At 39.0% G+C, this 59631-nt stretch overlaps 2 protein-coding genes across 9 annotated transcripts; one reads left to right on the top strand and one right to left on the bottom strand.

Moving 5' to 3' along the window:
* Window positions 1–2880: 2880 nt before the first annotated feature.
* ppm1bb (protein phosphatase, Mg2+/Mn2+ dependent, 1Bb) lies at window positions 2881–31633 on the bottom strand. 7 transcript variants are annotated; one of them, XM_081698247.1, is made up of 8 exons: window positions 31270–31633; window positions 16271–16294; window positions 16102–16164; window positions 14416–15257; window positions 13712–13829; window positions 11773–11884; window positions 11465–11522; window positions 8703–10856 (listed from the first exon to the last, which is right to left on the bottom strand). In XM_081698247.1, the coding sequence occupies exons 4-8, from the start codon at window positions 15244–15246 to the stop codon at window positions 10569–10571; spliced, it is 1407 nt and encodes a 468-aa protein (XP_081554373.1). In that variant the 5' UTR covers window positions 15247–15257; window positions 16102–16164; window positions 16271–16294; window positions 31270–31633; the 3' UTR covers window positions 8703–10568. The 7 variants fall into 7 exon arrangements, 6 of the variants coding, with proteins under 6 accessions (XP_081554374.1, XP_026858431.1, XP_081554373.1 ...); XR_014117331.1 differs by lacking the exons at window positions 8703–10856; window positions 11465–11522; window positions 16102–16164; window positions 16271–16294 and adding exons at window positions 2881–3480; window positions 5909–6030; window positions 7316–7936; XM_035533411.2 differs by lacking the exon at window positions 16271–16294.
* A 13948-nt stretch (window positions 31634–45581) lies between these two features.
* Window positions 45582–47917, top strand: zfp36l2 (ZFP36 like 2 zinc finger CCCH-type). Of its 2 annotated transcripts, none has more exons than XM_027002703.3 (2): window positions 45582–45838; window positions 46026–47917. In XM_027002703.3, exons 1-2 carry the CDS (start codon window positions 45788–45790, stop codon window positions 47166–47168), a joined length of 1194 nt encoding a protein of 397 aa, XP_026858504.1. In that variant the 5' UTR covers window positions 45582–45787; the 3' UTR covers window positions 47169–47917. The 2 variants fall into 2 exon arrangements, with proteins under 2 accessions (XP_026858504.1, XP_026858503.1); XM_027002702.3 differs by having other exon boundaries at window positions 46023–47917.
* The last annotated feature ends 11714 nt before the right edge of the window (window positions 47918–59631 follow it).

The following is a 59631-nucleotide window of genomic DNA, read 5'->3' as shown; positions in this document are numbered from 1 at the left end:
CTGGGGAGGTGGATGACAAAAGAGCCAGAGATGTTTATGGGTGACAACGTAGTGGGATTACACTGAGAGAAAGGTAAAAGCATGAAAACGTGTGTGTGTGTAAATAAGTGAACAGGTGCATAAGTCAGAAAGAGAGACTAGCTCATGCCCTCTTTTTAATATCTGAAAGGCAGTGTAAGTAAATCTGCCCAGGTTCCTGAGAGTCTGTCTCAGAAGAGGGAAGCAGAACCCGGTCCTATGTTAGCATGCTATCTGTACTAGAGTCTTTAGCAGGTATACATGAACAGTGAAACCAGTGATAGAAGATTCGCATAAATGGTAATATACATGAATTAATCACATTTCATGGTTGCAGTGTACCCACTTTCTATCACTTCCCCCTTTGTGTTTTGTCACTTGAATAACTCCAATGCAAGCGATGCCTCTCCTTTTCATTACACAGACTGTTTCTGCAGTGAGAAATACCCTCCCAGTCTATTGCAACAAGGTTGAGAAAGCCACTCAGTATTGAATATTTATATAAGACTACAATATTTAGATCAGGGGTCACCACACCATTCTTGGAGAGCTTGGAGAGGTGTGTTATGACAGGGACAAATACTTCTGGACTACAGTGCTCTTATGGACCAGAGTTGAGCACCCCTGCTGAGTTTCTTATATGAGTCAAAAGACACACAGGAATACCTCAGGCAAAATGTGGAGACTGCTGCCACCCACTGGTAGACAGCTCTCTGGTAAGCTCGGTATCTGTCTGTATGTCTCTCTCTCTCTGTCTCTCTCACATTAGGACAGAAGGCAAAGCCCTTCACATTCAGCTGCACAGGACATCTCAGATTGTGATTTCTTTCTAAAATATAACATTATATTTCCCTTTTCATTCTAGTCAATATTATAAAGCCTAATTGACAATTTTAAAATGGGCCTAAATATGAAGGCAAATGCAGTGCAGTAACATTTAAATGTGCACCCTTATTTTAGAAGAAAGGTGGACCTCCTCCCTAACCTGCTGTATAAGAATTGGTTGAAGATACCCCTATCAGAAACTGAGCTTTTGTTTAAAAGAATTACACCTTAATGTCACTACTGGCATGCAATGGAATCAAAATCGTTAATATTACAGACACTCCCAATGATACCAAGTCCTACTGATTCCTGTCTACCATCCCTCCACTGCTTTATATAAGATAAATGGCCTTCTCTTAATACTCAACTGTCGTTGTCTAAATTCATACAGCTCAGAGAAGATAGGACACACTGAGTTTCACAATGACTACCCAAAGGGGCACACACTGAGTCCAGATAATGAACATACACAATTGGGCAATGTGCATTATAGCAGTGGATTAAGAACATTCACAGAAGATGCCTGAGGGCAGCTCTAGAATTAAATGCTTCGCTTGGTCTGAATCAAAACTACTCTTCTACCTCTGACCTTGTGTGTCTTCTCTCTCTGGCAGGGTGCAGGACACAGGGTTAAATGACTTCAATGTTTCTGAAGTTAACGGGTGAATCGCTGTTCAGTCATAGCAGCAGCAGTTTGGATAAATCTTAATGCACTTTTGAACATGAATCAGACACACTGACGATTCAGAAAGATGGATCTTAAAAACCTAAATGTTACCTAATGTGTTCCAAAAGATGAACAATCTTTTCCAAAATTTCTGTAACAGATGTAATTTGGGCCAAAATGCCAGAGTATATCTAAATACCTTTTTCCTATGAAAATGTGTACGTGTATGTGAATATGTCCACACCAGTACCTACACACCCGATGAAAAACACTGCATGGAAGACGTGTGTGTTGACCCGGCCCCCACATTGATCCGCTGGTAATCTGCTCCACTCACAAGAGGGAGAGAGACAGGGAGAGAGACAAGGGGAGAGGGAAAGGTGGCCCCAAGCTGTGATTACTCCATTTAATTCAACATGGTTTCTGAGGCATGAAACATGCTCAGTCCACAAATGACTTCCTCTCCTATCGTCTCCTCCACTGTGCTACTCAGTCTGCAGACCCAGGTCCTGCTCCTGATCGTATCTGGCCCTCTCTTCATCACTTACAAAAGAGGAGCCATAATCTGGAGAGAGGTATTAAGAGTTTACTGGTCAGCCTCCTCAGGACTGCACACTTTGTTAATGTGAATTAGAATCCATTAATGCACAAACTCAGATTCCTCCTGATTCTGCATTTAACACAATGACATTCAGTCTCAGGCTGCAGGCTCGAAAATATTAAAAACAATAACAACAACAACATTATATCCTTTGCAAAATGTAGACCTTTTTTTAAAAAAAAAAAAAAAAACCAAGGCTGAAATTAGTTGCAGTATTTGAAATTAATGTATACCAGTGCATCGTTTGTTCCATACAGCACCACTAAACAAAGAGTTACAAAACAAATTGCTGAGAAACCAGAAGAACCATGCTGAGGTGCAAAGCTGCATGTTAATGGGCAGGGCTGTAATTGGAGGCTGCTATACATGAAGAGCTTATCCTGCTGTCCAAACCCATAGCCCAGCCATGGCCTCTCAGGGGCTCAGAGGTGTCATGTTCTGGGCTGCTCGCACCAGCATTCCTGCTCTTTTCACTTGACTTGACAGTGTTTTGTAGTGAATCGCATAATTAACACAAGGATCTCCAGAATTCAGTGACTAAACATAATTACTTCTCCCCTCCTCTCCTCTCTTAATTCCTTCCTGCGGCCAGGGCTTTCGGCCTGGCTACACAAACACAAAGAGCAGTCATGTCAGAACAGAGCCGGTTGGTGGGCCAGTGGCTAAGAGGGAGGGACATTCAACTCCACTGGACACTGCCTGCTGAGACTCAGATATCTACTAACACGAATATGATGTCTCGCTCACACACACACACACACACACACAGTGTAAGCGACAGAATTTTACACTTGCAATTTTATTAAAATAATTTTAATAAGTGTTCATTCACAGCTCCTTAAGACTGCAGATATATCATTACTGTGGACAACTGATAAAACAAACACTGCATTCAAAGATACCTTAAGTTCACACAAAAACTAGTAATAAGGGGCTGATATGTTGGGAGACAACAGGAAGAATAGAGAGACAGCAGGAACAAGTCAACCTACAGACCTGGCCACCAAATCTGTTACAAACAAATAGGAACAATGGGATTTCAGAATGCATAAAATAGCAGCATCTCAACAGGCAGAAGCAAATCCAGAGTGAAAGAGAGAAAGCATGCAGGTTGGTCACTGTGTTTAATTAGAGCTGAATTACCTGACTCTGGGTCCCCTGCTCAGTCCTCTCATTTCCTCTGTAATCCTGCCACTCCAGCTCTGCTTAAGCTCTGGCCCCAGGACGCATGGTTGTGCCACCCCTGGGTGCATTCTTTCAGCAGCTCATTTAATTCTGTAGTGTAACCAAGGTTTTGGAAAGAGGGGTAATCCCTACCCCGCCTGCTCAGTCTACCTGCCATTCAAACCATCACTGCCCACTCCACACACTGCACAAGACAGATATTTTCTTAGTGCATTAAAGTTATTGAGGGCTTAAAATAGCAAATGTCACAATGCAACACACTATTTACAAATAGAAGGGCTTACTGGCTTGTCAAGTTTTATAAAACAGGAAGGCTTTACTCTCATTCATGCCATCAAAGTTTCTATGTCCCAAAAAAACAAATCAGCCCTCAACCACACAATAAGAATATACTTTGTCTAGTTGTGGCATGTCAAAATGGCTGGATGTGTTATATAATCTTGAAGATGTCTTCAAATATTTCCATGGTCTTCATTTCTGATGAAGATGAACTGATAAAGCCCCTGAGAGTGGAAAAACAGCTTCAAACAATCTCCAAATTAGTCAACATGATTTGCTACTAGTATACAACTCAATTACTTGTATGACTTAAAACCTTCATAGACAAAATTGTCTTATTTGTAAACAATTAGTATCGCAAAACATCTGCAGCACAGCAGTAAACTGCTTATCTATTAAGAACCTGTTAAAAAAAATAATAATATGAAAACAAGAAGTACAGACAATAGTGAGCTGATGGTATGATCAAGTCCAACACCTGCTCTACAGAAAACCAAGACAACTTGCCTAACGAAAGTACTTAAAATCCGAAGTTTAAAAAAGATTAACTGTGGCATGCACATTATGTGGAATCTGGAAGACACTATGAAACATTTTCATCCCTTTACTATCCCTACCCATTCATTTATCTTTCTACTTTTCAAACCATTTTCCAATGTACACTCAGTCTGCTTTGCTTAACCTCTGAATCCACAAACCTCAGGATGTCTACAATTTAGTCAAGTGCTGACCCCACCCCCTCGCCGATCCCACCCCCCTTCTGATTCAACCCGACGAGAGTGGATTACTCTAATCCACACGTTTGGCATCCTGATCTAAGGAAAACAACTGCCAGGAGAAGAGAGTTTTAGGGGATACAGCAAGGTGGGGGCTAGGCTTGACCATTACTGGGACCTGGCCACTACTGGGACAAAGGCTCTGTAATTAGGAGCAGAAGACCCAGCTCTAAGAAAGGATGGGTCAGCTCACTGAGGTAGCTGATTAGAAGAAAGGGTGAGGTGATGACCTAGACAGTATGCTGTCAGGTGAGTGTGACAATTTAGCAGACACCCCATGGCGTTACCCCAATTTTTCACATCAGTAACCTTTTACCAGATTATACTAGCATAACTCCAACAATGCCTATAAAATGAGAGCATTGGAACAAATATTCTGAGTAAGGGTGAGATCCTTTCAGAAACACTGGACACAACTAAGTATTTTCTCTCATTACCATCTCCACATGATATTCTAAACCTCTTGTAGATCTACAAAGTCTATAGAATGTCTGGTGCCATTCAATTATTTTAGAGTGAAGGTGGGGGGGGGGGTTCTATTAATTTTTGTCAATATTCCTCCAAGCCTTGCTCCCAGTATTTACTACATTTCATCAAAACATAGCCATAATCTGGAGGACAACAAAAGTGCAGTGAGCCACCAAACAGATATGTTCCTAGTGGTTTTAAACCTTCTGTGTGAAATTAAGGTTCTGAAGCATTCTGTGCAGTTACCATGCCCTCTTGTGTCTCAGTGTTGACACCACAGTCTTAAACATGCAGCATCATCAAATCCTATTGTAGCACAATAGTAAAGCTTTAGTATTTTCCTGGAAGATTTTGTATACAAGATTTTGATGGGTAAAAAGTGAAGGAAAAAAAAAGGTTAAAAATAAACCCCCCCCCCCCCCAAAAAAAAGCAAAATGCTGAAGAAAACAAATGCAGCTAGAACAATTTTGAACAAAACATATATAAACAAGGCAGTAGTATTAACATCAACCTTTATCAGTCCTTTATTGATGATAACAGATCATGTTCACTGTATGCTAATGAAATACCACAACATCATACTAGGGACTTTCATTACATGGATGTTACAAAGTGGATAGAGAGGATCAGACAGTTAGTGAGGGAGAAAAAATGGGATAGAGCAAAATCTTGAGATTCATAGTGAAACAGTGTGAGCAAAAAAGCCCTCCATCATGATCTCAAAACTGTATCGGGCCAGCATTCTCCGCCTCCCAACTCTCAACAGATGCCCCTCCACATCTTACAGCACTTCTCAAAGCCAAATATTTTGAATAAATAACACCCACCCCAATGGTGATTCTATTAATAATTGTAGATATACAAAATGGGGGGGGGGGGGGGGGGGGGTGCATTTCTTTGGCCAACATTTTAATTAGAAATCATTTAGTAAGTTTACTTTCTACTTCTGTCCATCATAAAATTAAGCTTTCCAGCATATGCCTACAATTTAAGTGAACCAGTGGGAAAAGAAACTGCAAAAATATATATACATACATAAACAAATAATCTCATTTAATTCAATTAACACACATTTTAAAGCTACACACCTGATCAGGTAAGGTCAATGAATGCTCAAAAGCAATATCGAGGGGTGCGGGGTGGTGGTGTGTTAGAGGATGAATTCCAGAAAGCCTTCCACAGCATAGCACATTTGACTATATAAATGTTTCTGTAGAGAGAGATGAAACGGAAGTGAGAGAAAGGAGAAGAAGGTGGAGCGAAGATGCACCTCAAACAAAAATGAAAATAAGTACATGTGAATATGTAAAAGCATGTGCGTCAGTATATACTGAGAATATGAAAAACATACATATGAGACACATTCATGCTATTTAATGTTTGTGTATGTACATATGTACATACAAGTATGTAAACGAGGTTTATTCACCCAAATCTAACAGTGCTGAAAGCATACTCTTACTACTATTGATCTCCCATCAGGACTCAAAACCTACAACAAATATTACTGTTTTTTAAAGAGGGGGGTGGAAAAAGAAAACCTAGATTACACAAAAGGAAGAATTAATTTAAGAACCTACTGCACAGAAAACAGTGCACAATCTTTCATTTGCTGGATGATAGCAAGATCAGGGTGCATATATTTCTTTAGAAATACTCTAAACAGCCTTAACCTTCTTAAATATTTTATTTAAATTCATGTTTTTTCTTGTAATCAAATATGACTGCAAACAATCAATTACATCATAAAACTGCAAAAACTGTTTTAATAATAAGCTTTAAAATGAGAGAAGTTAAAAAAAATTAAAATTGTAGCTATATTTCTGTTAGAGGAATTGCGCAAATAACAAAAAACAACAAAAACAAACAAAAACAAAACAAAACAAAAAAACAACCCACACAAGAACCCAGAAAGCAAGTTGATGAAAAAAAATTAAAATATATGAGAAGTGCTAGGGAAAAGACAATAATAGTGAGAGAAAAAAGATCGGATAAACAATGAAGAGGGGTAAAGGACCTGGAAGTTTTAACTGGGTGGGGGGTTAAATCCAGTTCTTTAGAATCCCCAACTGGTTTACATCTTTGTTCTACTGCTTTAATAGCAGATCCCTCCTGAGCAGAACACATCCCTCCATTAAGAGCAGGACCCTCCTGAGGTTCCCATGTTCCCAGCAGGAATTGAATAAAAATGTGACCTTAGTTTTGGGTCCTCAAGGACTGGCTGAGAAATCTCTACATTGTATTGACTGCTTCAGAAACGGATGGTCGTTGCACAAGTCCAGCAGCCCTACAAAATGTAAAAGTTAAGCATAATGACATTCCCTCCAGTAGTTTGTTTTCTTGAGCTGCGGGGTGAACACAAGAATGTCTTTTTTTTTTCCTTCTTGTTCTAATGAATGCTCTATAATTGTTTTTAATCAAACAAGCACCAGGAGTAGTATCTGACACAGTAAGCATACCCCCAAACAAAACAAAAAAGGATACTTAAAACTCACAAGCAGCAGGACCAGGAACAAGAGACAATCTGAGATCCAGGGTTTAAGCAGAGTTGGGATGCTTGGTGGAAGGAGGAACTAAAAGTGGTGAATGAGGTTCTGCCCATCACCCAAGTCTCTGAAAAGCTGCACATGCGTGGGGTGGGGATGAAAACCACGTCCAAGATTCTGGTGAGGACAGTGCAGAGTAAGCTCCTTAGGCTCGAGCATCCTGCAATATCAAAAGAGGTCCAAACACCTCCGTTCTGTCTCAAAGCTCCCTGGCCTGCCATGTCCATCTGCAATGCCCAAAGTTCTCGCCTACACTTCAGGAACAAGCCACAAATCCTCACAACAGTTTCATCACTCAGTTAAATTATAGCAGGAAGGGAAAAAAATAATGGAGAAAAAGGAGAAAATTAATTACTCTCTCATCAACAATGCTGCAGCTCTAAAAATCTTGCCATTTCTGTTGATTTCTGTATATAACTTTCCAGACTTAACATTTCCTATGAATCTCTTGGAATCAAAACCAAAAAGTGTGAGTAAAGGATTTCTTCTGTGTACATTGACGACATTCTCATGTGGAGACTGTAGTCATGGTGTCTCTGGCTACCACGGGTCATCCAGGTCACCTCCACTCTGCGACAGGGAGAAAACAAAGAGAGGGAAAGAAATGAGCAATCAAAGGAAAAAATAAACATGGAGGAGAAAGAGCTGACGAGCAAGAACTGAGGAGACAGGAGAAAAGGCAAAGCATGTAAAGAGAAAAAAACACAACAACAACAAAAAAAACCACTGATACTCAGTGTGTAACATTCAAAATGGGGGTTATGCAGCTTAACCAATGGTTATATAGTTGTCTGAATATTCTGGTGCCAGAACACTTGTGAAGGCAGGTCTGTTTTTAAAGAACATCCCAGGCCACTCTGAATATGACAGTCACCAAAGCCACGGTGAATATCAGATTATACTGATATTATATCAGATCATATGAACAAGAACAAATGTTTACAGTGAAAGCAAACCCATAACAGTAAAATTCAACTATACTGCAGTAACCACATGTAAGGTTCCCGAAAAAGACCTTAACCACACTTACCTGAGATCATACAGTGAAAATGTATTATATGTTCATGGATCACTAAGACAATGAAAATTGGATTTTGAAACTGTTGTTTACAAGGCCAGATGTCCAGATGTTTCTCATGCTTGTATTTTCAGCCAACATACCTACCTGCCAAACCAAACATTTGGGTGGAAAACCTATGACAACAAAGGAGGTAGCATTCAAATTTCTGACATGTTAACTGTTGACTGTTAAGAATGTACAGCCTGTGGGCTTTAGCCAGCTGATCAACAGAATTCTTCAGGTTCTATGAATGTCAAACAACAGCAATGACAACAGTTCACTGTTCAATGAGATTTATTTGGTCCAAAAAAATTATAAGAATAATAATGAAAACAATTTTTTAAAAAAAACCTGCAGAATCAACACACTGAACTCACACACTAGTCAGGATGGACATCTAACGTCTTCCAAGAGTTTTGCTAAAGCTCTAACCCAAACCATGAAAATAACTACGGGTTAGTGCTGATATGATGACATCAACAGGAAAACATTGTCCCCCAGTCCTTCTTAGAATCAGGAGAGTGCTAGAAATATTTCTGATTCAATATTTGAGATCTTTAAACATGCAGTTATGCTCACTGTTAGTAGTATTACAGTATGCAATATTCAATCAGCCCAAACTCAATTAACCAAAAATGTCAAAACACTAACTTAACAATTATAATCCCCACATCGCTTTAACCTGCGAGGAAAACAAAACCCCCATAAAAAAAAAAAATGAATAAATGCTTTTCTATCTTTGGAGTATGACACTCATCCCATGTGGACAGGATCACATATCCATTTCACATACTGATGGTGTTTCTGTGCAAACTGTGCATGAGTACAGACATTTGAGCAATCGTGTGGCAGTGGCCTGTGAACTAACTTGAGGATTAAGAAGAGAGACACAAAGATTAAATTCTCCTAAATATCTTGTCATCTTCCAAAGCAAGCAAAGAGGAATAGCTCACCAGCATGGGAATTCATGTTGGTTAGCAGTAACATGTGGCCGTGTATCTTGGTTATGAGGAAAATGATAATATAAATACTATTCCATTGCCAGGTCATTTATTACTTTTTTAGCTACTATTGATGTTGCATTGACATTGTTGTGCTTTTTAGAAGCAACTGTTGGTCAAGTACCACCTCCCCTGTCCTCCTAACAGTCAAAGTGGTGAGAGCAAACATGTGACTTCAATCATATAGCCATGTAGGGTAATAAAGGGACAGAAATACTGCCTATAACCACAGCCTCGGATAGTATGCACAAATGTCTTATTTGTTTCTTCCACATATATTTGGTTATTCACATATATGAATCAAATTTCAGCCTCACAACAGTGACATACATATGTCTACCACACTGATTCTCTCTCTCACACACACACACACACACACACACACACACACACACACACACACACACACACACACACACACACACACACACACGCCCATGCGTAAACACTCGCACCGAGAAAGTGATCAAAAAATTAATCCAAAATGTAAAGTACACATGCATTGCATAGCAACGAGCATGTGCCGGTATATACAAGAGCAAGAAGTTAGTGATGCCCTTGGCAAGCCCCAGATTGTCTGATCTATGTAAGTGATTTTGCTTTTAAATGTTTAGTTAGTAAAAATACCACACCTAAAAGGGGACTGATATTTTTGTTTACTTATCGGAAACTACTGTTACCAAGTCTCCTCTTGAATTCCACATTCAAATGTACCCTCATGGATGAATAAAGCTTCCACAGGGACTAGATTAGATCAATGCTAAGTGCTGCACATCAGGAAAGTGCTGACTATAGACAGTGCTGGAATATGCCAAGGATAACATCATTTACAGTCACAGGGCAGGCTTTAAGTTACGAGAATAGTGCTTTAAACTTGTCCTTTGTTGACTTTGCTATAAGGAAGTTTAACCAGACCAGAATCAAGATACACTGTTCACCATTTTCAGTAACATCTACACATGACCGAATGGTTAACCAAAAACCTGCACCAAAACTGTTCACTGGTATGAGAGGGAGCCGTGCCTCAAGTTGTTCAGGGATCTGACTAGTGCTCAGAGCCAGGGAGGAAAGAGGAAAAGCTGTGGGGAGCAGGGCAAGAGAGAGAGGAGGATTTTGAGGTTATTGTATTGGACATCAAGGGTCATGCAACAGAAGAATCAGAGAGCTCGTCGAGAGGTGGCGGCTTGGTGGCTTCCTCTGTTTCCTCTCCAGAGCTCAGGGGCTCTGTTGCAGCAGCCGGTGGGGGTGAGGAAACTTCTTCCTGAGGATTAGGTCGCGAGGCTCCGCCTGTCTCGTAGGACAGCCGATAGGTGGAGAGTGCCTGCTCCAACACGTGGCGATACTCGCCTCGGTGACTGAGGCGGAACTGGCGCAGTGCCTCCAGCAGGTGGGCAGCGGCGCTACTCTCTTCCTCCTCACCCGCCGTGGCCTGGTGCAAGACGCCAGTGTCAGTGGGCAGAGCAGGTTAAGAGACTGGACCTGAATAGGACAGGCCATCTGCCCAAGATCTCACACATCCTGGCTCACATTAAGAACAACTGAGAATAGATTGGTGGGACAAGGATGGCAGCCCCAACTCAGAGAAGCTGATGAATGTGCAAGTGTAAGAGTCAAGGTAAGCACTGAAGTGAAGACAAAATGTACAAGCACCTTTTTAGCAATGAAAACCACACTCCCAAACCCTCCTCAGGCAATACAAATTCACTGGCACTCAGAGATTAAATCAAGTATCTGACTGAAACCCCACAGACATGAAATGAACACAAAATGTTTTCAAGCAACGCAAACACAAAACTGAAACAAAGCCAAAAGATATGAAAATCACTATAAAGAAGCTGTCAATATGACTTCATTACTAAAGATCACATCACCAAAACACTGAATGATTGTGATGGATTTAAAATCCTGCTAATCCCATCTGGCTACCATATCAGCATTAGGACATGATTACACCAATTCTGAAGAGCCTATACACTATAATGACCTCCTAGTTTGCTTTGAGCATGTTTTCCATTAAAACTAGAAAGACCAACTCACCCCATCATCATCTCTGTGTGGATTAAGTCTGTTGTACACAGCCTCTATTACACTGCGTCTAAAGAAGAAAGATAAGATCTAAGATGTTGGAGGAGCACTGTGACGATAGATAAAAGGTGTCACACAGGGAAAAAAAATACATTACAAAAGCCTTACTAACGGAAATAAGGAGTAGTGGGTAGCCTAGCTGGCTGATAAGAACATTTAGGATGCCAAAGATAATATTCTTAATCTGTGGATATGGATGGTGGTTAGTATTTAGCATATGAAGGTGGACATTAGTAAATTATAGGCTGAGTTTCTCTCACTTGCTAGCAATTCCACCTCCCGGTGGCAAGTTCTGGATGTTTTCAGCAGAGAGGCTGCGCATGACATAGGCCATATCTGGTATGCCTTCTTCCCCTGATTTCTCCATGATCTCTGCAAGGTAAGAGAAACAACAACAACATTACACAAATGCAATACACTAAGCACTGCCAAAGGGCCAATTAAGTAGAACATCTGATACATCACGAAAGGAAGCACACCCGGATGCAAATGTGGATCAATCTCACCATTCCTGCAGATACACCACTTAAAACATATCCAAAGAGCTAAGGATATCAATATTAGCACTAAAAGGAGAGGTTGATTAGGATTATTCATCACTGATCCCTTGCGAATATCTCTAGCATATAGACAACACCTCAGAATTAGCAAAAACACTGAGGGCTCTGCCAACCATTCACATTGAGGAAAATGAGTCACAGCATAAGTCAAAACTTGCCTGGCCGTGCCAGAAATTAAAGAGGATAAAGGCAGAGGGAAAGAAGGGATCTACAGATTAGTGGCATTTAAATATACTATACACAGAGCAGAACAGCAGAGGAATATAAATCAAAAATATTTATAATTGTAATAATACAAATCCAGTTGTAATGGGAGGCTATAGGACTCATTTTTCACCATACCAGTTTCTTATATTTAGATTAGATCTAGTGCTAGACTGAAGACATTTGAATGCAGACTCCCTGCTATGGCCAGGGATGTTTATCGTGGTTTCCCAAAAATCAACCAAACTTTCATCCAAAATACCATAAACAACAATCATATTATCTAGTGACACATATGGTGGCATCAACAAACAGTATTGGCAGATAAAACAAAATGCCAAAACAAATTTGATTTTTTATATTTTATATATATATATATATATATATATATATATATATATATATATATATATATATATATATATATATATATATATATATATATATATATAAAAATGAACCATAATCAGCACTGTTTACTCCCTTAAAGACAAACAAAAAGCAAACAACCAAAGGCAGGCTAAACCTGTGCAATGAGGGGGAAAAAACCTAACTACAGAAGGATTAGCACTGATTAATTGATGAAAAACAAAAAGAAGCTGGTTTATGAGGCTAAACATTCACAGAAAAGTATCACACACACACTCTGAAACTAATTTAATGTGTGAGAAAATTATAGCAATTATAGCATATTTGCTAGATGTAGGCTGTGTTCTGTTAAATTCACATGGTGGCTATGCTATTAAAAAGAAAATACAAAAACAACTTTGTGAGTCATTTGAAAATAAATGTGTCAAAGAACATGAGGACATAAGACATAACCAATATCACCGTAAACCTAAAGGGTCAAGTTTCATTGTCTAAAGTTAAAGCTACTCCAACTGAGGCACTTAAGTTCATGAATTCTAAAGATATAATTCAGAACAAGATGAATTATAAGAATTTATTTGTGGCCAAGTATATACTGATTTATACTGAACATATTACAAAATGTGAACATCAGTACTGTACTTTACTGTCCATATTTTAAATATATAGTTTTTAGTAAGAGAAGTGCACTTGTTAAATTGAACTGATGGAAAAAAAAAAAAATCAAATAAATAAAAATCTTTAATCTTGTGTAAACCTTCATATATTTTTTAACATTTGAGTCTCAACCAGCTCCATTCATTCATTTAGGTTACATATGTTTTATATATTAACAGCAGCAGGTCTAAAGGCCTACATTTTATGCAATACCAAAAACTAAATTGAGATTTAAATACCAATGCAATAAATTATTAAACAAACAAACAAACAAACAAATAAATGAATCGTTAAGACTTGCCCCACAAATTTCCTTTTAGAGTTAGGCTTTCTGGAGTATATGAAACAAGTAGTTTGCAATTTTCACATTTATAGTGTCGATCATAAAAGTGTGGCAGCTCTCACTTACCTTCAACACGAGATTCTAGAAATTTCTCCAGCTCTGACTCCTTCTTCACTGCCTCCTCCAACACCTTGGGTGCATTGGGAAAACACACCAATACAACACTCATGTTGTCACGGCTGCCCTGGATGGAAAAAAGAGGGTACAGTGAAGAAAAAAAAACTTTATTTAAATTCAGTCAGTTCAGCGTGTGTTTACAGTACCAGTGCTATTGTAAACGATCACAAATCTGTGCTGCTTCTTTTCTTGGCAATATTTACTTTGCATAGAAATGTATAACTTCTAGTCATACTGAGACTGGAACCAGAACACTACTGAAAGCATCCAAGGTGGGCAACGAGAATGGAAATGGTACTACACAGTAACAAAATTCAGGGATGGAAAAACCTCAATTTAAGATCGACATTCCATGGTCATACTCTATGAATAGAGCAACAGACACTTAAAATATGAAAGATAAACAAAAATACATTTAAATGCACAGATAAAACTCTTTCAATGAGTGTTGGACATAGCTCATTAAATTATTTGTTTGCTGTAAAACACCTTTTAGCTAAAAGGACAAAAACACACATATTCTTACATCACAGAGAAGTTCTAATAACATAGTTCTAATAACACCGTGGTGGGGGTGGGGCACACACCAAAACACTCTCCACCCAACACACACACACACACACACACACACACACACACAGCCCCACTTTTACCTTGTGTAGACATGTGTCCACTACAGAGTTGCAGACTTTCTCTAGGTCATCCCACACCTCCAGCCGCGAGCGCACAAACTCACAAAGCTCCTCATTGCTCATCACATCCCAGATGCCATCACAGGCCAACACCACAAACTCATCTTCCTCTGTAACCCTGGGGATCTCAAAAACCTCTGGTTCGGGAGACACCAGTTGCTCTGTGGGTCCCTTCCCATCCACGCATTTGTAGTCATAGTCCCCCAAGGCACGCGACACAGCAAGAGATCCATTAACACGCTGGATCATTACAGAACCTCCGGCATTTTGGATACGCTCTTTCTCACGTGGGTTACAGGGCTTGTGGTCCTGCGTGGAGAAGTGCACCTGTCCGGAGCGACACAACACGGCCCGTGAGTCTCCGCAGTTGATGAAGTACAGGTGCTCTGGCGAAAGAAGCACGCCCACGGCCGTTGAGCCACTGCGGTCCATGCCGTTACGGAGGTCAGAGAAGTTGCGCATGTACTCATCGATTTTCAGGAAGCCTGAGCGGATGCCACTTTTCACCCCCTCCACAGAGTCGGCACCAGGCCGGAAGTCCTCGCTGTTGGTGATGATGTGCTCCAGCAGGTGTTTTGAGCAGTAGTTGGCTACCCTTGAGCCAGCATGGCCATCGTACACAGCAAAAAAGGACCAGTCATCAAGGCCATGGGGCAGGCCCACCACCGCTGTGTGTGCATCCTCCATCTCCACCCGCCAGCCTTGCATGCTGCTCAGACCAAAGCGCAGGCCATTACCTGCACCGTGGGCGTTATGTTTCTCAGTCTTCGGTTTGTCCAGAAATGCCCCCATAGCTCAGGACACTGAGAGACAGATTGACAAACAGGAAGAGACAAGAGATCAATTTTACAAATCTAACTATTTATTAATTCAACTTCTGTGCAAATCATTGTGAACACCTTACCAGTAATTTAATCCCCATTATTACTGAATACTTGGAAATATATTACATTTATAGTGGACATTAAAACTGTACAAACCCTATTTTAATTGATTGTAAAGTCCTGAAGTTTGGAAATTTTGTTTTCTAGAAATGAAAAAATATTTCATGTGGAACAGTTTCTCATTAAAAAGATTCATGACTGGGGTATTTTACAATAGAAAAAACAAAGAAAGGCAGCAATGATGTGTATAGGTTAATTCCTGTTGCTACTATAGTGCAAACGTGTAAATTCCAATATTTTATTTGACAATGTGGTCCTCAGACATGTGAACTTGAAAATGGTCCACAAATAGCACTTGCACTCTCTTAATTCTCTGATTACTTAAGGTAGTAATCAAATGTTAGAATGTTAGAAAAACAAATGTTAGAAAAATTTGTAATTAAATGTGAAAATCATAGTAAACCTGAAAGTGTGTATTATTGCATCATGGTATTTTTCCTAAAGCTTCTTGAAATGCTGCTATGCTGTAGAAAATCTTTTTCAGTGCTAATAAAGCATGCAGCATGTTGCCAAGACAGTAAAAATGAAAACTTTTTATTTAAAACAAAGCATGTTATTTGGCATCATCTGCTTTTGTTTCTCAAACAATTAAGTGTATTTCAAAAGACGCTCTCTGATGGGTGTGGGACTGGGTGTTGCATAGCTGACGTCATAAAACATATAGGCCTAGACAGGTATAACAATGTTCATTAAAAAGTCATACCAGTTTATCTCCAAGCAAATACAATTGACCCAGGACTTGTACCAACGGTTACTTGAAGCAACACTGAGAATCAAAATTGGAAGAATGCAGATAAATTTAATCATTATACCAATTAAAGCATTTGCAAAAAAAAAAAAAAAAAAAAAGAAAAAGATAAGGATTAACCTACATTAACAATCAATCAAGACTTGAACTGTGGAGAGAAAAAAGATCATATTTCACAGATTAAATATTAAACTGTGGTAATATGCAACTAACCCAGCAGTAGCATTAGCCTACATGCTTGGTAAAACCATGTTTTTCTAATTCTGTATGCACAGACTTTAAAAAAAAAAATAATTATGGTCCATGCATGCAAGCATAATCTTGAATTCCACTGTCTAGTCTAACTAATTCAGGGCAGTGTGCTGTTGTACATTTTAATTGCTTTTGATATGATTTTTAATGCATTATTCTAAGGTGTAACGGAATAAAATGTTTTCCCACTTAGACAGATTACTATATTCCTAAATTAAAAAGTGCCATGTAGCCAATAACAGAAATGTTGAGCACTAACTTTTATTATGCACATTTATCATGACACTATTTTTATAAAATGCATTAAAGCCTTTCCAATTTAACATATTGATATCTAAATGTTAATTAGGGCAATGACTATGCATCATTCATCATCAGTGACCAAACTAAGGGGAAAAAACAAATGAGATGATTATGTAAAAATATTTTTCTGTTAACTGCGCAGTGTTAAACATTATTACTGGTGGTTTAGTCTGGGGTCTTCACAATCCTTATTTGAGCACAGCAAAAACAAGAATCCTACATTACCCAAAAATTCCAGAAATTATTCTAAATCTACAATTAATTCACTAGGTAGCATGTTGTTTTTATCCCTGAGTTCAGTTCCCCACATGAACTAAAGCATTAAAGCTTTAAGCTGCTTTGAGCAATCCTCAAACCTATGATCATTACATGCAGAAATAGTCTGTGAAATATATTACAACCTCTAAATAAGTTATTAGATAAATATGACTGAGCCAAGAGTATAAATGAGCATGTATGATCACTACTCTGGGCCTTCATGCCAACACCAAAACACAGCATCCACGCCAAGTTTTAAAACTGATCTTACTAGAGATTTCACCAGATGGCTCAATCTTCCAATAACCCTTCACACCCGACTTTCTAGATGTTTCATCATGTGCACAAGCCAGTCCGGTCAGTTGTACCAGCAAGGGAAAAACCAGCAGTCAGCAAGACATAGCTCCAATAGATGTTGCAGGATGTGGGAGATTTGAGTTCACAGAAAACATCTACAGCTAGGGCCTGTAGCCCCTGAAGGCAGTGGCAGAATTACACAGAGGGGTGGTGTCTCTGACTAGCCCACACTGCTGCTTTTGCTGTTGGTCCACAAACGACAGGAATGGCAGGCATGTGCCAAGAAAAGTCTGTCGAGTGCTGAAGCATATAGCCAAGTCGAGGCAGGTTCTCTGCGTGTGGGGGTAGAGGTTGTGGCTGTCATGCACAGTCATGGCTGGGACTTCCAGGCTGTCTGTTTGGCCACTCCACCCACTCAGAGCACTACACTATTTTTAACCCTCTCAAACCAAGCTTTGGTTGCCAACTGCTGAAACCAAACAGGGGAAAGATGACAACCCTTTAGACCCAACCCCTTCCACAACCATTTATGACAAATTTTTTGGCTTGTTGTAGCTCATATCAATTTACAACAAGGAAGAATTTAAAGCAGGGCCTTTTCAGTTGACCACGCCCAGTTAGGTATAGAATAACTAACATAGTACATGAATTAGACAGGACACTTTACAATTCTGTTCTCCTAACAAACACCAGTTGCAGTACATATTGTGTACATCAGATCAGGGTGTTCAACTAGCTGGCTGTCAACTACTTAGCTCATTACTAAGGCTACAAATAGGGCTGGCACTGTTTTTATGGTCAAATCAATTGATTGTTGGGACAAATAATCAAATACTCAGATTATGGGCTGCATAATTATTTAATGGATGTTATTTAACCATCATCTTTTAAACATAGCTTGAGGTTGTTTTAGGCATGTACTAACAGAAAGATGAATACTTCATCCAAATATAAATCTTTAAATTCACTTTTGTTCTTTTACAAAAGATATCAATTTCAATTTTTTGTTAAAATTGTAACCAAGGATAAGCAAAGTTGCTACTATAAAACTACAGCAGTTTTCCCTTAATTAGATAAATTTTGAAAACTCTAAAATTAAAACAAATGAACAAGAATGCATAGATAGTAATGCGCATTCTGTGCAATAAACACTAGGTTTTTTTACCAGTCATGCAAAGGGAAAAAAAAAACTAAATCACAATACAGAAACGTAAGGTACTTGGATTAAACTATGTGGAAGAACACACTCACACTACTACCACATTGTTCACATAAATTTTATTTCTGTTCCCATTTGAACACTGTAAAGTCCAACCCCCCCACCCCCCCGAATATTTTGTTGTCTGCATGGCCATGGATTAAGATACTGAAGAAATCCATCTCAATTCCCGTGCAGCTCTCTAGTATGTTCAGTGCCATTAACAATTTATTGATCAAGATAAAAAGTATTTCAAATAGAAAAGGTTACAGTTCATAATGTGAAGTAACGCTGAAAGCATGTTGGCTTTTCTCAGTAAATTATATAGCTAGCAAACTGATTTTAATGTTAGAGATAATTAGCTAATTTATCTAGGCAACCCATCATCCAGAGAACCAATGTGCCTCCTCTTAAGATCCTCCAGTATAACTGATGAGGTCTCATATGAGGTCAGGTCAGCTTTGCAAATGTTACAGTTCACAACCTTAAGAGTGAAAATGTTCCCACTTTTGGAGGTTTTGAGTTATGGCGTTATTGCGTACTTGCAACATTATGCCTAAACCTGTAACAGAAGACAGGTTTTCTTGTTGAGTCTGCTTTTAGAAGTAATTTTTAATTAGACTTTTGAATTTGTCATGAAAATTATCCCTATGCTTTTGAAACAACCTACTGCATTTTCTGTTAGATTTTGCTTCCGTTTCACATTCAACAAGCAATGCTCTGAAAGCTAAGCTTGAAACTGTAAAATCAAAGGAAGAGTCTACTGTTCACCACTTCACACTAATGCTTAAGTTAGCATTCACAATGTTTACATAAGTAGCAATTAAGCAAGACCAGTAGACTTTATTAAGTTTAGGAACTAAATGCGTATGCAGCTCCATCGTTACACTTCCAGTATAATGCAACCTCTGCCTTGTTTTCAAATACATCATGACTCCTCCATAAAACGAAATTTAAAAAGCATGCAACATTGGTCTAATGCATATGAAATATTTATTAGCTCCTTGCAGAGTTTATTAATGACCGACCCCCATCCCTACTAATGTCACTAGAGCAGAACTTTTTTTTTTTTTAAAGCAGCAGCAGTGTGCCAGTCTTTAGGGAATAATTCTCTGCATAAAAAAGGTTAAAACTCTCTGCTAGTTTAATCCAACAATAATTCTTTCAAAAACTAGAGTAGCTACTTGTACAGTTTGTCCAATCAGCATGATTAATCTAATATTTAGATTTGGGGGGGGGGGGGGGGGCACCACCACCAACATGGTAAGAGTATTACTTAAACTGAATACAAAAGATACATAGCCTGTGATCAGCACTTTAGCTAGGTCACCAGATATCCAACCATATCTTATTAACCTCAGTAAGGAGATGATGTGCCAGTGAAGCTGTCCTATTTATGATCTCATGAGCTCATGCACAAACTACTCATGATCTCATCACTCTCATGATCTCATGCACAACAAGATACAGTGGTAGCCCAGTGGTTAAGGTACTTAACTTGTAATCGGAAGGTTGCTGGTTCAAGCCCCAACAGTGCAAAGTTGCTGGCCCGCTGAGCAAGGCTCAGTTGTAAGTCGCTTTTGATAAAAGTGTTAGCTAAATGCCATAAATGTAAATACTAAAGATCTTACAGTCCTCAAGTACTAACAGCTATAAAATCCTCCACAAAACTTGGAATGCACCGTCATGATCCCCTTTGTCAAAGATAATTTAAACTCTGGATTCTGGTCTATACAGCAGGAGAGCTCAATGCCTTGGGGCCAACAAAGGTTAGACAAAACACTGGAAATGGCAGGGCAGGGAACTGGAGGATAAAGATGCATTAGTCAATTCCCCTGCCATCCCTTAATAATTCAAATTAATTGTGAAATACATAGAAAACAACAAAGATTATTTTAGCAATTGACAAGCCCTGTTTGAAAAACTGCCCTTTGGGCTGGAGGCTGGTCTGTAGTTACTGATTCCCCATCAGTCATTTTAATGAGACAACTCAATGCTCTACATTTACAGCATTTAGCTGACACTTTTATCTAAAGCAACGTACAATTATGACTGAGTGCAACTTGAGCAATTGAGGGTTAAGGGTTAAAGAAACAACACACTGTGCCACCAGAAAACATCATGACAAGAAACGTGCTAAAACATAGCAAGTGCTTTTCCAAAATGGAGAGAATTATTACATGCAAAGCATCTTTAGTGACGCTCCTCCTGGACAGGCAACTATGTAACTATGTAACTAGTAAAGGGTGGGAGAGGAGACTAATGTATCAATAAGTAAAAATTTCCAAAAAGAGATCCTGAGCAAACAAAGTAGAACTGGACAGCGAGATCATTTTTTTTAAGAACATACTTGGATTAGACCAAATTGGTTTAATCTCCATCTTCTCTTGGGTTTAGGTGGACATTATTAAAGAACCAAAAGTAAGCCACAACAGCTGTCATGAAGAATCACATTTGTGACTTCTACCCCCATTTTCCTTAATCTGGCTGGCTAGTGAGCCAGTACTCAATTCTAAAAATAAAGTAAACACTGTGAGGTTGCTAAGCAACTCTGAGTGCAGCACCCTAACAAGAGACTTAGCTTCAATCAATGACCCAACTACAAACAGAGTTTTACATGGATAAGGGATGACCTCCATACAACAAGCAGGTCTACAGCAAAACACAAATAAATCCTTTAACCTTTAATCCTTTCACCTGCTGTCAGATTCAGGTGATAACAGATTTCAGTCAATGATTTCATAGGTGCAACTACAAGTCTAAAGATTTGCATTCATTATTACCTGACTTGTCTGAAATTGTATGCATTATGTGAAACACCCATTAAAAGTATGCTTTGTAGTGTTAAAATGTGCAAGCTGAGATTTGTTTCAGCATCAAGGCATCACCTATAGTAATTAGGCAGGGCCACATATAAACAATAAGTATGTATATTAAGTTAAAAGTATGCTGAGAAAGTAAAAATCAGCAGAAAAGTGACCAATCAATTAATTTTCTTTCCAAATTGAAGTCGGAAAGGCTACATGTTATAAAAACAGCACTCTGAAACCACACCAAGCTATTACAACAATAAGAGTATGTAACCTGTGTTAAAGAGGACATTGCTCTTTGAAGAATCATTCTAAAAGGTCCAAGATGACTAGTATACAGGCTGGGGAAGGGAAAAAACAAGAGGCACACAAAACTATGCATTTGAATATTTCATTTAAATCAATCATTGGTCATTTTATTATATTTATATACTACAGGATCACAAATTTAAATCGTACTTTCAGAGAGGCCATATCTACATCCAATTCCACTCTGCTAAATAACCAGTGCCCCTAGTTAAAGCCCACCTTTATGACAGACACAATGAAATCTTTTCTGTAGCGCTTGAACATAACCATTAGGATTGTACATCCTCACACAGCGCATGAAAAGTTCTCACCAACTCCCCTCCCTCCAAAACACATACAGAGACAAAACACGCCCTTATCTATAATGGTTGAACCACAAACTCTCAACCTCTAGCCCCCAGAAACTTGCCACTAAGCAGTTATTCCCATCCAAACCACAGGGTGAAACCCAAAAGCACAAGCCTCCCCTGCAAAAATGCTGCCAAGAATTGTAACATAAATGAAAAGAGGAACTGGAGGCTGCCAGGACTGAAACACTGGCCATGACTCGTTGACAGACTGTGAGCTTGAAGCAATAAGACCTGCTAAGAAAATGCTGAGTGATTTTAAAGCAAAAGCTGTAGCATGGGAGGGTGGAGGATGGGGTACAAACCCAAGAGTAGAAGTAATAGAACCAAAGATCGGAACACAATTATTAACCACATTACTGAACGACTGAAACCAAAAATGTTTCAGTCATTTCTGTTGCTGTCATTTCTGTCAATAATGTTAGGTTCTGGGCTTGAGATCATGCCAAAACACCATAGTTTTCCTGCATGTACTGCAATTATTTCAAATACATGGGGCAAGAGAAATCAAGGGAAGTTTGTTCACACAGAGCCAAGCACATGTCAGCCACCACCTTATTCCGCCAACCAAGCCTGACACCTCCCCACTCCACCCCACTTCTTCCGCACCAACTTTGATTAAATTGGATTCCATATTGTAATAAGCAGCAAGGGAAGACGCTCTCAATGCACAGCTGAACATGATTGGTGACGTCCCTCGCCCACCATTCCCCCCACACAGCTGATAAGGCATACAAATATACATACAAATTCTCTTAAAGCAGTACAAAGGGCCTCACCATCACTGTCACTCCAATCCATCTACAACAGCTGTAATACTGTTCTTCTTAACCAAACACGAAGTAACAATGCAAGAGAAGCAAACATATCTACCCTCCATACACAGGCAGTTCTGTACCAGGCATCACAGAAAAAAAGAAGTCATCAATTCAGACCATCACAGCAAGGAAACATATGGGTGAAACTGCATGAATGAGCATTGACAGAAAGGCTGCTTGATCAGCGCAACAAGTTACAGGCAAATTTCATTATCATCTAACAGTTGTGTGCAATCTGTCATGAAAGTGATTCTAAATAGGGCCACTGATGAAAATTACCAGTTTGAAAATGAACATTGATGACCTGAATGTGAATCCTTTTAGTAGTTTTTACTTTTTTTTTTTTTTTTTTAAAAGAAGCCATTATAATAATTTTATTTAGTTAAATGCATATTCTAGACTGAGCCTGTGGGTTAAGGATGCTACTTCTCAGACTACATTATAAAAGGTAGGTGAAGGGAAGCAGGGCATCTTAAAATTGTTTTGGAGTGAATAAAGCAGTCAGAAATTATGAAATTACTTCTATTAAATATGATCAGTGTGTAGCACACTTAAGTACATTAATTTGTTTTGTTTTAAACCCATGTTGAATAAATAATGATTTGTAATAACGTTTAGCTGCCGAGCATCCATTAGTGAATATCAGCTACTAAGGAAAAAACCTGGCACCATTTAGGCTCAGAAGTAGAGACATACTTTAACAGGCAACTGTTAAATGGCCAGCATACATTTGGGGGAGGGGCAGCAACATAGCACCACAAAAACATACTAACTTTACTAGCAACACCTACATTTACAAAAAAAATGGCTGGAGGTTACTGTTATGTTTGTTTTGTATGGTAAGGTAGACAAGTGCAGTACATAAAGTAGCAAATGAAAAGCAATGTGGACAGTAACCAGCAGCCGGTTCTTTTTTCCCCCCTCTTTTTTTAGAGCGATGAAAAGTAACAGTATTTCTCTAGTGTGCTCAAGTACCACATTTGTACTTGATCTTACCATGTATTTTTCAGAATTGGTAGCTACATATTTAAAATTTGTGGACCCCGTGAGTAAAATCTGATTCTTATTTTGTATTAAAAGAGATGATTATCTAAAGACAAAGACAGGTGAGACTAGAACATTAAAAAAGCAAGGATCCTTCTGTAAACAAAAAATGTAACCTTAATTTAATTATTTAATAAAGAAATGTTTCCCTAGAAACCTTGCCAAACCCTAAAAGCTGTCAATTAGCTGATTAGTACCTCTTGTACAACAAATCTTTGAAATGTAGTTTTTCATTTTGCTCATCAAGCTAGCAAGATGATCCAGTAAGCATTTTTTAAGAGTATACATTTTTAAGAGCATTTAAGGTTGTTCCACATCATTCTGATCTACATGTAAAAATTTCAACAGCAATATTTGGCAAAATTCCAACACACTTACAAAACTGAGAAAACACGCCTGACCTGTTTTTGACTATTCCTCATGCTAGTGACAAGCGAAATACTCGTGAACGCTTGCAGTTCTTTTCTTGGTTCACCCCCAACCCCCATCCACCTGTTACCACATTGTTCGAATTTGTTTATTTCCAAAGCAAAGGGCTGGAAGTGTTCTCTCTTTTGTATTTCTGCATTACTAACAATTTGGAAAAAATACAATTAAAAAGAAAAGGTCTGCAGCAGTCACAACAGCAAAAATTATTTGAATCATTTTAGCATCATTTTTTAATCCATCATTCATATTTACAGCTCTTTCCCTTAAATAAATGCTTAAATGTCTAGTTAGATCAAGACTGACAAAAGGTATGTGGGGACGTAGAAGAATAAGAACTAAAATCACTGACCAAGACCCAATCAAACCCATAAAGCATTCAACCACACAGACAACCATACATTTTTTAATAAATTATATACACATTTCATTTTCACTTACCATGTACACTCACTGGTCATTTTGTTAGGCTGTACATCTTGCTAGTACCAGGTTGGACCCCTTTTTGCCTTCCAAACTGCCTTAATTTCTTCATGGCAGATTTAATAATGCACTACAAAACATTCCTCGGAGATTTTGGTCCATATTAACACAACAGCATCAGGCGGTTGCTGCACATCAATGATGCGAATCTCTCATTCCATCACATCCCAAATGTTCTCCACTGGATTGAGATCTAGTGACTGTGGAGGCCATTTGAGTACAGTGAACTCATTGTCATGTTTAAGAAACCAATTTGAGATGATCCGAGCTGTGACATGGCACATTATCGTATTAGAAGTAGCCATCAGAAGATCATGCTCATAAAGGAGTAGACATGGTCAATAACAACACAGAGGTAGGCTCTGGTGTTTAAACAATATTCAGTTGATATCAATGAGCCCAAAGTATGATAATAAAATCTCCCCCAGACTATTACATCATCACCACCAACCTGACCTTGATAGAAGGCAGGATGGATTCATGCTTTCATGTTGTTTATGCCTTATTCTTACCCTACAATCCCAATATCAGAAATGAAGACTCATCAGACCAAGCAACATTTTTCCAATCTTCCATTTTCTAATTTTGGAGAATATGAGAGAATTGTAGCCCCAGTTGCCTGTTCTTAGCTGACAGGAGTGACACTCTGTAGTGGTCTGCTGCTGTAGCCCTTCTGCTTTACGTTTCAATGTGTTAAGTTCTTCTGCATACCTCGGTTGTAATGAATGGTTATTTGAGTTAGTGTGGCTTTTCTAATCAGCTTGAACCAGTCTGGCCATTTTTCTCTAACGTCTGGCATCAACAAGGAATCGTCACCCATAGAAATGCTACTGGATATTTTCTCTCTCTGACCATTCTCTGTAAACCATAGAGATGACTGTGTGCGAACATCCCAGTATATCAGCAGTTTCCGAAACTTATGCCATCCTGTCTGAACATGGCATGGTGGTTAGTGCTAAAGTCATTTAAATTACCTTGCCCATTCTGATGCTTTGGTTGAACCTCTTGACCATGTCTACATGCCTAAATGCTTTTTAAAAACACATTGTTTTTGTAGCCCTTTTATAAAAGAAATAAGCCACAACAGAACATGTTACATCAATTTTTTCATAGGTAAGAAAGTAATCACTTTCCCCCCCCAAATTAAATCACTGTAATGAATGACCTCTCATGGCTTATTGCTTACACCAATTTAAAATTATGCTTCTGTAGTGATCTACACCAGAACTGTAATGTCACAAGAACAGAATGAACAATTTTTGCTATAATTCCTTTGTGAATTCTTACAGTACAACAGTGTTATTAGGGTTGGCTAATTTTAAAGTCCTTGTGGATGTCTGTATGATATGACAAACAGGTCCAGATTGCATAATCAGTTTATTGCGTAACAATAAACAGCTTAAATGGGATGTTATTTTTTATATCTGACAAGAAAAAGTTAATGTTAAGATATATGAATGTACATGTTACTGTTTCCTTCAACCCAAGATGTTTGCAAGCTTACTTGCATGTTGCATGGGAAAAGAATACTGTTTTGATATGGTTTGTGCAAAATAAATTCTTTAACAGGCATTTGTTCATAACATTGTGGCTTGTTGACAGTTGCTTAGTTGGCCAGCAAAGGCTAAATTAGAAATATTGGAAATAATTTGACATCCTGCCTTTTAAACAAGTTCCACAGACAGATACTGTTCTATCAGTAGGTACACTTTTCATAATTTTAAATGTAAAATGAAATAAAATTTCAAAGACCGTCAATATTTCATTCTGTGTGACCATTACCACTAACTGCATGTTTAATCAAAAGGGGAAACAAAGAATGAACACCGTTAATGCCAGTTTTACCATGAATATGCATGCTTCTGGGCAGCACAGCAACTGAGCATTGTTCTGAAACCAATCCAAACCAACAGGTTCTGTAATTTTCTGAATCTGGAGAGTGACTGGCTGAGACTTGTAAACACTATGGTGTGTCTACCTCCACCTGATACCTCTGACCTTAATGCCTGGGGAAGAAGACCATTATTTGGCCTTGGCAAGTCACACAAGGGCAAGATTTAAAACCAAGTATTTAGCACTGCAGCCCAAAGCCCTCCCACTTGGCATCTTTAGTCTACATGACATCATTGAAGGAATACAGCTCTTCTGATGGAATTCCACAGATGCTTTCCTCACTCAAGTGCTATTTTCCTAAATAAAAATGCCCTTGTGTGGGAAAAGCAAGAAGAGAACTCCTTGGTGACCCAAAACCACTCACAAACTGAGCATATTCCTAAACACCTCTATACCTTTAGTGTTTACACTCACTCACTCACACACCCAAAGGAATTTGTAACTATAAACCTACAGTAGTGTTTCTCCAGGAATTAAATTGAGAGAACTCTCTCATACTAGTACTCCATATACTAGTGTTTGGTGTTATTGTGTAGGATGAGACAGGACTTTAACAATGCCAAAAAAGTTCAAATGAACTTCCTCTTCTGCATTGTGTCAGACTTACAGAGCTACGCAAAACTTGAACCTAAGAAAATGTGTTCAAAACAATTCAAATGGATAGCAAGTAGCTCTCCATTTGTTTTAAGGAAAAACTTTACCCATCGTTCAGACTAATTTAAAAAAAAATCCTGTGAATGTATTATTGCTTAGACTTGGAGAAAAAATGTTATTTTGATTTCCAAGGACTATAGTTTCCAAATTTAAAAAAAATGGTAAGCTAAATTACAGCTGCAAGAATAAAAACAGTTTAGAAATAATGTTTTGTGAATTTCTAATTGCATTTTAATGTACTTGCCTAATAAATGTTACTATAAATCAAACTTTACAGCTAGCTTGACAGCTAGTAGTCTAGCTCGAGTTACAATGGTGGTTGTTCAACACCTTTGTTATGACAGACACCCCCTGAGTTACAGAATCAGCTTCTGTAAGTGTGACATTTTACTCTCACATAAGAGAAGCAGAAATGTTTCCATATTAAGCAAATCCATATATACAGTTTTTAAGGTTTACTGCAAGATATTTATGTGGTCAATTCTTAGATCAGATCTAAAAGTGGAATTAATAGGTCAGTCGTTATGTCACTATGTTAGAATTTCTAGAAGTGATCTTGAAATTATGTCCCATGTAAGGTCACATTTATATTTGTACTTTCTTTCCACTGGTCCTGACCAAGACAATGACATTGTTCCTTTTTAGTCTTTTTTTAAAATAGATATTTACCAAAATATCTTTCGAAATGAAAGATGCAAACAAAAGGGGGCAATATCTACCATTTGAAAATATTTTTTGTTCATGGTTTTTTTCCCCCCCAGTACAGATGCGCTCATTGAAAAAAAATATTAATGAATGAATGAATTAATTTTACCTCCTCATTGCTCCAAGTTTGCCATGAGTTCAATTATGCTACCATCACTTTGGTCCTTCATACATTGTTTAGGGTCACATTTTGTGATATGTCCTGTGTTTGGTCTGTTTGGCACCTTTGACTATAAAATCACATTTGCATAAATGTTTTACTATATTAGTGTTCATGCAGTGTTACACAGTGTCATATGCAAATAAAAAGGGTAAATTAATTATCGTTGTTTGGGTGCCTCAGACTTTTGCATGTACTATACAAGCCATTTAAACCTTTGTTTCTTGCCAATATAGAATACTGACACCTCAAATACATATAATTTGTGCTTTCAACACTCTACGGAACAGTGATGCTGTGTTGCTATACATTTTACTGATTAACTGACAATGAAAGTAGGTCTTACAACAGGTATTTAAACTCATCCATCTGCTATTTCCTTTAATCTACTAAAATGGGGAAAACTATACAAGCCCATAAGTCACTTCCAAACCAATCATTCATACAACAAGGTCAAAAACAAAGTATTAAGAAATTCCTGTCAGATGGAACAGTACAGGCTTGGACAAGCTTTAGAGCTTGCCATAGTTTAAAAATGAAAAGCAATTTGCAATAACTAGAACACCTAACTTACTCATCAGATCACAACAAACAGTGAAATCCATCCAGCTCATACATCATCCAATTAACCATTTTGTGATAAAAATAACTTTCATCACAAGAACTACCAAAGAATGCAAGGTTACAATGTCAATGTATAAGAAACTTGGTCGTCTATGCCCTACAGCTTTGGGCAGGATCTTATGGTGTTGAGCCATATTTCTTGCTCAACACCATAAGATCCTGCCCAAAGCTGTAGGGCATAGACGACCAAGTTTCTTATACATTGACATTGTAACCTTGCATTCTTTGGTAGTTCTTGTGATATTTGTTGCTTTCTGAAAAAAAGAGGACAGGTACCAATGGGCCAATCTGCATGAACCATTAGGTCTCCATGTTTACAACAAAACAGCTCCCATATAAATTCAGGTGTGCTTCACTGTCCATGTGAACTTTATGCTGAAGATAGTTTTACCACATTTGTGCAGCCCTCTATATGTGTTAACCGTTATCACAAAATGGGTAGCCAGATGGGACCAATAAATATACCCTGTAGGAAATCACAATTTGAGTGTGCTAGGAAAATTGACAAAGATTAGATAAATTAACCTACAGCATCCAGATGATCCAACAAAAGCAAATAACACAAGCAAATATTTAGCCATAAAACATCAAGGTTTCAAAATGTTGCATAATACAATATACCACAGTATAACTGAAAAATAGTTTGCTCATGATTATGAAACTTTTTTTCACCCCATTCAGCCATTTAATGATACTTATTATTATTTGCAAAGGTTTTTAACATACTACATCTCATTACTATACCAAGAGAAAAATGTACACCATTTTAAAAATTGCTCATGTTTACAACCATATTCTAGGCCTGCCTGTGCCTAAATAGCTTTCACATAAATCTAAATGACATACAAGCCCTTATAATTTAAAATTTAATTCACTGGGTATTCTCCAAACATCCATAATTCATTGTAAATCAACATACAGTAGTTGTTGAAGGAATTGTCTACTATTTGCAGCTTTTAAAATTTTCATAGCACACAACACAATGAGAAATAAAGGGTCAAACTGCTCACAAAGATTATTAGTTTGTTGATAGGCACCACCTTGATTGGGTGGATTTAAAACAAGAAGTCTTAATCAGATAATTTAAGACAGACAATCTCTGCCAACAGAAACACAGTCAAAGCACATAAGCATATTAAAACCGGATAACCTCGTTTCATATTTTAGACAACTGACAAATTCTCTGCTGTAAAGTGCCATCTTAAGTTGACAGGTTTTTGTAACTTGCGTTTGTGTGTGTTACCAACAGGTGAGAATAAGGAAGTTCCCATTTTCAAGATGTTAGAATGAAGATCAGGTATCCAAATTGTGGCTTACATTCTTCCACAAGTCACTGACATTATAGGATAAATAAGCAGGTTGAAAATCTTGACCTTGAGGAACATTGAGGCAAATTTCCCCAATGAGCTCTGTCCACAAAATCACATGTACTTGTGATAGGCGCCTGCTAGTTAAGTTTACTGGCCAACAGTGTCAACATTTAAAACAGCGAGCAAAGTTAGGATCAATACACAGTACAGTGTGACAAAGTCTGAGACCTCCCTGAATGTGGTCGATATCAAAGAAAACCATTTTGGTTAGGGGTTACTTGAAAATAAGCTCCAACTACCCAACTGCTTATGAAAGGGTGCGTCGAGTGAAGGCCTCGAAGGCCTGCTCTTGTACTGGATTTTGATTCCACACAGTCGTACTTGTACTCGATATGGCGTTTTCAAGGCTCGGATCAAACCGCAAACATCCAGCGCAAAGCAATGTACAGTAACCAAACAAGGAGCTAAAGTTAACCAGCCTCCAAGGGCAAATATTAGCCCTGATAATATTAACAAACTACCAGGCCATTGTAAGCGTTTAAAGTGAAATAGAACAAAAACTAAAAAGGTTGAGACAGAAACTGCCGTAGCATGGTTCAAATCAACGCATGAAGAATTTACAAAATAAATATCGAGCCAGACCCGATTTGATTATTTCTGAGGCGCGCGTTTGTTGATCACGTTTACGCAACTAAAAAAAAACCAAAAAACAAAAAAACAAACAAACAGTAAACCCAGTTGTAAAATTAAAAACGGTAATTGCTACTTACTTACAATATTATGTAAATATTTAGTCACAAGAGAAAGTGATACGTTAAGAAATTTCACTCAATAAAACAATGATTAGCTAACCTAGCTAGCAAGCATACCAAACTGTTCTGTCCTGACTAGTCCCTTGTTACACAATCCCACGAAATGCTCCTCTCCTCTGGCGAGCCAGTTAGGCAACGTTAGAACATACACAACTAACTCATCATTTTGTTAGAATGTAATAACCTAACTAGCTCACTGACGGCTAACTAGCTAACTATTTTAGCCAGGTAGCTAAATAGCTAGTTCGCACACATAAAAATTGAGGCCATGTTAGCAAAACAGCTAAGCTAACACTAGTTAGCTAGTCAGTTAACCGAGTTGACAAGAGCTGGCTAACGCTAAGCCTTCTAGATAACAGCCCAACGAATGACTCGCACATACAGCCATCCAGCAAGCTAGCTGGATAGCTACCTACTTACCTTAAGATGTACCACGAATATCGGTATAATATTCCAACTTTTTCAGTTCCAACTTCCGTTTCTAATATCTGGATATTTTCCCCAATTTATTTTTCTTTTATCCGCTTTAATTAATAATAAAATATTTCATATGAGACGATAATTCCGTTGTCGGCGTTTCACTGCTTTGATAGCGTGAATTCTTAGACATTTTTAAGGCCAACTTTGTCCCCCTAAACCATCTGAAGGCCCAATAATACAATTATTGGCAACCTCGTATTAAATTAGTATCATGGTTTGAAACAAACGGCTTAACAAACATGAAAAATGGTCTTTCTCCCCCAGAAAGGCCAGGATCTTCAGGTCAGTCTTGACGAAGGGGCGGGACACTGAGCTGAAGTTTGATGATTGGCCAATCCTCTACGAAGCGTGTGTGCTAATTGGATCACATCGATGTCATCGATTTTCAGTCATATGGTTTTATTGGTTAAGATTTTGTCACTTATCTCAGTCACAAGAGTTAAAACTATTAGGTACGTTGCAATATAGCGTAATTTCTGAAAATGTAGCTACTCAATTGCATTCAGCGGCAGGCCAAATCTCTGTAAAAAGTATAATTTTTCAGGGCATTGTGTTTTTCTCTAAATGAAACATAAACGATGCAAATCAAACTTTTTTCGAGCAATTCACTAATGAATAACAAGAATGATACCATATGTTTAATGACTTGCTATGTAAACCTCTGAAATTAAAATGTAAGCCCCACAGGTTAATTGAGATACCTTTATTTTGCTAAAAACTGAATAAATATATAAATGAAATAAAATCAGTAACTGGATGCCTGTAAGTAGCGTTAGGACTGAAGATCATTTCTGCCTTCCCAATTTTTGTTTTTTATAGTCATATCTGAGATTTTTTTTTTTTGCTGTTGGAAAGGCAAGTATAGACCAATGAAGTAATCTTATACCTAGATATGTAGCTACTAAAATACCAGGAACAAATTGATCAAACCACCACTGGAAGGTCCTGATATGCCTTTATCTCATTTTAATACCTGAGATCTAATTGTAGCTTGGATGCATTTTTGTTTTGTGAATTACAGGACAAGAAACAGTTTAAGGTTCTCTTTCTTTTCCTAAAAAAAAAAAAAATCAGTTTGAGTGGACAACCATGAATTGCTTGACAGCACCATCAAGTGGCCACATTTGGTTTACAGCCATTTTGTCTCAGACCAAGTCATCTGAAAATCTTTGGAGACTATACATTGAATGACATTCCCTATAATTAGCCTTCTAGGAGAGCTAAACTATATGCATTGCTGTAAACAATGAGGACTTGTCATTCAGTGATCAAAACGCATAACTGTCAATGGTTCCATAAATACTCTTTTGACTATCCTTGACATTTTTGTGGTGATGTAGTCTTGTTATTTTATTGTTTGTCAAGTTTAGAGAAATACAATATCATATTCTTTATACTAGGAGCCAAATGCAATACTGCTATTATTACTAATGAGTCAATGACCAATATCTTTGCTGAAGAAGTACTGGATCATAAATTATAGACATGTTTTTATACTGACAGAATATCAGTAACAATCTTATAACATGAGTATACCAAAATTGAAAAGCCCTGAACACACATGATAAGCAAATCATACATAGACATATGCATAATTCTTATCGTTAAGAATGCCAGGAAAAGTAATAAACTTTGTTGGTATTCATTACATTTTTATATTTTATCTTGAACTGGCATCTGAAAATTTCATCTTAAAAAACACCAAAAAAATAGATATCCATGTTTTTTGTGAGATTTTGTCCACATAATTATTAACAACAGTTTTATGTTAATGTCAGAATGCCACTGTAAAAAAAAAAGGTTTCATGCAAGATTTTAGATGAAATGGTGATACCTATGTTGATCATATCATATGATGATGCATCGGTTTAATTCCCTCCCTCCTTGGTCTTCCATGTTTCCCCCAAACATTGTAGAGGCAGCCAAAAGTATTAAAGCAAATTCATCTTTTATTCTGTACAGAGTAAACCTTCAGACAATCATACTGAGGGCTGTGAGGTGAAATGCTGTACAAGCTTCACTCTCCATTTAATGCTGTAATGAAATATCATAAACTACCATTCACTGATGCTGTTAAAGTGAAGTCCAGGGTCCATGATCCATATACATAAGACTCTTGCACCAAAGGAGCCAGTGACCTGTGTGCCAGCATTTGGCTGATGGGGGCTGAGCTAGGGGTGGTCCCTGTGGGGTCCTCTGGAGCCAGTGGTCAGAGGGGCCTAATGGAGTGAAGCAGTAAACCCGCTGGCTTCACAGTGATTACTGAACAGTTGAAGGAGATAAGGGCCTTAAAAAAGATTAATAGCTCTTGTTTGAAACAGAGGCCTGTACAAATGGATGGGCTGTCATATGCTTACTGTGATTTAGCTGATCTTAAAGTTAATTAAATTCAGCCCACATTAAAATTCTAAATTTAATACATTCTGTTGTTTTAAAATGATATTTTGGGTCGCAGTGTGGGTATCTGCCAGAGGATATTTCTTGCTACAGGATAGCATAGAACAGTTTTTGTTAAATCCCTGATATAAATATATTGTTCATTGTAGCCCCAAAGTAATTATTATAATGGAATAATTTTGCATCTGGCAAGATGCGCTCATCTGGGGGGAGAATCAGTTATCAGTTTTAGCCAATTTAAACATGTTCAGAAAATGAGTTCAGAAGATTGGTTTGTATCTGGTGCTGAGATCAGTAAAAAAGTCTATGCTTGGAAACAAATAAGCAAATCTTTTGTAGTTCTCATGAGTCACATTTGACCCAGATTTAGTCAGTGTTAAACCAGTTTTGGCACATCTCGCATGATCATCATCACAACATTCTACTTTGGTAACTTATGTTTGGAGAATGTCCCTTTGATTGCTGAAAGCAAACTGAAACTTGTTACTACTGTGCAATAGCAGTGGTTTTAGTAATGTCTCTGCACATGGCATGAAAAGGTTCATTTTACACGTGTCATGTGTATGTGTGTGCAGGTTGGTGTGCTCAGGCTCTGAGATGCACACTTCCAAGGCTTGCTGGGTGCTCAGCACTACGCCCATCAACAGATTGATGGTCACAGTAGCCATTCTCTTTCCACCCACATTTCAGCCACCTAAAATGACAGCCTGGCACACTATTGACTGCTGCATCTCAGCTAAGATGGCTGTCTGTGTTGATTTCCATGAAATTCTGCATACTCCATCTGCACAATCCCTTAAATCCCCAGGTCTGTGCTCCACCTGTTTGCTAGGCTCTGCTTTCCCCAGGACCTTCCTATAAGATGATTATTACGAGAGACGTAAATTCTGTCTGGCTCTGAACAAAGGGGGAGAGGGTCCTTGGAAAGCCAGAACAACCCAGATGACCCCCCCCCCCACCCTCTCTCATTGGTCTGAGTGGCTACACTTCATTTGCATAATAGCCATGAGTAAGAGGATGAGACGCTCACAAATGTAAACAGTTCCTATCATAGCAGTATGCAAATTAACTTTGGTCATTCTATGATCATTCATTGATTGTCTTGGCTTCATAGGAATTCCCTCAAATACAAACACACCTAAGCAAAAACAGAATTTATACTGTATATTCACACATTTGAAAACACTTGCCTAGTTAGCATAGGATCCTTCCTTTTTAGAAACATCCCTGTGTCTCTCGTTAGTCTCTCAAGTCTGAACAGGTCAAGGTTTCAAAATTAAACATGTATTTTTAAATTTTGTCAGTCTGCCTGATAACTTTAATATCCTAACTGAATAAAAGGCAGCTTTTATCACTTCCTGGGCTATGTTCCATTTCCCTGAAAAGTCAGCAAAGTCAAACATTTCAAACTTTCTCTAGAGTAGACAGGAGCAATGGAAACCCTTCTTCCTTTACGTTAAATATATTCTGGATAACAGATATAATTAATGCATAAACTAGGCTATTTACTTTTATATTCTGGTTTATACATGGTTAGTAGATGGTTCAGTAGTTTCATAAAAACAGATTTTGTATCACTTGACTACTATAGAAATGCATATATGAGGCTTTGTTTATCCTTGTTACTTATCTTTGTTATTAGTAACTTAAAACATGGCTTTTACATCATGTGTGTGTTACTCTTACAGATAATATGCTACTTCTGGGATTACATCCTCATTGTGTCAAAGATTACTGTGGCCATCTTATTCTTACTGAAATATGATCATCATTGTCATTTTTGTACTCCTCTTTAATGTCTGATTAAGTTTAGAATTATTAACAAAAAGCTTATCGGATGTCACTTCCTGCTCATTTAGATTTAAAAAATCTTTCTGAGATATTGGGAAAGATGGATAAATATCTCTCTCAAATCTGTCTTATTTTTATGCACATGCCATACCAGAATAGTTCTGTCTTCATCGATCAGACACTATAATTACAAGACAAGATAGCATAGCTGTTTCAGGACATGGTGAAGCACACTTAAAAGCCACTCTTACCATTCAAAGAGATTTAACAGTGTCCCGCCCACACACCATCGTTTAGTTCTTTCAAATTAAGCAGTGTGTCCTTCAGGGTGCTGTATATCTCATAGCAGTCTGTGTGTATATGAGTAGGTCCTTGTGAGCTACTTATTTGTCTTGTAAAAAGATGGACTGAAGTAACTAAAACTGGATGATTCCTTACTGTCCTGAGAAATTCTTTGAAAGAGCAGGCAATAACAGGGCTCTTTAAGCTTGCTTAATTCTCTCCACTTTAATTTGTAAAGTGCCACGAATTCCCATGATCCTCATTTCTCATCATTCTCATCCTTCTGACTTCTCAAACCTTTACTGAATTGTTCCTCATGAGAACATCTCAGTCTCTGATATAAAAATACATTGGCGGTATTATCCTCTTATAAAATGGCTTTTGATACAAATGACAAATTGTCATGACTAATCTTCTTTGACCAAAGTATAAAGTGCAAGTGGAACATGTTCTTAAATCTGGGACCTGATCCTACTTGTTTACTAGCGCTAAGCCGCAAAACGGATCTGGATGCTCTTTAATCCAGGGCTCTGATTGTGTCATGGCGTGGATGAGACAAAAAGCCACTCCCTTATTTCCACTTCCTTCAGATCAGGAAACACACACACACACACACACACACACACACACACACACACACACACACACACACACACACATTTAGGTCAAATGATTACTGCCTGTTCTCTTCCAGCTTACATGCACCACAATGTTCCTGTGCACACACACACTCATTCCAACATGGAATTATGCTTGAGATGCACTTTTAGAAAGCAGTAGAAATACAAATATTGGGTTCCAAACTTTAACAGTAATATCACAAGAAGAGATAGCAATGCACTTTGGCAGGGCTTAGGAAGTTTTTCTCAGAAGCCTAGTGAGGCTGCTTGCAGAAATAATTGAAATGGGGTGGATGGTAACTAGCAGCATCCATTCAGTTTCATTACACCTAGAGCAAATATTGGAGGTAAATGCAGCAAAAAATAATATTTTAATTAAAGCAATTAAATGAATATGAAAAACCACATTTGCCATTTCTTTTTTCATATATGTGCACAAACATCCTACAAGAATGAAAACTAAAATGAAATGGCTACATTTGCCATTTAAGTTAACATAGAAGCACAAGTCATTTGTGACAAATATAAAGAGAAAATTAAAATATCTTTTTCTCAATTCATTTTCATTATTGTCATTATATTATTACCAGTTTATGGTTGCTTTCAAGAGTTCTGATTAGCGTTTTACGGTATCTCTTTGATTTCGTTTTTTCAGCCAACCGTTTGTGGCCAGCAGGGGGCTCTCTAAACTCTGGGGCCACTCGCATTTCCGTGTATTACGTGGTACAAGCCGCCACTGATCTTTGTAGCAAGTGGTAAGCACTGAATGCACAAAATAATATCGTGTTTTAGAAAGCGCCTGGGACATAAACATAGCTATCAATATTAAACAACATTCCAAAAGGATCAGCTCATTGCTTTATCTACTGTGTTTTTGTAGAAGGTATAGAAACTTTCTCTTATTCTAGTTTCCTCCATGACTGAGGTATCAAGGTAACTAACGTTCCTAGTTAATTAAACTTTTTAATTTTAGTTTTAACCAATTACATTTTTTTTACATTTCAATTATTTTTGTTTAACAAACCTAAATGTAAAAAAAAAACTTATTAAATATTATTAAATATTTTTTAGATTTGTTACAAAAACATTTACACTAGATATTAAACAGGGAAAGCATACATACTCAATGAGTAGACCTGTCAAGAGAGTGAATAAGTGAACTATTGCTTCTATCTGAAATGACTGTGACATTGTGAGTTCAACATTGTGTTTATATGTTTGTGCTTGTCTGTCAAAGTGCAAGGTATTTTAGTCATTATCATTCAGTTACAGTAATTGTGTATAGTAAAATGTTTTTGTCTTTAATTTTTTTTTATGTTGGTAACTGTTGTGCTAGCAGTCATATCTCTCACTTTAGAGATTTTCTTTTCTTTTTTTAGCAAGTGTTATATAAAAAGCTTCAGTTCCTATGCTAAATATAAATATTGTTTAGGTTAAGAATGTATTACTACTGCTTCACAAGGCCTTTTTTCCTGAGACTTTTTTCTCAGACTCAAACATTTTTTGATAGGTGACTTCTACTTGAGTCACATTTTAGATATGTAACAATAAATTTACTTGGGTATGGTGTTAGGCTATTCTGTTAACATGTCATGCTATGTAATTTCAGTCCCTTTGTAAGTAGGCAGGACTGTTGTACACAGAGGGGTAATGTGTGATATCACATGGTTCTGTTCTCTGTTAATTTGTACAGATTCTCTAAGAATGCAGTAACATGCTGCAACACTGAGGCTTTTGGCCTGAATAAAGAAATTGCTGATTCCTTCCAAAGCCCAGGGGAATGCCACGGTCCAGCAATTTGCCAGCATGGTGAGATTTTCTCAGGATTGCAGGGAATTATTGTGAGTATTAATTCAGAGCTGGATTTTTTTTGTGTGTGGAGCGACGTCTGACCGTAGCCTACGGCACTGATAAGGATAAAGAGCAGCTACTGATGCTCAGTTCTGCGGGGAGCTTAATCTTTTGAGACTCTGTATTAAAAATAAAGAACAGAGCAAGTTTGACTGAGATTTAAAGCCCTAGAAAATCATGTGTGCTCTTGGAAGAGAGGATGAAACTGCATGTTGGTGTGCATTGATGAGCTCACTTCATTTTTTATGTGCATCATTAAGCGTCAAAGCATGTAGACATCTTCTGAATTCCTCTAGGCCCTACCCATCATTTCTACTATTATTGTTTTCCATTTTGTTGTTGTTTTTATTGTTTTTGTGCTAATTTTGCATTATCTATTTTTGCAAACTCGTTTTCACCTTATCTGCATGAAATTGGTGTCAATTGGTGGCATCAATTAATATGCCTGTGATACTCAAATCAACAGTCCCTGTGTAACACTGAGTGGTAAGGAGGCGGATGTGTGGAGAAGAGGCGGAGGCGGATGTGTGGAGAGACGCATGTGTGGAGAAGAGCGAGGGGCAAATCCAGAGTTACAGTTGTTAGGGTAGTCCAGGGTCGTTGAGCCAATGCGGAGAGCACGAGGATACATCATGAGAACAAGGGCTAGGTTACATGAACAACTAAAAACAAAAACAGCGGCTAGAATGAAAAGCAAAGGCATGGAGTACAAACTTACATACAGATACGGGCTTTCAAAAACATCCAAGGAACCTACTTACATGCATACAATGGACAGCAAAGACACAAGGAACAAGACAGGGTTTAAATACATTACCTTAACAAGACTAGAAATGAGGAACAGGTGTAGAAAACCAAACGAGGGGCAGAGAAAACGAATATACAGAATGGAACCAAAACAAAACAAGACAGGAAACCATGGAACATGGGTGATAGGAGAGACCAACAGTGACACCCTGAGTGGACCTTCATTTACTTAAACAGCTGTAATTTCATTGTAAACAGCTTTGTACATTTTTATGAAATTTGAAAGATCATGACTCATTTTGAGGTAGTGGACTAAATTGGCAGATCTTTTTTATTACTGGGTGCTATAATTTGCAGATAATTGCTTTTGTTTTGGCAACCGCTGGTCTGATCAAATAATTTTGCATGCTGATCCTGTGGGCCAATTAGTTTAGATTCCTAAGGATGACTTGATAAATGACATCAGCTTTCAGTGAGCATTTGACAGGCATAACACTGGCCATAACATGAAACATTCACCTGTCTGTACAAGGCTGCACTTTGCACCAGCCTATAAAATATTATAACATTTGGCCAATAGGAGGTGCTAATGCTGAGGACAATATGAAGAACATGTCTTATACTGTTTATAGACATGTACTTGGATTCAAATCATGTATTCCACTTGATTATTCAAGTTTTTACAATAAATCTTGTCGGTTTTCTGCCATTGCTATTTGTATGCAATACACTAGTTCTAGAATTTTCATGCAGTTGTCTCAAAATTGATTTTCAAATAATCTTCAGAGTCTAAATCATTATAAAAATAATATTTTTTATACAACATGCAATTTTACAACAAATATATGGTTCTAATTAGGATCAGAGTGACAAAGGGGGAAAATTATTTGTTCCTCTGATTGCGCTGATCTCCTTCCATAGGCTCCGCACTCAGACCCCCAGGGATTTGTTGAATAAATATATCCAGACTCTTTCTTTCACTCACCAAGGCCTCTAAAACATATAAAATGGCATTTCAGAAAAATTAGCCACACCCATTGTGTTCAAATTATGCCACATGTGCCACAGTCTTATACAAATACAAAAAGTTTTATAAGCCTTGATTTTTTTTTTAACTTAAATTGGTTGGTCAAATGCTCTAGAGAGCTCCTTTATCAATTTATCAGAACATTATAACTACCAAAACATGCAGATTTTTTTAAACACCTTAAAAGCAGACTTTTTCATAATCAGTTGTCTAAAACTCAGTAGTCTTGCCAGACTTTTGCCAAACCTGAATGATATGTACAAAAATACATGCTATGTATGTCATAGCATGACCTTCTTCTCCTAGGCTCCTCCCAGTGTGCATGTGTGTGTCTAGCACCATGCCCCTACCTGCTGGACACTTTTTATCTGGCTGGACTCAGTTCTAAACAGTGCTTTGCTGGCATTGTTCTTTTGTCACACCCAAACCCTGATCTACCACACAATGACAGCTGCTCGTGAGAGCAAACATTAGAGGGATAAGGAAATGGGTAATGGGTACCAAGGCAGAGAACAGTGCTGCAGCCTGTTTGCAGTGCTGCAGTGCAAAGGAATAACCTGACAACATAGTTCACACACACACACACCCACCCACCCACACACACACACACACACACACACACACACACACCACACACACACACACACACACACACACACACACACACACCTCTAGTCTTCTTACCATAATCTCCCTACTCGAGGCCATGTATATTCACTAAGAGCAATAATAACTGGTGTCTCTCTTTGGCAGGTGCATCTCGCTGTCCTTTGTGCGGCCTCTCCACCAGCCAGCTCTGCCCTGCCACACCAGGTCGCTTGTGTCACTACGACTTAGGTGCATGCAAGGGTCAAAGTTCACTCTGCCAGGCTGTGTGAATTCGTGGCGTGGGGGCTATTCAAGCATAAGACAGCTTTTCATTTCTATTGTCTGTTTGGGGGCCGAGACAACATACTCACACCTTTCAGTATCCATATGAAGGTCTGAGCCAACGTACTGACACCTTCCAGTGTCTGTCAGGGGGCCCAGCCAACATACCCACTCAGCAGCCTTGAGGCTACAAATGAATGTTTTATGTTTTATGTTGTGGCTGCAGATCACTGCCGTTCTGGCATAAGTTAAGGTTAGGAAGTACTTAAAATGGCAGCCTTTTCTTTTTAAGCCTGTAACGTTGCCGCTGGCCCGAGTGCCGATGGGCGTGGAACAGGACGTACAGACTTCCTCGACAGTGAAGTACATTTATTAACATGGAACACATACTATAACAACGGCACTCTCACACAACATTAACGACGGACATGACTATACATTTAACTGAACACAGGCTACACAAACGTTTTAACAGACTTCAGCAAACAATGACCAAAAATGATGTACACACTAGCAGAGGTTTAAATAGACACAAGACGGTAACCCCGTGCAGGTGTGTGAAATCACAGAGGACGTGGCTACAAATGACGGTGAACCCCCCCCTACACGTGGCAGGCCATACCATGTGACTTGGGGGGGGGGGGGGGGGGGAGTCTCGTGACAACCCTAGACTGCAATACTGCTTTGTATGACAAACTAATAGCTATAGCTTTTGCTTTGCACTTTAATTCCTGGATAGATATTAGAGGCACACACTGTTTTGTACTCATAAAGGGTTTGCTAATTAGCTAATGAATAGTTTTATGTTTGCAGCAAAAATGAGTAGGGCAGGAATTGGAAGAACTGGAACTTGCTTGTCTAACAGAGTCCTGTGTGTGATTACAAATAAATTGCATGTGCACCCCATAATTCTTTTCAGCCTTATCCTAGTACTCAGCTCATTGATAACGCTGAATCTTTTTACGTTTCTTTTTACTTTTAGAGTGTTTTTCAAGGTGTCTCACTCTTTTCACTAAAATATGTTTAGTTCTGTGTCATTACAGTACATTATGTAAATTATTTCATGGTGGTAGAGATTCCCCACATGCTTAAAAGGATCTATGCCATAATGTATAAGAATTATAACTATTCAATATTTGATAAATGCACTCTCATCCACAGTATTAACATAATGGAACTACCATGATTGGTCTTTCTGCCACTTTTTCTGGCTTATTATTTCTGTTATCAATAGTTTACAGTTAGAATTACAAGTTACACTTATCAATAGTTTACAGTTAGAATTACAAATTACAATTATCAATAGTTTACAGTTATTTATTTCCATGGGAAACATTTAATGTAGAGTATTTTGACTTCGAATCTTAAAAGGAAAATTCCCCCAGAAACGGCAGTATAGCAGTAGGGGGCAGAGTGCTTCCACTTTTAGTTCCTCTGTTCACTTATCTGAAGTTAACATTCTTTTATAACATTCAAAGCACTTTTGTGTCTTTTTACATTTTATTACCTAAACAGTTTTTTATTTTATTTTTTTTAATGTTTACTATTTCAGTGTCACATTTGCTAGCTATGTTATATTTTATCAAAAGTCATATCTCAAAATTCAACCTATTTACAAAATTCCTTCTGTCTATATTTACATTGGGGAAATTTTTGTTCTGTATTTCTTCACATCATGTCACCAAACACTTCTGTACAGAGAGCTAAAGAGCAGGACACACTCAGGGGTGTGGCGGTGTCCTCGGTGGGGGTGTCCAGGGCACCTCCCTCGGTTGCACTAATGAAAGGCTTCCTGGCTGCGGCTAGGCCAACAGGGCATTCTGCAGCTCAGAATACCCAGCCTTTGACCCAGCTCTGTGGCACTGAGCACAGAGAGGAACACCGTGGCCTTTACTCACAACTCTGTGTGTAAACGATAAACAAGAACAGACTGAAACATCATAAGCAGGGATTAGAAACATGGTTTTGTTTCTGCATAATAACACTGTACACACCTCCCGAAAAGCTAATGCTACATTGGTTATCTGAATGTGCGTGTCACGTTTGCTAGCTTTGCTTAAGGCAAAGCCTAACTAGCTTGCTTAACTCTAGCTAAAAACACCGCACACAACATTCACAACACAGTATCCTAGAGTTACACTGAGGCACACCTTACTTGACCCTTAAGTTACAACATATTAAAAAAAGAAAAGAAAAGCCTAACTAAAAACTAAAATCCCCACAGAGGAGACGCCTCTGACGATTATAACCCAGCGTGGCGAGTCGGGTTCTGTAGCCGGTGTGCGGCGCAAACCGACCCAAACCAGTCTCATGCGCTGGGCAGAGGCCTGGGTGCTGCAGCAGATGGTAGCTGGGGTTAAATTCAGCTCTGGGTGTAACCGTACATAAACAAGCAGAGCAGACCTCAAACGGGGCTTCTGGACGCACTGCTGCCTGCTGCCTGGGAAGACAGCTCCGCAGAAATATTGGCTCATTGCTCAGATTTACAACCAGCTCACTTACTAACTTATATAGCTTTAACCAGTATAAAGGGAGCCACTGTGCTGCAGGTGTTCAGTGGGGCAGCAGTACAATAGGTGCGCACAGGGAGCAAGGAGGAAGAAAAGAGAGAGAAGAGCCATGGCTCTGTTGCACAGATGATGTGTAGATCTAGTCTGAACATTTCTAACCCCTGTATGTAAGAGATTGTAAAGGACAAAATCTTTAGAAGACAAATAAAATTAGGCCACTGAGCTACATGTCACACAGATTCAGCTACATGGAACATATCTCACCAGAAAACACAACTTTACCTCCCGTTCCAGACGGCGCTATTTTTTGCGCTTTAATTTCTCCTTGTTGTCTGAAACTTGTGGTACCTTACAACTATGGAAACTGAGCAGTGGCTTCTAACAGTAAATAGCTGATGTGGCAAAAAAAACGAAGTGATTGTATGAGCACAGCCAGGTTATATTCGCACTGCTGTGTCCTCATAAGAGAATGCAAGGTCTCACAAGGTTAAAGGTCACAGCTGTTCAGGATTGTTGTGCTGTGGACGTGTGTGAATATGCTGCGGCTCTTCAGGGAAATGCAGAAAGAAAGTGTACTGAGCATTAGCATGCTTCACAGTGAGCGGAAAAGGCCCTTCCTTTGTGGGATGCCCTCTATACCAAACGGTCGCCTTGGAAACCTTCTGTGGACATCACAAAGCAGCCAGTGTGCAGTGCTGTACAGACGTCTTGGCAGCCTCGCTGGCTATACTAGCGATGTTCCCTCTCTGAGCAATGATGTAATGTTTTGGAATGATCAGAGCATCTCAGCGAAAAGCGCAGTCTGTGTAATGGATGAGTGGTTGCTGTGGATAAAGTTTTGTTTGAGAGATTTCTTGTTTTGAAGGGGGTGGTTTAATATGGCTGTCTATGAACCATGCCAGGTCTTTGGCCTGCAAATCTTTTTTTTAACTATATATACAAAAAAGTAACCCGTCTTACAGTGTAATTTAAAACACCAAATTGAGGGTTTGCAGCCAACCCATGCATCCTGTGTGATTTGTGTTCTGTCACTTTCTGCTTTGTTATGAAACTGTTTATTTGCCTAGCCACTCATTTGCCTCTGTTTGTCCCTCTGTTGAGGAGCTAATCCTTGGCTTATATCAGGAGATGAATCATGCAATGTGAGACAGCCCCTTGCATCTGATGCAACACATTACATAACCTGAGATGCCAAACGTCCTACAGATGGGATGGCAGTGCGGTCTATCCTACAAATAGAGCCTGAACCGAGCAATTCTCACTTCACTTATGCTGTGACCCCCATGAGGAGTCATGCTGTGGACAGAAAGAGCTTCTCACTCTTTCTCACTCCTGCACCACCAGTGGTGCTCAGAACAAGGATGGGGAGGAATAGAGGCAGTGATAGAGTTAACTTGATTGTTTGCACTTTGGGGGACTTTTAAACATTAAAAGAGATGTGCCCTGCTTTTGATTCAACTATATTTATGTAACACATTGTTGCATTGGTGAATTCATAAACTGTACAATTAGTGAGTGGGTGAACAGTAAGGGAGACAACCCATAGCCTTAATTTTTGCATTTCATGCAATTATGTATTGTTTGGATTTTGGATTTAGAATTAGCTAACAGTCTAAAACAAGCAAAAACTAAATGAAATCTATTTTATAGTTCAAACTGAATGAACACTGCAATCTTTACGATTATTCCTTACACGAAGATGCGTTAGGAGGCGCTGTCAGCCTGCGTTATTTTCCGAATACGTAAACGCCACAGTTAAGTGTTGCCAAACTTTATTACTCTATATATTTTATATTATAACGGCACACACAAAAAAGACAAAAACGTATAAGAGTGAACATCATGTTATGACATAAGAATTGTGTTCATATAAGAGTGTAAGATGTAGTGGCAACGTGTATAGTACATGCTCCATATTTTTTGTTTCGTTACCAAAATAATCATTCTAATAGTTTTACGTTTACTTTTCTGAAGTTGCTTATATTAAAAGAAATCAGAAATCAAAGCACCTTAGATTTGTTTGCACGCGGTGACTGACATGGAACAGCAGCAAACTCAAGGATAGTATGCTGACGCAATGTGGGAGTTAAAAAACCCAACGGAGCTCCAAGGCAAAAAACTTCGCAAGCGCCACCCCTCGCGCAGCAGCAAGGCATTTATACACATGTGCAAACCTCGCCAGTACACGACACTCCCTAAATCCGAAGCTATCCCGCCACTAAACAGAAAGAACAGCAAGGCAGGCTTTTGGCTTGGTTATTTGAATTTACCTGAAAGGAGTAGATCAGCCGTGGACATTCTATTTCGCATAAGGATCCTACTTGGTCCATCAAATCTTTTTGAGCTGGAACTCACTGAAGAAAATGTCTGCTTCAGTACTGTCTTCCATTTACGACTTTGACCTGTTTTACAGGGTAAGTAAAAAAAAAAAAAAAGATTCAATTTTTATATATCAAATCCGTATATATATATATTCGCTGTAACTATATAAACGCTGTAACTTGAGCGTGAGTAAAATAAATAACTTATTTCAGAATCATATATATTGTAGCAAATTACTATATACAACTGATTCAACTAAACTGCTTTCTTTTTCAGCAGGAGAAAACACAAAGCTCTAATGCAATCCACCTCAACAACATGCTGGACAAGAGAACTATAGGGATACCACTCGCAACTTCCAATACAAACAATAACAGGTCTAACGCGACCGGCTATTTCCGGAGCAACTCTGCCAGCCACATGGACTCCATCAGTGGTAGCAAGTTCCAGGTCTCTTCGCAATGTAACAACAGCAAGGAGAATCCCACACCAGCATATATGAATAAGGAAAATAAATTTCGCAGTCGAGCGTTTAGTGAGACTGGAGAACGTAGCCAGCAACTTCAGGAAATATTTCAGCCGAAGCCGGGTTCACAGATTAATTCCACTCGTTACAAAACCGAACTCTGTAGGCCATTTGAAGAAAATGGCTCATGTAAATATGGGGAAAAATGTCAGTTTGCCCATGGATATCACGAATTGAGGAATCTTTCCCGCCATCCTAAGTACAAGACCGAGCCATGCCGCACATTCCACACTATTGGTTTCTGCCCTTATGGCCCCCGCTGTCACTTCATTCATAACGTGGACGAACGTAGAGCCGTGACAAACAATGTAACCCCACAAGGACAAATGAGACTTAAACGGGAAATTGGAGTCTTGGCGGAAAAGGAGTCGAATCCATTTCTTGCTCAAAGGGAAAGACCAAAGTTGCACCACAGCCTGAGCTTCTCGGGGTTCTCCAGCTCCCACGAGACAGAGGCTGCTATGACTGAGAGCCCCGTATCACGTACACCACCACCGCCCACCTGTTCTCTAACTTTTTTCGAGGACGCGCTTACTCCTAGCTCGTGTCTGAGTGCCTTTAGCTTTCCCGAGCAAGATCTTAAGGCTTTTCTTGCCCCTTTGATCCCCCAAGCCCAAAGTGCTTTTAACTCTGGTGCCTTGTACAGCAACATTCAGCCTAGTACCGGTCCCCCATCGCCTCCGTTCAAAATGAGCCATTTACCATCCATGCGCCCTTTCTCCGAGTCGCCGGTATTTGATTCGCCTCCAAGCCCATTGGAATCTCTCTCCGATCCGGAGAGCTTCGTGAGTGGGTCCTGCTGCTCGTCTGGCACAATCAGTGGTTCGGAGTCACCAAACCTGGATTCCAACAGACGTTTGCCAATCTTCAGCAGGCTGTCGATTTCAGACGACTGAATTATTATTATTATTATTATTATTATTATTATTATTATTATTATTATTATTATTATTATTATTCTGTTGGGATTTCAAAGGGTGTGTGGTCAAGGAGGTCACATTAATATTTTGGATTTTGTTTTTGTTTTTTAATACCAACAAATTAACAAGAAGGTGCCTTTATATAGATATACTCAAGGGCTCTTGTTTGGCCAATAAAATAGCTAGGGAAAACTTATTCCAGCTTCTATAAATGTTTCACAGTGCCACGATGTGGTGTAAGTAAGAAAGAACAGCCATTGTGATGGGCCCTCAAGCTGGTGATGGAATGTCACTGCAGATGCGTTTTAAGTGGTATCATTGCATTTTGCAACATGCTATGAAATCTATTTAACTTATTTATTGTCATGTGAAAAGTATAGCCTTTGTGGATAAATCAAGTCCATATGATATTTATCAAGTCTAAAGCAATACAACTGTATTCCTTTTTTAAATTATGATCTCCATTGTTAATCTGGAAACACTTGTTTTTTTTTTTCCTCACAATAATATATTTTTTTGTTATATTTTGAGTATTTTGCTGTAAATAAGTAAATAATTTATAAATTGTATACTATTTATTTCAGTTTTGTTTACTACATGTGTTAGAGTGGGAGCATCTGGTTTTTTGTGAGGGGTGAGGGCAGAGGATCTCTGGGCATTTGGTTTGTATAGAATGTACTGTCCTTTTATTGTATAATATATGAACTAGCATTTCACAGTTGGAACCATCACTTGTGTTTTGAGAATAGCAACAACATGGACAACCAAAAAGAGAGAGGGGTAAAGAGACAAGAAAAAACCTTTTTGCACATAGTTGCACTATTTCAGTCAAGTGCCAGAGAATGTAGCAGTCCCTTATCCTGATGTTAACTTTCTAATATACGCCTATGGTGTAAACAATCTCACATATTGTAGACCAATCTAATTAAGCATTTTGGTTTAGTGCATATGTCAAGAAAATTCAGTTGAATGTAGCTTTTGTTTAGTTAGATCAAAATATGTTGATTTTAGACCATTTTAAAGCTTTTCCCTTCAGTTTTGCTCATTACTTTATTAGATCATTTTGAACACCATTCCTTGTAATAAAAATATGTAGGTCTACTGTTTGGCTTTTGACTTTGACATGTAGATCTCCAAACTTGCTGGTCGGGGAATTACTTTGAAAGTATGTTGTATAATAGAGTTAGATATCAGTTGGACTACTTAGATTGGAAGGAAGAACTTTTGAATGTAATGAAAAGTCAGCTTCAGTTATAAGGGATTGTATATGTGGCCTTTGTGTGGGAAATAAATTTGTACTTTGAATATTTTACAAGGATATTCTAATAAAGATACATTTTCGAGGAAAATGTGTAGTCGAGTATTTCTTTAAGAAGACAAAAGAGGTGTGGTTTAGTGTTGGGAGAGCTTATTTGAATCCTGCTCAGCAGAGCTTTCTGCGTTGTGACTAAATGATTGTCACTGTTCTCGGTCTTCCTGCCTTTTCTTTCAGTTTCACTGAGATTGGTAAACTTTCAAAACGGAGAGAAAGCCGTACTGGTCCACTTTGAATGGCAAGCAGTGGGGGGTAGTCATAATCACTTTATTTTATTGTTTTTAAATTAATTAACCAAGCCAATGAAATATAGTTATTACATTTTCTTGTAGTTGTGGCCTTGAATGTTATATAAAAATATCAAATGCATACTTTCTTTGACTATCTAGTGAGAATACAACAGAAAGAAAGCATTCATACCTTAAGTCTAGCTCTGGAAAGTAAGTTCCTAGAGTCAGTTCATCACAAAGGAAAGCAATTAGGAAAGCATCCAGATTATAAGAACTGGGGGTTTAGTCTGGTCAAAGATAAGAATGTTGTCAAATATTTGTAACCAAAAAATGTCTGATGGCTGTTTTACTTTGTGCAAGCCTAAGGATTTACAATGATGCCAGTGTCTATGTGTAGATGTATACTTTCACAAATGTTTGCTTTAAGGCTGTGTAAGACTATATTTGAAAGCGCAGAAGTGTGTTTGAGTGTGTTAGGGCATATGTATGTTTGCACATGTGCAGATGTGTATGTGGGGGAAAAGTGGCTGTCAGCCCTTAATGGACCAGCATTACAATAGCAGGAAACCTACTCTGTTCTCTGATTAGGGACCCCTGGGAACAGAACTGTTCTTCAGTTTTTTGGGGGGTTTTGTTGTTTTTTTAACTACTTCCACACTAGTGTTACATCTAATGTCGGTTTAAATGACAGGGCCATATTTTAGCTTTGGCTATGTAGATTTTTTTCCTATAAGACTTGTTGAAATGTTAAGGCTAAATAAACAAACTAGTAATAATACTATTTAAGTAATGTTACATACAAGATGCAAACTAAACCATCAGCAGAAGTGACTGATACTGCACACTGGTCTTTTCAAAAGTGGTCATCTTGAATGCTTTTGACTTTAAAGTGGTGACAAGCCACTTGTTAAGTGACATGACCAGTAGTGAGCCAGTACTATGAGAAATCCCAGTTCTTTCAACATTATTTAGTACATGTATATATTATTTTCAAAAATACAATTCTGTTTTTTGCCTCTCTTCTATAAATAGCATAATTCTGTGGTTTCATGAGACTTTCATTGTGCTACTTTAAAGGGCTGGATATCTACTGCAGATGGTATACATGGACTTGGTAAGCTAGGAGGAGGCAGGGGAGTGTATGGAAGAATTTATGAGAGTTTTCGTGTGGGTGCGGTTGCGCTTTTAATAAAAGGGCACTGCTAATATTTTCAGGAACAGGATTGTTGTGCTGAAGACTAGTCGGCCATGCTCCAGTTTGGCCCTAGCTTATCTCTAGCAGTTGTGCACCTGTGACGAACAAAGTAACTAACTTTGCCTTTCCTGTTTTCCTGACAGGAGTGTGTGCATGGTGTGATGGGCTGTACCTCCCAGCACAAGGCAAGGAAGTTCCACCCTCATCTTCCTCCTCTTCCTCTGCCGTCCAAGTCCAAAGAGCTCTGAGTGAACATTTCCTTCCTCAAGAAACCATAACCAAGGTAAAGTCTGCCTCTGAGGCAGCCTGATTGTCTTAATTCTTATCTGAAAGAAATCAGTGCAAAAGACAATAAAGACCAGTGACTCATGTGAGAGCTTAAGGGTACACATTTCACCCATATAGACATAAAGGCGTAAAGATAAGTGCATGGGTATTCAACTGAGACCTGTGACATACAGTGTACTTACAGGCTGGGGAGAGTGAGGAAGTATTTGTCTCACAGTTTTATTTCATAAATATGGGGAATAAAACAGAGTTGATGTTAATGTTTAAAATGAGATTAACTTTAACCTGTGGAAGCATACTAGATGAGACAGACTGGCACAGTGCAATCTGACATAAACAATTAAGCATGATAAATCTGCCATGTCACAAGATGGAACAATGAATTAAAAGGACACTCCAAGAGCTACATGCTTATTCGGGCTCTAAACAGAAGGAAATGAGAGCTCCCTTTTGGGACTTGATTGGACTACTATAGCAGCAAACAATAGCACAACCTGTTTACTCTAAAACGCCTGTGTTCTTAGTATGCAGATGTGATGAATTAATCTGCTAGAGTTGAGTGAAATATACTGAGTTGGCTGAGGTTGGAAAAACATGGCCATGGCAGGCATTCTAATTAAGCTAATTAGCGTATTTAAAATGCAGCTGTTCATTTGGCTGTAAACCCTCTTGTTTTCCTTAATTCTCCATGTGGCGTGATTTTTTTTTAACCTCACTCCAGCTTCACTTTTTGTTCAGGGCTAAAACAGGCTTAAGTTAAACTCTCTGATCCCTCAGGCCCACAAATGTTAAATTGGTCAAACATGTATTCACGCTGCAGCAGAGACAGCAGACTTCCCTGACGTCAGCGTGAAGCACATATGAAACTGACCTTGAACTAGGGGATGATGAAAGAGAATGGCTGCTCTGTTCCACCTGCGTGGAAATGAGCTGGTCACATCTAATCATTAACTTCCCTCTTCTATGGGCCACAAAAAGAACTGCTTGAGGCCAAAGTTTGCAGACCCACTTAAGAGACCTCAGCCATTCTCATATTTGGGCTACTAGTAGCTGTTTTCATTGCTTTCATTGTTTTCATTAGGCTGCTCCACTGCTTATATAGAAAATCTTGTTCTGTTGTACCTGAAGATACTTGAGGAGCACTGTTTTAGTGTTGTTGTTTTTTTAAGTGTTGAAGCTTGAATGGTGTTGAGAATGCACACTTCAAAGAGTGGTGTGTATGTCTGTGTGCGTGTGTGTGTGTGTGTGTGTGTGTGTGTGTGTGTGTGTGTGTGTGTGTGTGTGTGCGACTATAGGAATGTGTGTGTTCTCTGATAATCCTGGCAGGTTTGATTAACAACAACACTATCAACCTTGCTCCTCTATTGCAGGAGAGTGCAGGCTTGTGTGATACACATTATGTTCCATAAATGCCTAGCCACAGATGCCTGTCAGCTTGTACTCACCCACAAACACACACAGCCATATATGCATGTAGATGCCCCATCACCTGCAGGCTATAGTGCAGCTGGTGCTTTCCACTGGCACCTGCACAAACTAATAGTGGCTCCCTTGTAACTGATGGCCCCAAACTCAGCCACAGGAGAGTTGAAAACACAAACCCTGGGTTCTTCTGCAGATGTGTTTTTCAAGTGGGACCTTCAAACGTGCTCCATTTCCATGCTTCCTCAGCTTCTACCCTTTCTTGTTTACACAATGCTAAGGGTGTTGGTTGTTCCCCTATGGTTGTCATTTGACTGCCTTGTTTTCTACCTGCTCCAGGGCTGAAGTGCACCTCAGCCCTTGGCAGCAGTCAGTCTGCACCTGGGCTCTGCCACTCCAGCAGGAGAGCACAGTGACATCACCCAGAGCTGAGCTCCAAGCACAGGAACACCTCAGAGGCATAGAAAATCAGATCCTGCCTGACAATATGTGACTTTGCTACCTGTACCCCACTTCCCCCCAGTGGAAAGCAAGTTGAAGCACATCTACTGTATCTCAGACAGATTACATGATAGTAATAAATGTATTTATATTGTGGGTGATATTCCCTCATAAAAAATCTCTCATGGGCAATAAACATTTGTGATTCATTTATGCAAACAATAATTCTGTGATGAAATGTGGGACTTGGTTATATAGTATGTGGACAATGGATGTTTGTTTCAGCTGTACTTTTGTACTTGCTATCCAGCTGCTTTCTTTTCTGCATCATCTGCCCTGTCTCCAGAAGTGAGGGTGGGAGGTTAAAGGTTCAGGGTTAATTAGGTGTGGGGAGAAAGAGACATGGATAGCCTGGGTTAGGGTTAGCTACTGGGTTAGCTGCAGATGTGCATAAGGTCATGCACAGACGATGCCCAGTCAATGCTGACCCTCCGCTTTTTCAAAACAAAAACCTCCACCTGTTCTCCTTTACACAGAACTCTGTCCAACATTCTCTCAGAAACACAACAAACATTGACATGTTGATGTTTGTTAGAGAATGCTGGATCATGTGATCTGCGCTTCAAAACAAACAGTGGATGATAAATTTAGTGCAATACCTAAGTAATTGGATAGTGCCAAAGTTTTTGTTGTTTTGATTACAGCACGCTGGGTTTGGAGTGAAAGCGTGATTATTTACATCAATATTAGTAGAGGTTTCATACATAGTCCTGTTCTTTCAGGGGACCAAAACTAATTGAACAGATCTTAATCTTAAAGCAAACCAATATATATATATATATATATATATATATATATATATATATATATATATATATATATATATATATATATATATATATATATATATATATATATATAAATTAGTTAATTTGGTTACACATACTGAAAAAAAGTTATTGAACTGAAGTTTCTCAGTTGTTTCAAGAAAACTACCCCCCCCCCAAAAAAAGCCAATAGAGTTCTACCACTCTATTGAAGGAGAGAATATGTGAACCTATACCAGAGTAGGGAAAAAAGGAAAGTGTGGAGAATATCTTCAATATCCAAAACATACCACCTCACTGTGAAACACTGCATAGGTATGGGGTGGAGCTGGTTAACTTGTGTTCATTGTGGATGTGACTGAGGAAAGCAGTTTAAGTTTAACAGAAGTTTCAGTTTAACAGTCCAACCAAATGTCTCTAAAGGTGCAGCAGAAAATGACCCTAAGCATAATATTAAGGCAATTTCCTTGTTAAAGAGTAAAATGTTTTTGACTGGACTAGTCAGATTAACCCAGCCTGAATTCCACTGAAGAGGTACAAGCTAAAAATGACTGTATTTCAGGCCTAACAGAGAAGTGCTAGGGTTGATACCCAGAATTTATTGAGGTCTATGGGGTACAGATTGCTTTTATGGTAGTCCTTGATATATCTGTGGCAAATATCCTGGATAGTGTTCTTGATTCTTAAGGGCAGGAAATCCTATACAGTTCGCCTGATATGGACAAACATGCAATAACATTTAAGCTGGTAGTCTGCACTTTAACTTAATTTTACTTATGGATTGCTATGTACGTATATATATGAGTACAGTACTTAAGTGAAGTAGAAATCCCACATGGCTATGCCCTTTAGTACCTGGGAGAAGTTGTTCTTGCTGACAGCCTGGTCAAGATAATATTCAACAACAAACAATAACAGGATGTCAGGAGCTCTGTAAATCATTAAAGAGGAGTTTAACTATTTCTATGTCCTGAAGAGGGAGGGGTGTAAAGAGTCAGCAGGATAGGGCAGAGACATCTTCAGGGCTCTCTGGGATCTATCAGTTAATCAAAAAAGCCCCACCTTCACTGCAGATAAGGCATGTACTCACAGCACCTCATTCCTAAAGGCAGACTGTTTGCACATGTGTGTGTGTGGGGGGGGGGTTGTCTGTGTGTGTGTGTGCATGTGTATGTGTGCGTGGGGGGGTTGTATGTGTGTGTGTGTGTGTGTGTGTGTGTGTGTGTGTGTGTGTGTGTGTGTGTGAGAGAGAGAGAGAGAGAGAGAGAGAGTTAGTTAGCAGTAGAGTGGAGCAGATTATCTCACGACAGTCTAAGGTTAAACAGAATGGCCCACAAACCACAAGCCTATTCTCAAAGAGGTTGCACCAAGATTTCTTCAGCACATCGCATATTGTTATTTTAATGTAGGCTGTCTGCAGCTGTACAATCAGGAACAAAACTGAAATAAAACCATGGCTCATGACTATTCTATCCCAGTCCTTGGTCTGGAGTGGAAAGTTTGTCTTTATTTAGCAGAGACATACCTCATAATTCAGTGATGATAAGTGTAAAACTACAAAGACATATTAAAATGTTAATGGATAAGGAGGCCTGGTGTGAATGCATTTTTATGCTTTATGAATTCTGCTGTGCAATTCTCTGCTCAACAGCAACATGCATTATATGACAAGTAGGATGTTGCGGAAAGAAGGTTGTTCATGCTTCATTCGCAATGGAAATAACATCTGCTTCCTCAGGTGAAGGAAACAAGTTAACACAGCAAAACCATTCCCCAGACAAGGGCATGTTCATATACATAGGAATACATGGCTCAGTGTGTCGTGTCGCTCCACTGCCTTACTTGTTTTGACAGTGTGTCCCACAGCTGATAACAGTGTGAGGCCAGACTGACAGACTTCTGAAGAGGCGTTATTACAAAGCTGTAAAATGCTGAACAGCTGTTAAGTGAAGCTTCACACACACACACACAAACACATATACACTCTCTCTACACTCACACTACAGCTGAGAAAGATTAGGCTTTCTCTCACATGCAGTTTGGAAACAGTTTGAACACAAATATGTTCTGACACAATGGGATTCTAAAATGAGATGTCGTTTGCCACTGTCACAACTACCATTACTATTCATTTGATTAATGATTGACTGCATGATATTACAAACATTTGAAGTTCAGCGGCTGTGAGTCTGTGAATCTGGGCAAGTCCTCAGTCCGCCCACATATTATAAGTCAGGTGTAGTTGATAGCAGAGGCTTCATAATGTCTGCTGAAGATTTACGGCAGGTGGGAAGCATGATGGGAAATCATTGCCAGCCCAATTGCACAAGATGTAAAAATGTCTTAAAAGAATTCACACACAGTTCATGATTCATGGCTATCTTGAAGTTTGCATGGAAAATTAAAAAATGTAAAAATGAATATATTTATGATTCATTGGAAGCTTCAATAGGCAAATATCATAACTGCAAAAATAGAGATATGTAATAAGGGAATGGCCCTCTATCAGATAGAATATGATTAGTCTGCAGGTGGACAATAAATTGGAATTAGTAATGAAAAAACTTACGTCTTACTGTAATGTGCTCTTAAGGTTAATATAAAAATAAAACATTACAATAAAGCAGATTTCATTTCAGAACTAAATGAACAGAGATTTTAAACAGAGAACCTTATTTGACTTGCCCTTGGTTTAAGTCATGGCAAACACAACTTGGTAGGACTGCATGTATGTTGAGTTCTAATTAAAACTATGGTTAGAATTAATAATAAGTACTAATTATATCTTGCTGGTATTCCTATTGCATTGCTTAGCAAATCAGAGAAGCATCAAACATCTGGAATTCAGATTTGAAATGAGTCTCTTGAGCAGAGTCTCTCAACATACCAGTAAAATCAAACATCTGCATAGCCATTTGTCAGAACTGAGTGTTTTGTGCTCGGCTTTGAGGAAGTGACAAATGAATTTAAAAATTCGACACAGTCCTAAGAGTCTCCCAGTAACTTACTTATCCAAGGTAGTACTGATCACTGGACTGGAAAGAGACCCAACGATTTGTTGGCCCCTGTTGTCACAGATCTGCTCCAAAATAGTGGTTTATTAATTATTAAATCTGGTGAATTATTATGGTAATAAAAAATGGAATATAGGTTATTCTTTTAGCTAATTAAATGTATGGGTTATACTGGTGCCTAAACATATGGACAGAAACAGCTTCTGCCGGTATATTGAGCAAACAGTTCTGTCAGGCTTTCTGTGATTAATATATATTTCACTGTCAGCACACATGCTATGCCATTTGTTTAAGATCATTTCCTCCTGTTTACTTATGCGTACACACAGGATTGGGCTCATTACCCAGAGTGATGGTTATTTTGCCATTGCAGTAGAAACTCAGCAGTCGAGCTTCCAGAGATCCCTAAGTGTCCTGTGTGTGGTTCATGACATTAAAATCCAGGTCCTTATGATAGTTGTGCTGGCCTGAGCCAGTGAAGCAAAGAGCTACTTGACAGATGCACTGCTGGCAGCTGACTGCCATGTGCCTCGGTGGGGTGACGAAAGGAGACCCGAGCACAGCTTCTGACCACAAGCTCCTATATGCCCCAGCAAACAGCCTCCCAGACTGCATACACCTCTTCACTCCTGCTGCATGAAGGGAAGTCCAAACCCCACGAGTATCTGTGTGGCTGCTTTACAAAAATATTTGCATTTCACACGCCTTGAGGCAGGCGGCTGGCTCCAGGCTGATGGAGTGGAACAGTAACGGTCTCCTCCCACAGGGCCTGGGCCATCTGGGCACGCTCTGTGGAGCCCTCACAGTGAGCTGCCATTACTCACCAGGCTTCAGCCAGCAGAGACGCAGCATGCTTGCACATCTCAGCCCCAGGCTGCTCAAGAGTAAGGCCATCACGTCATTTCACTCTTCCCTCTCTCCTTCCGCTCCCACTGATTATACCGACCACGGTTACAGATAAAGTCATACACAGCGAGTTAAATTACAGCGCTAGTCTCGCCGCTCTACAAAATAACGTAGTGTCTAGCAGCACACGCACAAAAGTTTGAGTCTGGAGGTATTGACTTTTCCAGAAGTTTGAAACTAGATTGTTTCAGTGCATCACAGGTCAGGAAAGAAGGTAAAAGAATTGTAGAAGTATAGATTTACTCTCTGATTTATGGTAGAAAGAGCAAGCGCCAAAGGACCCGGCAGTCCACCAAGTCATGGTGCACTGTAAGAGCTCTTGACTCCACACAGCACTACCCTGTCAGGAAGTCCATGTAGCACTACACTACACTGTAAGAGATACTGAGTTCTGATTAGCATCCTGATTCCATATATATTGTCAGTGACAAAGTGCTTGGTTTAACACCTTTAACCCCAAACCCCCCCATTAGTCAGGGAAGGTATGGCTGGGAACTCCAGCCTGGGTCATGCTGTGAACATGTCAGGGAATTAGTATGCCACATACAGGCCTATGAAACCATCCAGAATACCATGGAGTCAGACCCACCCAATGACCAATGAAACTAAGAGGTCAAATGCAAAAGTCATTAATTATTGATTAGTCACAGTAAAATGTGTTTTTCTTGCTATGATTTCTTTATTGTTGTTGTTGTTGTTTGTTTGTTTGTTTGCTTGCTTGCTTGCTTGTTTGTTTGTTCTTACCCAATGTGTGAGACATAATAAAAAAATTAATTTAATGACACTAAGGCTGCTCAGCCTTAAAAGTACTGAAAAGTTTCTCTTCAGGAAATACGTTTGTGCTGTGTTCATGTACTCATGCTGACTAAAGACAAGTCTACAGGAGCTTTTCTCAAGGGGGAGGCAACGAGCGAGGGGGGGAGGGGAACACCTCTCTCAAAGAGTCCAAAAGAGACATCTGCAATCTGTCGCCTCTAGCAAATTTGCCCCTTCGACCCTCTTTTCAAGCCAGAACCACTGCCAGCGAAGGGATAAAAAACCTAACCATGAATTCCCAGCGCCTGTCAGCCAGTACATTCACAGTCCCCCTGTGTCTTTTGTACTTGGTCTCCAAAAGATTTTTTTTCCCCTTTTCTCCCCGAGGCTTAACTGCTTTCCCTCTCCTTTCTCTCGCTCTGAGCAAGGGCCCGGAGGAGTCACGGGTGCTTTAATGAACTGCATGACAAAACTGTCATTTACATTTCCAGTGAATGTGGCTCCATTTGAATTAAGACCTCCAGTAGCTGGTCTCTAATATCCTTTCTTACAGATGAAATTCACAGGCTGCAGTTTTCTGTATAGCTATAATGCACTGTAAAAGACTGGAGGAATTTTGCCCTCCACAACACATTGTGGGCTCACTGACCTCTTCCGTTGCATGCTATCAACAAAAATTTGTTACTAAAGCAATATGTGTCCTTAAACATAATTAAATTAAATGTTATTTGTGTAGCATGTTTTCCAAAAGACACTGATACAAAGCAGCAACAGTAAATAAGACCTAAGGGAGTCAACCTTTCCAACATTAGACGCATTTTAAGCCCTACCATACAAAAATAACAGCATTTTTTGGTCAAGTTAAAGGTTATTTCTAAGCAGGTTACGAGGCACCTAGTAGACATTAGACTGAAAGGACAGCCCTATCTTAACCAGCCCTTCCGACAGAAGGTATTGCCCTCTCTTGTGCCTTTGACTGGGCCAGACACACCAGTGGTCAGACGTAACAGCAGTGTGCCAGTTGGCTACTCCAGCCTTTTGGCACTAGAACCTCATGGGATTGCCTAAGAATGCCCTACTGGCTGTCATGACAACAGACGTGTGAGTATTTACAGCCTGTTTTCTTGTGCCTTGAGTCCCCGTCCCTGCTGCTCTTCATCGCACAGGGAGCTGCAGAGGAGGGGTGCTCCATGGTTTTGTGGAGGCCTTATTGTAGTCAGTATTCTGGCTTCATTTTTCCCCTCGCCGGCTCTGTCTGCGTCGTGAATCTCATTGGTAGTTTATGGGGACCGGCCAGGCAGGAGGTGCATGTGTGGGTTTGTTTGGGTCTTTACAGGACCCATCTGGCCAGGTCTGTGGCCCAATACAGCACCAAAACAGCCCAATATAAATTCAGCATGAAGCCAGTTTGTCTGAAGCAGTTCTATGCCTGACATTGCATTGCTATGTACCAATAAACTCTAAATGCTGATATGTTTGTCTAGCCAATCTTATGACCTACACAGGTTCCCAACATCTGGGGACACATAATAATATCACAAGCCTCTAAGCCATGCTCTTGTAAACCCTAAAACCAGTTTTCCAGGTTAGCATGCTCTAACTTGCAATTCATGTGCGTGGTTTTAACACCTGCCTTGCCTCAACACCTCCTGCTGCTGTATTGAAGATCACACCTTGGAGTGTACATGCAAGAGCTCCCAAGAAAATCTGACATTTGACTTGCTGACAAGTTGTTGGATATGACAGCTTATGCTGTTTCTCAGAAAATTATGTTCAAATACATGTGGAAGTTGACATGTACTTCATAAACAATTATGGTGAAAGTATTAAAGTGTAAGTAAGACTGGCCTTTCAAACAATTACCTAACAAACTATTAAACAATATTTTATATATATATATATATGCGCTGTTGTCACACTCTGGCCCACGCCCAACCAAACACACACACACACACACACACACACACACACACACACACACACATACACACGGCCCCATTCACCCTCCTCCGCACAATCAGACACCTCCAGCCTGTCAATCATCA

This window comes from Electrophorus electricus, chromosome 15, assembly GCF_041902795.1.
Source record: "Electrophorus electricus isolate QZ-2024a chromosome 15, ASM4190279v1, whole genome shotgun sequence".
Lineage (NCBI taxonomy): Eukaryota > Metazoa > Chordata > Actinopteri > Gymnotiformes > Gymnotidae > Electrophorus > Electrophorus electricus.
Note: the sequence above shows the minus strand (reverse complement) of the source record. Positions and strands in the feature narration are given on the sequence as shown.

Coding starts and splice junctions, on each gene's coding strand:
- zfp36l2 (XM_027002702.3), top strand. CDS start 45,788: ATGTCTGCTTCAGTACTGTCTTCCATTTACGACTTTGACCTGTTTTAC. Junction 45,839..46,022: donor ACTTTGACCTGTTTTACAGG/GTAAGTAAAAAA, acceptor TTTCTTTTTCAG/CAGGAGAAAACACAAAGCTC.
- ppm1bb (XM_081698247.1), bottom strand. CDS start 15,246: ATGGGGGCATTTCTGGACAAACCGAAGACTGAGAAACATAACGCCCAC. Junction 11,523..11,772: donor GGAGGTGGAATTGCTAGCAA/GTGAGAGAAACT, acceptor TTTCTTCTTTAG/ACGCAGTGTAATAGAGGCTG. Junction 10,857..11,464: donor CACACAGAGATGATGATGGG/GTGAGTTGGTCT, acceptor GTCTTGCACCAG/GCCACGGCGGGTGAGGAGGA.